General features: G+C 38.0%; 2 protein-coding genes across 2 annotated transcripts; both read right to left on the bottom strand.

Annotated features, from left to right (window-relative positions):
* Nucleotides 1-21,141: 21,141 nt before the first annotated feature.
* LOC133099956 (oocyte-secreted protein 2-like) lies at nucleotides 21,142-29,751 on the bottom strand. The gene is made up of 4 exons (XM_061203781.1): nucleotides 29,688-29,751; nucleotides 24,120-24,298; nucleotides 22,960-23,063; nucleotides 21,142-21,346 (listed from the first exon to the last, which is right to left on the bottom strand). Exons 1-4 carry the CDS (start codon nucleotides 29,749-29,751, stop codon nucleotides 21,142-21,144), a joined length of 552 nt encoding a protein of 183 aa, XP_061059764.1.
* Nucleotides 29,752-41,341: 11,590 nt separating this feature from the next.
* Nucleotides 41,342-43,456, bottom strand: LOC133099652 (neuroepithelial cell-transforming gene 1 protein-like). Its single transcript, XM_061203423.1, is given in 3 exon segments — nucleotides 41,342-43,131; nucleotides 43,252-43,310; nucleotides 43,313-43,456. Coding segments are annotated over 3 exon segments (1,722 nt in total). The 5' UTR covers nucleotides 43,434-43,456; the 3' UTR covers nucleotides 41,342-41,589.
* Between the last annotated feature and the right edge of the window lie 28,633 nt (nucleotides 43,457-72,089).

Genomic DNA, 72,089 nt, shown 5'->3' with positions numbered 1-72,089 from the left:
ACACATAATAGAGACTTACTAAGTGTTTAATGAGCACTAAAAATATAGACTATTTAGCTTTCAGCTGTGAAACTAATGGCGGGAGAGTGTCCCCTCAAAATAATTAGAATTAGTTAAATTTAAGAACACACAAATATCAAAAAGCCTTTTTCTAAGCTTCAGATTCATCAAATAGTCGTAGTAATCATCCCAGTAATCATATTCACAATCTATATGATTTTCTGACGATCTACCACCTGAATGCCGTAAGAAAAGAAAATTAATTTTCTTGCACATTAAATGACACTCAGGGTCTCGGCTGGATTCACCAACGTCAACTCTCTTACTGTTAATGGATGACTTATTTCTACTCTTATGACCATAGAAAAAGAAGAACTTCCACTTACCAGTGTTTTTATGGGGTTTTTTCCCAACTACGACAGATAAGATTCCTGAAACAATAAACTGCATGAAAATAGAAAGTGAAGCAGATAAAGGAATATTAAGTCTCAACCATCTTTTCTTGGCCTTTCCTTGGTTAGCAGATATCTAGCGGTACTTGTACAAAACTTCCTTTTCAAATTCACATTCTAGAACACAAAATTATACTTGATTTTGCTCATCATTTTATACAAATAAAATTTTAAATGAGTTTAAATTTTGAGTAAACGTATAAGATTTTCATTTTGTTTTGTTCCTGGCCTTTTACAGGTTTATACGGGTGTGCATACTTTATTATATAATAAATACACATATTCAATGTAATATAATTATCTTTATGCTTATGTTTATATTAAGTGTAAATAATATTTATTTACATACATATGCATATTTAATATCATTCTCATATTCTCACCCAAGCTCCAGATATGGGTTTGATTTATTGGACTAGGTGTTCTAAAAGACCTTTTATACATCTAAGTATCTCTATGGACATATCCACTAATTTTTTTTTGCAAGTTATTTAAAACTTTTTTTTTTAATTTTTAAATTTAATTTAATTAATTTTTTTATACAGCAGGTTCTTATTAGTCATCAATTTTATACACATCAGTGTATACATGTCAATCCCAATCACCCAATTCATCACACCACCACCACCACCCCCCCGCCACTTTCCCCCCTTGGTGTCCATACGTTCTCTACATCTGTGTCTCACTTTCTGCCCTGCAAACCGGTTCATCTGTACCATTTTTCTAGGTTCCACATATATGCATTAATATAGGACATTTGTTTTTCTCTTTCTGACTTACTTCACTCTGTATGACAGTCTCTAGATCCATCCACGGCTCTACAAAGGACCCAATTTCGTTCCTTTTTATGGCTGAGTAATATTCCATCGTATATATGTACCACATCTTCTTTATCCATTCATCTGTCGATGGGCATTTAGGTTGCTTCCATGACCTGGCTATTGTAAATAGTGCTGAAATGAACATTGGGGTGCATGTGTCTTTTTGAATTATGGTTTTCTCTGGGTATATGCCCAGTAGTGGGATTGCTGGATCAGATGGTAATTTTATTTTTAGTTTTTTAAGGAACCTCCATACTATTCTCCATAGTGGCTGTATCAATTTACATTCCCACCAACAGTGCAAGAGGGTTCCCTTTTCTCCACACCCTCTCCAGCATTTGTTGTTTGTAGATTTTCTGATGACGCCCATTCTAACTGCTGTGAGGTGGTACCTCATTGTAGTTTTGATTTGCATTTCTCTAATAATTAGTGATGTTGAGCAGCTTTTCATGTGCTTCTTGGCCATCTGTATGTCTTCTTTGGAGAAATGTCTATTTAGGTCTTCTGCCCATATTTGGATTGGGTTGTTTGTTTTTTTCATATTGAGCTGCATGAGCTGTTTATATATTTTGGAGATTAATCCTTTGTCCGTTGATTCGTTTGCAAATATTTTCTTCCATTCTGAGGGTTGTCTTTTCATCTTGTTTATGGTTTCCTTTGCTGTGCAAAAGCTTTGAAGTTTCATTAGGTCCCATTTGTTTATTTTTGTTTTTATTTCCATTACTCTAGGAGGTGGATCAAAAAAGATCTTGCTGTGATTTATGTCAAAGAGTGTTCTTCCTATGTTTTCCTCTAAGAGTTTTATAGTGTCTGGTCTTACATTTAGGTGTCTAATCCATTTTGAGTTTATTTTTGTGTATGGTGTTAGGGAGTGTTCTAATTTCATTCTTTTACATGTAGCTGTCCAGTTTTCCCAGCACCACTTATTGAAGAGACTGTCTTTTCTCCATTGTATATCCTTGCCTCCTTTGTCATAGATTAGTTGACCATAGGTGCATGGGTTTATCTCTGGGCTTTCTATCTTGTTCCATTGATCTATATTTCTGTTTCTATGCCAGTACCATATTGTCTTGATTACTGTAGCTTTGTAGTATAGTCTGAAGTCAGGGAGTCTGATTCCTCCAGCTCCGTTTTTTTCCCTCAAGACTGCTTTGGCTATTCGGGGTTTTTTGTGTCTCCATACCAATTTTAAGATATTTTGTTCTAGTTCCGTAAAAAATGCCATTGGTAATTTGATAGGGATGGCATTGAATCTGTAGATTGCTTTAGGTAGTATAGTCATGTTCACAATATTGATTCTTCCAATCCAAGAACATGGTATATCGCTCCATCTGTTGGCATCATCTCTAATTTCTTTCATCAGTGTCTTATAGTTTTCTGCATACAGGTCTTTTGTCTCCCTAGGTAGGTTTATTCCTAGGTATTTTATTCCTTTTGTTGCAATGGTCAATGGGAGTGTTTCCTTAATTTCTCTTTCAGATTTTTCATCATTAGTGTATAGGAATGTAAGAGATTTCTGTGCATTAATTTTGTATCCTGCAACTTTACCAAATTCATTGATTAGCTCTACTAGTTTTCTGGTGGCATCTTTAGGATTCTCTGTGTATAGTATCATGTCATCTGCAAACAGTGACGGTTTTACTTCTTCTTTTCTGATCTGTATTCCTTTTATTTCTTTTTCTTCTCTGATTGCCGTGGCTAGGACTTCCAAAACTATGTTGAATAATAGTGGTGAGAGTGGACATATAATTATATAATTGTTATATCTTCTTCTTGGATTGATCCCTTGATCATTATATAGTGTCCTTCCTTGTCTTTTGTAACATTCTTTATTTTAAAGTCTATTTTATCTGATAGGAGTATAGCTACTCCAGCTTTCTTTTGATTTCCATTTGCATGGAATATCTTTTTCCATCCCCTCACTTTCAGTCTGTATGTGTCCCTAGGTCTGAAGTGGGTCTCTTGTAGACAGCATATATATGGGTCTTGTTTCTGTATCCATTTAGCAAGCCTGTGTCTTTTGGTTGGAGCATTTAATCTATTGACATTTAAGGTAATTATCGATATGTATGTTCCTATGGCCATTTTCTTAATTGTTTTGGGTTTGTTTTTGTAGGTCCCTTTCTTCTCTTGTGTTTCCCACTTAGAGAAGTTCCTTTAGCATTTGTTGAAGAGCTGGTTTGGTGGTGCTGAATTCTCTTAGCTTTTGCTTGTCTGTAAAGCTTTTGATTTCTCCTTCGAATCTGAATGAGATCCTTGCTGGGTTAGAGTAATCTTGGTTGTAGGTTCTTCCCTTTCATCACTTTAAGTATATCATGCCACTCCCTTCTGGCTTGTAGAGTTTCTGCTGAGAAATCAGCTGTTAACCTTATGGGAGTTCCCTTGTATGTTATTTGTCATTTTTTCCTTGCTGCTTTCAATAATTTTTCTTTGTCTTTAATTTTTGCCAATTTGATTACTATGTGTCTTGGCGTGTTTCTCCTTGGGTTTATCCTGTATGGGACTCGCTGCGCTTTCTGGACTTGGGTGGCTATTTCCTTTCCCATGTTAAGGAAGTTTTCGACTATAATCTCTTCAAATATTTTCTCGGGTCCTTTCTCTCTCTCTTCTCCTTCTGGGACCCCTATAATGCGAATATAGTTGTGTTTTATGTTGTCCCAGAGATCTCTTAGGCTGTCTTCGTTTCTTTTCGTTCTTTTTTCTTTAGTCTGTTCCGCAGCAGTGGATTCCACCATTCTGTCTTCCAGGTCACTTATCCGTTCTTCTGCCTCAGTTATTCTGCTATTGATTCCTTCTAGTGTAGTTTTCATTTCAGTTATTGTATTGTTCATCTCTGTTTGTTTGTTCTTTAATTCTTCTAGGTCTTTGTTCAACATTTCTTGCATCTTCTCGATCTTTGCCTCCATTCGTTTTCCGAGGTCCTGGATCACCTTCACTATCATTATTCTGAATTCTTTTTCTAGAAGGGTGCCTATCTCCACTTCATTTAGTTGTTTTTCTGGGGTTTTATCTTGTTCCTTCATCTGGTACATAGCCCTCTGTCTTTTCATCTTGTCTATCTTTCTGTGAATGTGGTTTTTGTTCCACAGGCTGCAGGATTGTAGTTCTTCTTGCTTCTGCTGTCTGCCCTCTGGTGGATGCAGCTATCTAAGAGGTTTGTGCAATTTTCCTGATGGGAGGGACTGGTGGTGGGTAGAGTTGACTGTTGCTCTGGTGGGCAGAGCTCAGTAAAACTTTAATCCACTTGACTGCTCATGGGTGTGGCTGGGTTCCCTCCCTGTTGGTTGTTTGGCCTGAGGCAACCCAACACTGGAGCCTACCTGGGCTCTTTGGTGGGGCTAATGGCAGACTCTGGGAGGGCTCACACCAAGGAGTACTTCCCGGAACTTCTGCTGCCAGTGTCCTTGTCCCCACGATGAGCCACAGCCACCCCCTGCCTCTTCAGGAGGCCCTCCAGCACTAGCAGGTAGGTCTGGTTCAGTCTCCCCTGGGGTCACTGCTCCTTCCCCTGGGTCCCAATGCACACACTACTTTGTGTGTGCCCTCCAAGAGTGGAGTCTCTGTTTCCCCCAGTCCTGTCAAAGTCCTGCAGTCAAATCCCAGTAGCCTTCAAAGTCTGATTTTCTAGGAATTCCTCCTCCTGTTGCTGGACCCCCAGGTTGGGAAGCCTGACGTGGGGCTCAGAACCTTTACTCCAGTGGGTGGACTTCTGTGGTATAACTGTTCTCCAGTCTGTGAGTCACCCACCCAGCAGTTATGGGATTTGATTTTACTGTGATTGAGCCCCTCCTACCATCTCATTGTGGCTTGTCCTTTGTCTTTGGATGTGGGGTGTCTTTTTTGGTGAGTTCCAGTGTCCTCCTGTCGATGATTGTCCAGCAGCTAGTTGTGATTCTGGTGTTCTCGCAAGAGGGAGTGAGAGCACGTCCTTCTCCTCTGCCATCTTGGTTCAGTATCCATATCCACTAATTTTTAAATTATTATTTTGACCTGCTATTAGTTCCATGACTCTAATTTTGATAAATGGAATTCTCTACATGTTCATGGGTCTCTCAAAACTTCATTCTATTTTTTAATTCATAAGTCTCACAATCGTTTACCAAGCCACTCCTAAATTTGAGGGAAAAGTTGCCAAAATACATTTCTAGCAGTGGTATCTAAGAAATTATCTACGGTCAGTGAAATTTGAATACTCACACATATAGTGCTCCATATCTGATAGCCTGTATAAACGATCAAGAAAAATATGTAATTGGAAGGATGGGGCAAGTTTTGTAAGGAACCCATAAAAACACCCAGAGAGAATTATTGCTCCATTCAGGATCTGGATAGCCTGTAAGAAGCGAAAAAAGAGAAAGCATAAATGATCAGATACTAGTGTACATTGAGAAGAGACCATTTTATTTATTTATTTATTTTTCTTTTCCGTTATGGTTTTATTACAGGATATTGAATATAGTTCCCTGTGTTATACAGTGGGACCTTGTTGTTTATCCATTCTATATGTAATAGTTTGCATCTGCTAATCCCAAACTCCCAATCCAACCCTCCCCTCCCCCCCTCCCCCTTGGCAACCACAAATCTGTTCTCTCTGTCTGTGAGTCTGTTTCTCTTTCGTAGATAAGTTCATTTGTGTCATGTTTTAGATTCTACATATAAGCGATATCATATGGTATTTGGAGAAGAGATCATTTTAATTTTCCTCAGAAAGGAGATATCAGTGCGTGAAATGGTCAAAAAAATGAAGCCTAAATTAACTGGGCAAAAGCCTACTCTGGGAGGTTTCTGTTCCCTGCGATTCCCACCGATTCCAGTGGCAACATTTCATCCTCCCCTTTCCCCCCTACTTCTGCTCATTCTCACAAACTCCTTTCAGAAAGTGGCAGAAGAGTGAAGGAGATACGGCTGATAACGTAGACTGGGTGGAACTGTCTTCCCAGCATACTTTAGGGCCATAATATGATGAAGACCATTCTCCAGTGTTGATAGGATGTCTCCCACCATGAGATTGTGCCTCTGCATTTCTACTCCTCAGGTCTAAAATATGCCCCAGTCTTTTCTTAAAGGAACAACATTATTGATTCAGTGATGAGTAACTCAGAAATTCCCCCTTATGGGCATAAACAAGGTTTTCCACATGATATTTATTTTCTTCCATCTTAAGCCAATTTTTTAACTGAGGCTGACTTACCCCAAGGGCTTGTAGTTCCTCTTGGTAGTTTTATGATCAATTAATGGGCCAGTAGGCAGAATTATTCACCACCTCTGGTTCCACCTGGCTTCCTGGGACACCACCTGATGAGGCTGCCCCCAGCTCTGCACTATCAACTTCTTGGGAGGCCATGTGGGGTTGTTGATGGCTGTCATAGAAAAGAAATCCAAGATTTTGATGTTTTCCCTTTTACTACTAACTAATAATGTTTTTTGAGTGCAACAAAAGGGTTCCATTTTGTCTATACATCAAAATGACTCTCCACCAATGGGGCAGAGGTGCAGAGTTTTTACATTGTTTAATTCCATTTTATCTTGGAGTAGCAGACATCATCAGATCATTATAATAGGCCGGGGCATGGCGCTTAACTTTGGAACAGTAAAAAGCCATTCCTTTTTCATTTTTACATGCATGGATATATTATGTAGTCCGTGCCTGTCTTCAATCCTGGACATCCACATATATGGTTTCACTGAGCAGTGATCTCTTATGTGAGGAAGATAGCTTTAGTCACATTCTAGTAATAATAATAGGTATCATTTATTGAATACTCACTCACTGCTATGTGCCAAGCACTGTCTAGTTTCTGTGACTGTATTAACATATTTAATCCCTCCAACAACTTTATGTCACAATATTATTATTCCCATTTTAAAAATGAGAAAATTGAGGCATGGACAGCTTCAGCAACTTTCCCAAACTTATACAGCTCGTGAGTTCAGATTCTACTTGAGACATCTTTTTTAAGGTCCAACAGTTTTTAAGTCATTATATTATATAGTACTATATGGAAGATACCTTTCTGGATAGCAATACAGCACAATGGAAAAAGTTTAAGAACCATGGAGGAGCCAGTTGCAAATCCAAATCTGACCAGTTACTAGTTGTATGACCTAGTAGTGGGGATCTCAGTTTTCACATCTGTAAAATGGAAATAATTTTAATTTCATATTAACATTGCAAAGTCCAGGCTCAAAAATTATCCCTTGGGAAATAGGTATATATTTTAGATAGAATATCTAATATGCTAAAATGTATGTCATGTGGGGAGCATTGCTCTTTCATCATCAGAGAATTACTTGGTTCTATCTCCAGCTTCTTTCCTCACCACTCCCTAGCTCAAAGCTCAGTCCAGCCTTTTCTTTCTTTCAATCCTCCCAAACTCTCAAAAGTCTTAAACCTTCATCAGTACTATTCCCATCTCCCTGAAACACATTTCCCCTCAAGCTCCACCTGAATAATTTCTGCTCTTCTTCCAGCCTGAATCTCAGCCCACATGTCATACTTTGATAAAGGAAGACTTTTTTGGTCCTGGCCAAGCCTGGGTGAAGAACCCCTTTTAGATACTCTCAGAATTTTCCCTTGTCATACACTTATCAGTCTGAGCCTCAATTGACTGGATACTTAACTGTATCTCTCTGTCTTCTCAGCGTTGAAATACCAGTCTGTCATGTGGTGGGCACTCAGTTAGTACACGTCAAATAAATAAATAAACTTTTGGTCCAGACTGATGTAGTCACGTCTTATGGATGATAATACAAAATATGTTTGCAAGGATTGGAACCCCTTATACACAGAAACTCCAGAGCAGTTCTGGAGGGAGAAAATCTATTCTAAGCACTGTTTTTTTTTTAATTGAAGTATAGTTGATTTACAATGTTGTGTTAGTTTCATGTGAACAGCAAAGTGAGTCAGTTATATACACATATATAACTATTTTTTTCAGATTCTTTTCCCTTATAGGTTATTACAAAATATTCAGTAGAGTTCCCTGTACTATACAATAGGTCCTTGTTGGTTATCTATTTATTCTAACCACATTATATAGTCTGACTTTCTAAAATAACCATAAATATCAGGGAGAATTTTCAGCCTCCAGGTAAAATCAACTGTGTTCTGTAATTTGGTCAATTTAGCTTTCTTTTTTTTTTTTTTTTAAATGAGAGAAGTGTGGGTTTCCTAAGAACCCCTCAGCCAAGTTCACCCATCTAGCTTTTAGTGTGTTTCAGACATTGTTCTAAGTGTGTTACTCATGTTCACCAATTTACCTCTCACAATATCCATATGAAAGAGACTACTGTTATGATCCTTTCCATTTTACAGACAAGGAAGCTGAACATCAGAGGAGTTAAGTACCTTGCCCAAGGCCACACAGCCAGAAATTTGAGGAGCTGGGGATCAGAAACTGTAATCTGGCTCGAGTATCATTTCTGTCCCTCTGAGCTTGTGCAGAAATTCACTCACCAAATCCCACACCTCAAGTATATGAAGACCATCCCTCATTACTAGAGCTGGCGGCCAAATTTGGGTGCAGCCATTTGGATTTAATATATCTAAGGGGTGTGTGTCTGTGTGTATGTGTATCCATGCCCACATTCTCCAAAGCAATAACTACATAATTATGTCTAGCATTTTTTTACTATGGCATCAGAGTAACAATCAAATTCTAAGGGGAAGCCATCCTCATAGCTAAATGTTCCAAATCTCTAGTCAGCAACAAAACAAAAAAGTCTGCAGACATTCTCAGTGGCCCACTGGGTGACACCTTTGACAGACAATAAGGAAAGGGGGCTTTCTGTGGAGAGGGAATCTCTAGGATTTATCTTGGAGGCTTCAGGCATTGGCCAAATTCTTTCCTCTCAAACCCATTTCATTGCAAGCAGGAGCCACTCAGTAAGGATCACTTATGGTGTCTTTTCTGGAAGACAGCAGCCTCTTTTGGCTCAGGCTTGATGTATCTTTGCCTTAGAGGAGTCAGTGAAAATGTTTTCTTGGTGGCCTGCAGAGTATGCTAACCACATCTGGGTCTGCGGCCTCTCGATTTCACTGTGCTCTCCCAAAGGGTGAGTGTTGATTAGGAAACTGGTGTCAGGAGTAACTGTCTTCTGGCTTTGAGATGTTGCTTAATACATTGTTAGGACAAGAAATACAAGCAGAAATATGGGGAGATGGGTGGGAAAGGGTTGAGGAATGGAGGTAGTTATTTGCACGGTAAGAAGAGACAAAGTCGGATTATCAGAGTAGTGTCTGGAGGAGGGAGGGTGGTTACGTTCATTATCACATTCAATTCACACAGTCTTAGAAAGGCTAATTAATTCGCCAACAACATAAAGATGATGCAAATTGTAGTTTAAATGCATTTAATGATTACTATGTACCAGTCACCATTCTAAATGCTTCCCATGTATTCACTCCTTTCTTTCTCGTAATACCTAGCTCTTCTAGGTATAACCATTCACCCAATTTTATATAGAAAAGTATGGCGTAGAAATGTTAACCAGCTTTCCCAACATCACACGGTAACCAGTCAAGCTGTGTGCAAAACTCAGGTTCTGGGTCAGGTAAAGTCAGAGTCAGGCCTGTTCCCCCAGTGGGACTTTTATTACGCCTCCTTTCGCTTTCAGAAGTATCGCTGTTTAGAAGATAAATGGTACAGTCATCCTAAATAAATAAGGTCCCTAAATAGGTGATGGAAAAATCAGAGGAAAGAGGCAGGGAGTAAGGAAAGAGATAACAGGTGAAGATTCAAACCGCAATCCTTAGAGAGGTCCCAGGCAGGACCTGAGGGGGAGGCCTAGAACTGGGGCGCAGTCCCTGATCCGCATGTCAGGTTGGGAAAGTCTATGAGAAAAAGAAGAATGTTCACAGCAAACTGGGCGAAGTCCTAGTTCTAGAAACTGGAGCATAAGTGGGGACTTGGTCACAGGAAAGGGAAAGAGGGCCAGATGCCATAACCGAGAGACAGATTGGGAAGGGGGATTGTGAACTCTGGGGCACCGAATATAAAGTGAGCAGGGGCCCAGCAACCAGGAAAACATAACGTACAAGAGCTCTGTGAACAGGGCTGGCAACGGAGCCTGGAAGCAGGGGCTCTGAAGGAACTATCTGGGAGTGAAGGAAGGGACTGAATACAGAGAAGACCAAATGGAAATCATAAAGAAATAGCTAAAACGATGGCAGGAAAACTATGACCCTCCCTGCCTCATGTTAGCCAGAGCCATTACAAATAGAATATTGAAGAAGAAAGGAAGGGCAAAAAGTGCTGAAAGGGAAGGAAAGGAAGAAATATGAGGAAGTAAACCCCCCAAAAGCAGTTCCTTTCAACATACTTGTTCAAATTTAGAGCTGTAGAAAGAAAGAGCTTAGAAAGGAAGTTGCTTAAATAAGACTTCAGTTATCTCATTTGTAAATTTCAGGTCCTAGTACCCACCTCAGGGAACAGTATCAAGATTAAAGACAGAATGCACGTTGAGGTCTTAGCAACTAAGGTCTTCACGTGAACTCAAAATAAATAAATGAAAATGAGAAGCTTCTTCAATTCTTTAGAGAGAGAATGATTATGAGGAAGTGCTTCCAAAAGAAGATTCATAGGGATTTCTTCCACTTGTGTGCAATATCCCCCAATTACAAGAGGAAATGTTTTCAAGGAGGCGGGCTAGCTTTTGGCGCTGAAATATCATGATAAATAATCAAGTTCAAAATTCAAATTGCTGATTTCCAAAAGGAAAAAATAAATCTTTATGTGAGTGGAGTCAACGTTCTAGCTGTTCATTCACAAGGGACCCATCAGACTATTTGAAAACTGATGTATTTCTCAAGACTTACTTGTCTTAATCCAGTTACTAAATAGCAATGCTTGCATTGTTGGTTTTATCCCTATACCCACGCATGCTGATGTATACACATACTTACTAAAATTATGCTCTTCTGGAGGTAATACCTTTATATGTCTTAATAAGTATATAAACTCTAGTTGAGAAAAACCATCAGTTAACCATATAAAGTCTCTGACTTTGGAATATGTTAAATGTGTTTGATTCATTGCTTATTAGCTTATAACTTTGCAAGTTTTTCAGTCACTGCTTTGAAACCATGCCCTGCTAGAAATGACACTATTCAGTATAATTGTAAGACAATAAAAAGTTATGATAGATAAGGACTGTTGTAACTAGAGGCGGGAAACAGTGAGCCATCAAATAAAAAGAAACCAACGGTCAGAAATTAGCCTTGATTGTTTCCTGTTTTGACCTCATGTTGTTTTTGGATAAAGGGGAAAGTACACTTGGTAGAGGTATAGTCTTAGAATTTGAAGAAAGACATTGCATTTTTAGAGTGCCTCAGGAAACTAGGAGAATTTATCATGATATTTGTTAAAAGAAAGAGAAATAGCCTAGATAAGAAAATGTTAGTGCAGTGGTTCTCAACTTTCAACTGCCCAGTGAAATTTTCTGGGGAGTTTATAAGGCATTAAATCAGTATCACTGGAATAGACCATCCCACATGGACACTTTTTAAAATGGTCCCAAGGTTATTCTAATGTGAAGCCAGATTGGGGTACCACCGGGTAAATTTGAAAGATCATTAAAATCAGATGGTTAGAGGATGAGACAGGAAAGAAAAAATTAATTTCTCCAAAAAAGATTGTCCCTTCTACCAAGGTGGCTCACATACTTTATTTTGGGAAAAAAATGAATCTTAGCTTGGAGTTAAGTAGATTTCACTCATTGACAGCTATTTTTGTAGAACTTCATACTGATAAGTGTGTTCTCTGTGATGCAAAATGGACGTTAAGTGAAGAATTACAGTTTATTCTCTCTCTCTCTTATCTATTGCTTTTTGTCTGCATTCTCCTCCACATCAAAGGCAGCAATTATAATAAGCTTAATGCATATTATTTTATTTGTGTCCTTATGAAACGCATATTTCTGTTTTACATACATACGTACATTTTTTTTTTCTGGGTATATGCCCAGCAGTGGGATTGCTGGGTCATATGGTAGTTCTTTTCTTTTTTTAAACATCTTTATTGAAGTATAATTGCTCTACAATGGTGTGTTAGTTTCTGCTTTATAACAAAGTGAATCATACATTTTTAATGTACATAAATGCCACTGTGTTATAGATTTCATTTATCTCCTTTTTCTACTGACCTCTGCCATGAATCCCCAGTCATATTTATTCTACGTGTTTACTCTGCTGCCTTCAGCTGCTGCGTCATCCTCCTTAGTGCACATTGACCACTTTTCACCTGACCAGCAATCTAGAGATGAACACCTAAATGAATCCCAACTCTCACCACTGTAATGATTAAAAGATTCTTCTCATATCCATCTTCCCTAAACCTGTCTGAAATTTTTTTTGAGATATACAATTAAAACTGTGGTTGCTACACCATAGGATATGCACATAATTAATTTTGTTGATGACTGTTACATTGTATGCTCTAGAATGCCTGCACATACAATGTACAGTAAGTCCCCTACATAAGAATGAGTTCTGTTCCGAGAGCGCATTCGTAAGTCCAATTTGCTCGTTAAGTCCAACAAAGTTAGCCTAGGCACCCAACTAACACAATCAGCTATATAGTGTACTGTAATAGGTTTATAATACTTTTCACACAAATAATACATAAAAAACAAACACAAAAAATAGCGAAAACAGATGGAGGGCAAGCTGCAATTTCACTCACGCCTGACGTTGAGGGCACAGGTTCTGGTTCCTTGCTGGATTCAGTTCTATCTACCCTCTTGTAAAAACCATCCAGTGATGTCTGGGTAGTAGCTCTTTTTTTCTCGTCGTAGATGACACGGTAGCACTGGATTGCATTCTGAACCGCTGCTGCAGCCTTCGCGTACCATTCTATGTTCTGGTCCTGTGCCTCAAAAACTAACAGTGCCTCCTCAAATAAAGTCCCCTTGCCATTTCCTGCATCGTGAATCTCTTCCCTTGTTCAGTTATTTTTTCTTCCTCTTGTTTCTCCTCATCCTTTCTCTGGGCCTCCAATTCCATCAGGTCTTCATTTGTAAGCTCCTCGTGTTGCACAGCAAGTTCCATCGTTACTGCTTGGCACTTCTTAGCAGTACCAGCTACATCACCACTGCTTTTACACTTGCTTCTGGACATCCTGGGCTTGAAATAAAGATACTGTACTACTGTACTCTATACAGTATTGTACAGTAAAGTACACAAAAGCACAGCTACTTGTAGAGGATGCACGCATGTGACAATGTATGCCAGACATGTGAACTATCTCACGTGATTGAACATGCAAACCGCACATTTGCATCTTTGAAAGTTCGTAACTTGAGGGTTCGTATGTAGGGGACTTACTGTATGCAGTTTCCTTAGTCCTTTCCAACGGGGGAGAGACTAGAATTAAAACAGTTCCATATTTTAAAGGAACTTGAGTTCCTTTTCCTGCATATGCAAAACCATATAATGTGTGCTTCTACCACCTGTACAGTCCCAGGATCAACAAAGGAAATCTCCCAAGAGGGACTCAGTTGGTGTTCTCAGCCCACCATGGCATTAGACTTCCAGTTTGCAAGTAACCATAGATTCCTCAGGAAAAACAGCATTTAGTTTGCAGGGAGCCATAGGTGATACACTCTATAGCGATCCCACCCTGATCAGTCTGCCCCAATTTACGGACCAGGTGGACCTTCTGAGCATCTTCCAGTTGCTTCTTGGTAACTCATTCTCTGAGACTAAATGGGTCACTTTTTTTTGTCTCCTTCTCAGAGTCAGCCTGCAGATTTCCACTAGGGAGTTTTCTGAGCCCTTTGGTGGGCTATGCTCAAGATCCTACCTGGGTCTGTCCCTGGAGTGTGGTTGAGCCCCTCACATGGAAGTTGCCTAGGTGCCTCAGTCCAAATGTCCTTAGATCCTTGATGATTTTTCCCCTCCTCATTTTTCCATCTTCTTTCCATCTTTCCACAAAAATCCCTATTGGCCTCTCAATACATTTAAGAGCATATGCTTCATAGAACAATTCTAATTTTCTGATAGAACAATACCTCTCAGCCTAAAAGTCTAACTGATGTAATATTAAATGTATCTCCATGCAGTTAGATTCCTATGGGCTGTAGATCATTGTGCCTTGTAGCCAGGCTAGCATATTTTTTATGCCAGGTTCATAGAAATATAATTTACATGCAGTAGATTTTCTCCTTTTTCAAGTGTACAGTCCTGTGAGTTTTGACTAATGTATAAAGAAATGTAAACAGAACCATAATCAAGCTAAGAGCCACTACCAATTCTTGGAATGTTGATCTTTTCTTTTCTTTTTTTTTTTTTTTTTTTTGCTTTATAATTGAACTCTAACTCCATGATGTCACTAAAACTTACTTACTTCCGAAGAAAAAGAATTCCTACTCTCACCTGCCCCGCTCTCCACTTCTCAAGGAAAACAGAAATGTGTTTTCGAGAAGAAAATAAATCAGCATTTAAGCATATGACTTAATACTAACTCTTTGATGAGTTTTAATTATACCAAGACAGGCTTTGCCTCTAGCAAAACTGCAAACAGTGTTTTGATCACTTGTGTGATTATATTGGGTTTTGTAAGTGTTCTTGGTGTTTCTTCCTCAATCACTTATGTGTAATGAAACAGACAATGAACATATACACAAAAACTGATACTTCTATGGAGAGTCTGGCCAGGCTACCAGCTACAAACTTACAAACACAGAATATTTAACAACAGAGACATTCTTGCAATTTTATTCATTGTTTATTTCCAATAAGGACTGGAAATGATTTGTGACACCTTAACCAAAATAATTATGTTGAAGTTCTGAAATCTTTGCATATTTGATTTTTAACCCTACCAGCTCTCATCATTTATTGCCCAACTCACAGGAGCCAACAATACATTTTATACGAAGGTTTCATAAAGTATCTGTAGATTGAAATATTGAGCTCCTACTGCCTGGGAGGTTGTTAAGACTCATGGCTGACTTTACCTGAGTGAGAAATAAACTTTCGTCCTATTAAGCTACTGATATTTGAGGCAGTATTATTGTAGCAGAACCTAATCAACACTGTTTGATGCAGGTGAAGAAACAAGTTTATGCTGCTTTATACAACCGGCACAGTGAGACTCAAATCTGAGCTCATTTACTCCTAGATTCCAGCTGTTCCAACACAGTCAAGTTACCCTAAACTATTATTCAAGAACAGGCCAGGGACCATCATTTCCTCAACTTAAAAAAAAAAGCACATAAGTTTCCGGGAGCAAATAGGAAAAGAAAAAAGCAGTGTGTGGAAGGGAGAGGAACAAAGGGTGTACTCATATATTTTTGAATTAATTATAAAACTGAAGACTTAATTTAAATTCTTATATATTTTCCATATATTTGAATAAGAGAGTGAAAAACATTAAATTGAATTCAGTCAAAAAGTAGATCCCTTAGTCATATTCCACCCCTTGCTTTCATTTTCTCAAATGCTATTTAAGGTGGTCTTTGATTAATTATCTAGTTACCTTGACATCTCAGCTTATCATGGGCAATGTCCTAGCCTCAATCTTCTCAATTTTAGTAAAATTGTTATTATCCACACAATTGCCTGAGCCAGACACCAAGTTGTCATGCTTGATCGTGATTTATTTCTTACCCTACTTTAAATCCATTTGGAAATTCTTTCTTCCATCTCCAAAGCATATAGAAAATTGGTCTACATATTTTCTGTCTTCTCTACCACAAGCTCAGGCCATGATAACATCATCACTTGCCTTAATGTCGAATTAAATTCTTACAATGCCTCCTAATTACTGCTCTCATCCATGTTCATAGGGTAATGAGTGATTTTTAAATATAAATCAAATCATGTCACTCCCTGCTTACAACGCCTGCAATAGCTTCTCATTTCACTGAGATAAAAACTATATGTTCCTACTGGTGGCCTTAAGAGGTTCCCCGTAATGATGTAAGTTTTTGTGGACATGGACATTCTCGTTCTTCTTTTGGTAAATGACTGAGTAATAAATTCATTAAAAGATAATGCATAAAGCCCAGTCACAATTAATGGATACTTTCTTTTAGTTTTTGTGAAGGTAAAGTTAGAAGTTGTATAATTAAAAGTTAACAAAATTTAAGAGTAATTAATTTATATGTTTAACCACTGATGTGTTTTCCTCTTAAATATATAATATTCCCTGTTGTACTCTCTGAGGAAGAAAGGGAAACTAAACTGAACTCTGATTGAACCCCATGAAATTGACATTTTTATCCATCAAAATAAGCACTTCCAAATGTTTTAAAGTAATAAATACAAATAATACAGAGAAAAGAGAAATAGCTGAATTCATGATATTTAAGGAAGATGAGAGAGTTTGTGAAATGAACTCCTGGGACTGGAGTTGTTCTAGCTTCTATTATTAAATGTTCATATGAATTTAAGACAAACTGCTTCCTGTTTCTAAGCCTACCTGACATTGCCTATATAATGAAGTGGCAGGATGAGAGGGCTCAGGGCCACCCTGCACACTCTCCATATTTTAGCACAAGAATATTGAAGAAACTTGTTACCTCACGCCCAATAATTTCCTTTGCCTTGAGCAATCACTCATCCTACTCTATATCCTCCCAAATCTGTTGGCATAAAGTAATTTTAGTTCCAGATTCAGAAAAAAGCACTCTCTGTCCTTAGCTAAACTTCTTAAGTTTTATTGAGGGCTGTGGAACTGCTTTAATGGCAATTGTTTTCTAGAAACTAAAGTTCAGCAACTTAAACCGATGGAAGCAGTAGAGTGTAGTTGTTAATGGCAGACAGATCTGGATCCAGATCACCCAGTTTTGTCTTTTTTTCCAGCTTTTTTGGAGGTATAATTGACAAATACAAATTATATATATTTAAGGTGTACAATGTGATGTTTTGATATACATATCCATTGGGAAATGATTACCATTATCAAGCTAATATATCTATCATCTCACATAGTTAACATTTTGTGTGTGTATGTGTTGAGAATATATAAGATCTACTCTCTTAGCAAATTTCAAGTGTACATTATTATTTATTATAGTCACCATGCTGTACATTAGGTCTCCAGGCTTTACTTATAACTGAAAATCACACTTTGACCAACATCTCTCCATTTCTTCCACTCCCCCCCCCAACCCTGACCACCACCCTTCTACTCTGTTTCCATGAGTTCAACTATTTTAGAGTCCATATCTAAGTGAGATCATGCCGCACTTTTCTGACTCTGTCTGGCTTTTTTCACTTAGCATATTATGCTTCAGGTTCATCCATGTCATCACAAATGGCAGGATTTCCTTCTTTTTATGGCTGAATAATATTCCACTTTCTAAAGATGTAGATATATAGATATATCACATCTTTATCCATTCATCCACTGATGGAGTTAGGTTGTTTCCATATCTTGACTCTTGTGAATAATGCTGCAATAAACTTGGAAGTGCAGACATGTCTTTGATATCATGTTTTCATTTCCTTTGGATATATATCTGGAAGTGGGATTGTTGGCTCATATAGTAATTCTATTTTTAATTATTTGAGGAACATTCATACTGTTTTCCATAGTGGCTGAAGCAATTTACATTCCTTCCAATATTGTACTAGGGTTCCCTTTTCTCCACAGCCTACTCAACACTTGTCTTCTTGAGGATAGCCATTCTAACAGGTGTAAGGTGATATCTCATTATGATTTTGATTTGCATTTCCCTGATGATTAGTGATGTTGAACACCTTTTCATGAACCTGTTGGCCATTTGTATGTCTTCTTTTGAGAAAAGTCTGTTCAGATTCTTGGCCCATTTTTATATCTGGTTATTTGGGGTTTTTTGCCATTGAGTTGCAGGAGTTCCTTAGATCTTTTGGATGTTAATCCCTTATCAGATGTATGGTTTTTGCAAATACAGTCTCGCATTCTGTAGTTTGCCTTTTCATTTTGTTTCCTTTACTGTGCAGAAGATTTTTAGTTTGATATAGTCTCACTTGTTTACTTTTACTTTTGTTGCTTGTACATACAGTGCTATAAGCAAAAAATCATTGCCAAAACCAATGTCATGGAGCTTTCTGCCTGTTTTCTTCTAGAGTTTTAAAGTTTCAGGTCTTCTGTTTAAGTCTTTAATCCATTTGGAGTTGATTTTTGTATATAGTGTAAGGTAAGAATCCAATTTCTTTTTTTTTTTTTTTGTATGTGGGAATCCAGTTTTCCCAGCATCATTTACTGAAGAGACAATTCTTTCCCCATTGTATATTTTTGGCATCTTTATTGAATATTAGTTAAAGGTATATATGTGGGTTTATACCTGGACTCTCTATTCTGTTCCATTGTTCTATGTATCCATTTTTATTCTAGTACCATAATGTGTTGATTACTTTAGCTTTGTAATAAAATTTGAAATCAGGACGTGTAATGCCTCCAGCTTTGTTTTTCTTTCTCAAGATTAGCTGAGGCTCTGCAGTCTTTTGTTGTTCCATACAAATTTTGGATTTTTTTTAGGATTGTTTTTTCTTCTTTCTGTGAAAAATACCATTGGAATTTTGATAGGGATTGCATTGAATCTATAGATCACTTTAGGGGTAGGGACATTTTGACAATTCCAATACATGAACATGAGATATTGCTTCATTTATTTGTATCTTCTTCAATTTCTTTCAGCAATGTCCTATACTTTTCAGTATACAGATCTTTTCCCTCCTTGGTTAAATTTATTCCTAAGTATTTTATTTATTTTGCTGCTATTGTAAATGCAATTTTCTTAATTTCTTTTTCAGATAGTTCATTTTTAGTGTACAGAAACAACTAGTTTTTGTGTGTTGATTTTGTATTCTGCAACTCTACTGAATTTGTTTATTAGTTCTAACAGTTCTTTGATGGAATCTTTAGGGTTTTACGTATGTTACGTCATGTCATCTGCAAACAGAGACAATTTTACTTCTTCCTTTCTGATGGATGCCTTTTGTTTTTCTTGCCTAATTGCTCTGGCTAGGACTCTCAGTATTATATTGGATAGAAGTGGTTAGATCTGACAAAATTCAACTATCTTTCAAGCTAAAAACTCAACAATTAGGTATAGAAGGAATGCACCTTAACACAAGCGACAAGCCCACAGTGAACATCATACACAACGGTTGAAAAGCTGAAAGCTTTCTCTCTAAGATTAGGAACTGATCACCAATAGAGGCCAGTTGTGCAATGCAGGCAAATTAATCTATGTTTGTTTTCTTATCTGTGAAATTGGAATAGTAATACATAAGTCTTTGGGTTATTAGGATTAAATAAATTGTTGCAACATGCTTGCAACATTGCCTGACACACATTAAGCCTTACAAAACGATTACCTCTTAGTTGTATATACATATATACCAAAGATAGATACCCGTTATGACCATTTAAATTCATGTAGACAACTGTAAGCAGCATTTTATTGGCAATAAGATAGCAGCACTTTAAATTTTTAAAAAACTAAACAAAAACTACGTTGGCAAAATTTATTTCCAAAAGGATATAGCATCCAAAATGTACATTTGATAAGCAACTGACACACAGGGAACTTTACTCAATACTCTGTAATGACCTATATGGGAAAAGAATCTAGAAAAGAGTGGATATATGTATATGTATAACTGATTCACTTTGCTGTACAGCAGAAAGTAACAAAACATTGTAAATCAACTCTACTCCAATAAAAAGTAAATAAAAATTTAAAAATAAAAAATAAAAAAATTTAAAAGTTTTTATTGAATAACAGATGGCACACTTCAATTTTCATAATTGATATAAGAACTCTCCCCCAAATCAGGGTGCTCTTTGGTGTATTACATGGGTAGACTCCCTCTTTAGGGGAAGGAGGATAGCATAATAGCTGGTGATAAATGACCATCCAGTAAATTGCTCCAAAGTGGCAGGATGATTCCATGTCGACCTCTTCAGTCAATTATTTCAAGTGTGGAAGAATAATATCAGAGATAAAGGAAAACCTGACCTCTAATTCCAGTTAAGGAAGTGGTTACTTAGATTCTAGACTGTAAAACTAATTTCCTTCTTTAATAATCAAATATGAAGTATATTCAATTACTTTTAAGATTCAACTTTACTAATTAATTAGGAAAGCCCACACAAGTTAAACTATCTTCACATAAAAGGACTTTGGGGCTTCCCTGGTGGCGCAGTGGTTGAGGGTCTGCCTGCCAATGCGAGGGACACGGGTTCGAGCCCTGGTCTGGGAGGATCCCACGTGCCGCGGAGCAGCTGGGCCCGTGAGCCGCGATTACTGAGCCTGCGCGTCTGGAGCCTGTGCTCCGCAACAAGAGAGGTGGCGATAGTGGGAGGCCCCGCCCACCGCGATGAAGCGTGGCCACCACTTGCCGCAGCTGGAGAGGGCCCTCGCGCAGGAACGAAGACCCAACACAGCCTTATATAAATAAATAAATAAATTAAAAAAAAAAAATAATAATACCAAATAGGAAATTTTAGTTTACAACAGATAGCAGCTGTAAGTTGTTGTGTTTAAGATACAAACCAAAAAAACCAAAAACAAAACAAACAAACAAAAAAAAGGACTTTGGCTTCCCTGGGAGTTAGTATGTTAAATTTTAGTCTCTGGCACATTTTCATACCTATCTCTATTTTTTTATTCTTCAAAAAAATGTATTTAGAAAATATTTATTGGAGGTTTATATCAATTAAATCCTGTTGTCATTGAAGACCTATTTCTGAATCTACTCTACAGAACTAAAAATAAAATTTAATGGGTAATAGGATTATCTGATAGTCAACATTAAATTAATAAGACATATCCCTAATAAATAAAAGTATCTAAAAATTCACCTTCACTGAATCAGGACCTTCACTGAATTAGGGGTTTTAGGGATCGGATACCTAAGGAAAGGTTTATAGCAATTATTTTTGTATAAAACCATTGTTTTTCCAACAAAATTCATGAGCCCAATTTCCAAGTTTCAATTTCTCCTTAAGTATGGAGTCAGTTTGACTAGAATTTAATAATCCTAACTCTTCTGGTGTTGTCTCAAAATCAGTAATAAAGGGACTGGGATCCAATTTTATTTCATTGTCTGTAGAAACTGGTGTAAGCCACACTGATTTCCTAAAGAGAAGAGAAACAAAAAGCAGATAGGGTTGGCATACTTGGTACCAGGTCTTTCTGAATCTAAATTTGGGGCCAAGCTATTTTTTTTTTTTACCACTGTTTAACATCATGATCATTTTCATTATGGTTATTTAGGGGTACCTGCACCCTCTGGATAATAGATGATTTGTAATACTTGTCTTAGTAGAGTACCAAAGCACCCAGTAAAACAGACTTAGACAAATGCATCCTAAGAACAGTAAAAGTTGTCAAAAGCTTAATGTGACCCAGTATACTGGTGACAGAGGTGTGTGTGTGTGTGTACAGCAGTAAAGCTCATGCACCAAAAACCTAATCATATACCTTTGTTGGCCTAGTCTTCATTTTTAAGAAAGATAACTGCAAACAATATAATAATTTTATGATCAAAATAGAAATGCCTTAGTCATCACTATTAATCTAGTAGCCTATGGAGAAGCAATAGCCCAAGGGGATTAGGTTAGAACTTTTTACATTACTCTAAGCACTGGCCAATATATAGGAATGAAAGTGTATGTGTGAGTGAGTGAGTATGTGTGTGTATGTGTGTGTGTCTGTGTGTGTATCTCTGTATGTGTGTGTGAGTGTGTGAGTATGTGTGTGTGTGTGTGAACACAGAATCAACTGTTAATTTCTATTTAGGGGTCAGCTACTCCCCAGAGTATCACTGAATCTCTCAGCCTTGGTCTTTCCTTAAAATAAGTTAAAGGGAAGATCAAGAGTATTCAACAGTGTGGTTGTACTTAATGCCACTGAATTATTCCCTTAAAAATGGTAAATTTTATCTTATGTATATTTTACAACAATTAAAAATACCAATTGTCCCTCACCCCCCAAAAAGGGACTCTGATGATGTTAAAAGATATTGCACGTTTGCTCTGAGCTCAATTCTTTTTTCATGTGAGCTATTTCCATATATTAAACAAGGATAAAATTTTTCCTTGTGGTTTTCAGGTGGTTTCTAAGATTTTTCACTAAGATTTATAACACTCAGGGTAAATATTTCAGTGGCATGGTAAAAGTGTATCAGGATATACTATTCTACTTGGTCTCCAAGTTCATGTGGAGTCCTTTTGGGATTCAGCCTCTCGGTTCCACAGAACTGCAAACAAACTGCATTTAATGATAGGCTGATAAGCCTTTCCTTTCATGTATGTCCATGAGCTGGTATTAAAATGAAGAATTGGTTTTCTCTTAACTTTTTAGTCATTTACTCTCCTAACGTGGAATTGAACCATAAAATATATTAGAAAAAGAGTATTACGAAGGAGAAAACACTGAACGATAATATCATGTTTGATTCTTCCACTTACTAAGGTGACTGAGGATTTGCTTTAAAGTTCAGTTACTGTAAAATAACCTAGTTACACAAGATTGTATAATGTTTTTATTCTAAAATGAATATTTTAAAGTTTAAAATTAAAAATAAAAAAGTACTCAAAATATTTTTCGATGCTAATTTGGTGTTCATTTGGACTTATGCTTATGAGCAAGTCATGTTATAGTCTCTGAAATCTACACTTCTGCAGAAGCACATGGTAAGTAAAGGTGAAACTAACATATTCAAAAGGAGTAATGGCTATTGGACTCACCTAGGGGCAGAACATTCCAAAGGGATTTTCTGATGGTCACAATGTATATTCCTAGGGTTAAAGTACACCTCTGTTTGAAAAAGGAGAGTATCCTCCGAAACAACCTAGGAGAGCACAAAGGTTAAGTAGAAGATATTTCTAGTAACAAAGGGGGCCATGTACACATTTGAATAGGAAGTAGAAAACGTTCAAGGTCTCAGAAATGGCTACTGTCACTTTCAGGTACATACAAAGGTCTGACAACCCACTGGGACAGAAGAGGAGTATTATCTGTAAGAGTGAACTTAAAGTACCTGGAAAAAAATCTTAACAGTACATAGGGGCAAACTGAAACTGTTACTCAGAGCTATCTTTATCATGCATTAACAAAAGGTTTTCAGTAGTTCTTCTGAGAAAGATGATTTGGAGATCAAATAACAGAGTGGTTTAAAACATAAGCTTTGGAGGGGAATCCTCCTGTTTTGGCATCTAAACTAACACCAACTGGCTGTGCATCCCTGGGCAAATTATTAAAGCACCTTCTGAAGTTCTAGCTCCCTCATTTCTAAAATAAAGACAACATCTAATTCATAGGTGACAGTTTTAAATAGGCATTGACCCCAAATACTTTTATAGTATGAATATAAATTGTTTAAATTTGGGAATCTATGAAAAGATAACACCCCAAGATAACAACACAGTTTAAAGATTTGTGCCTGGCAAAATAACTGACAGAGACTTTATTCCAGTAAAAATCTAGTCCCCATAGAGACACACATCCTCAAAGAGCATGGATAAATTCAAATGATCTATTGTTGAATATGAAATACCTTCCCAGAATTGGTGACCTCTCACATTAGGAGCATTGAATGGAATTTAAAATTATCTCCTGAGCTTTAGTGAAATACAATAGAAGCCTAAAGACAACTTCAAATCAGTTCACTAACCAGTCTGGAAATCCGTGCTTTAAGTCTTATGCACAAAGAGGACTCAATATTCAGTGACCAAGTACAGAACTGTATTGTCGTCTATCCATAAATTACTCTAACTAGAAGCAAAATTTGTTCTTAAACAACAAAAAAAACCAGGACAATAATTTTAGCACCAGGCATAAAATTGTGAAAAAATATCTAGGTTTGTTTTTTGGTTTTGTTTTTTTAACAGATAATCATTATTCTTACCTTTGTCCTGATCCCACAGTCATGCACAGGGTATATAAAATCATAGGCATATGTTTGTATCCGAGTCACAGGGCAACCCGATCCCAGATATAATTCATCCGCAAATATATACAAATTGCTGCTGTACGCACATGGGCTTACAGAGACCATCAGCCAGTCCATAGAACAACTTATTTTCACTGCAGAAAGAATCATATGAGAAAATGTCAGATGTGTATTTATCTTAAGGGGGAGCTCAAAGAACATCAAGCTACGCCCTTTGTGATAAATAAAAGATGTTCCTTTCTCTGGCAAAGGTTGTCACAGCTTAAAGAACAGCATATAGAGGGTTTTCATATTACCACTACTTTCCAAAATAGCTGCATAATTATAGCCTCAAATAAGTAAATTTCAGTTATTTCACAGGGAAAAAATTCAATACACAAGAACATCATTATCTTTCAGCCCCCTGCCTCCTCTTAAAGAAATTAGATTCCAAAGAGGATGATATAGTTAGGACTACACATAAGGGACAGAAGTAAACTGCAGTACGTTAGAAGAGGAGTGATGTATTCTCTGTAATACTTTTCAAAGAGGGAAAAGGAGGAAGGTTGGTATGGTAGAATCCATATCTAGAGCAACCAGACCAGAAATAATCATAGCCACAAGAGGAAATAGTCTGAAGAGAGAAAATCTACTGTCTGGGTTGGAAGTTTTATGAAAATTTTAATGTAAAACCCATTTTATCCTCTACATTGAGATCTTCAGTAAGTCATAATAATCACTATTTCTAATTGAGTCATTTTCCCTTTGGAAATGAAGTAAAAGTGTACTGGATTCTGACTTAGTGTGCTAGACAATCATTAACCAGAGGTTCTCAGGGGAAGATCAGAGTTAAATTTCATAGGTCCTTCTATTGTTCAGAAGGAAAGTAAAGATTTATTAGCTTTAGTATTTAAAGATGCATGATAAGTAGTCGGGGTTGGGGGGGGGTGGAACCTAATAAACTAGATGGTAAAACTTCCAAATTGGAGAAGAACAAAATAGAATGAAGGACAAAAATAAGCAAATTTCAAACAACATGGAGGCAAAAAAGGAAAAGGTAAAAAGACAAAACAACAAAAAACAAACCAAAAAAGACAAAAGCAGTAAGATGGTTGCAATAAATTACAAAGTATAGGACTTCCTTGATGGCACAGTGGTTAAGAATCCGCCTGCCAATGCAGGGGACACAGGTTCGAGCCCTGGTCCAGGAGGATCCCACATGCCGCGGAGCAACTAAGCCCGTGCGCCACAACTACTGAGCCTGTGCTCTAGAGCCCGCGAGCCACAACAACTGAAGCCCGCGTGCCTAGAGCCCGTGCTCCGCGACAAGAGAAGCCACAGCAATGAGAAGCCCGTGCACCGCAACGAAAAGTAGCCCCCGCTCGCTGCAGCTAGAGAGGGCCTGCGCACAGCAATGAAGACCCAACGCAGCCAAAAATAAATAAAATTTAAATGAATAAATTACAAGTATACTAGCAATAATAATGTAAATGAACAAATGTTCAAATGTAAGTGAAACATATTGTTTAAAAAAAATGAATGAACAAAATACTCCAGGCCAAATCACCAACAGAAGAATGATGAAATTATAATGCGTTTATATAATCAAATTCCATACAACATGGAAAATAAATTATAGTTATACCTATAAACATATAAATCTAAAAACAATTGTGAGAAAGAAGCAAGTCACAATGCACACCTTATATATCTATTGACACAAATGAGAAATAAACACTTTTAAAAAGCTTTTTTTCCAAGCAAACAGACTATTCTTAGATATCCAGTATATATCCTATATTTATTAAGGTATTAGAATCATAACCCAAAACATGACTCTTGACCTTATCTGATACAGCCTCCTCGTGTTTTACAAAAGCTAGAGTAACAGGGTTTAAATCTTATCTTCTTATTTTGACATTAATATAAGCAACTGTAATACAACCTATCATCAAAGCTAGAATAAATACTTTGAACATGGATTTTATTTCTTAATTTTCTTTATATTCCCAGTGAAACAGAACACAGATACATATATATATTTGAATCACAGCCCTTGCCAATAGTAGTACCTGCACGCAGGACTTCTAGATGAACAGAAATTGCAGAATTTCTACTTTAAGAAAGGAAGGGCAGGAGAGTGAAAGCCTGACTGGTAAGCCCACCTTTAGGAAGACAGAGTTCTTGCTGCTGGCCGGACGGGGTTTGAATTCCGCAGACACACCTTTATTAGCTTAACAGAAACTGGTAGACTACAATACAATATATTCATGAGTCAGTGAAGGCCACCAAAAGCGAAGATTTACAGTCAGCTTGAATATAAGTTCTGCCAATTAGACTGATTGTACTTGGAGCCTCAGACCAAGATGTAAACTGGGCTGAAATGGTTAAGTTCACTCCAGGGGGCAATTCTACCGGGTAACTGGAACTTAAGCTACAATGGGTTGGGGTGACGTTTAAGACAAATTTCCTAGACTCTCATTGGTCTCCTTAGTTACCACATATGTTCTGAATACAGCCACAACCAAAGCATTTGCACATCAATTTTCTTTGGAACCTAACAAAACCCAGAATGTAAACAAAGGTAGTATCCTCTTGTTCCACAAATAAGTAATTCAGTCACTGCCAAAGTCTGATCAATGCCTCCAGTCCCCCACCAGCATGTCTTTAAAGGCAGAAGAAAAAAATGAAACAGCAAAGCAGCAATAGGAGTTTGACTCAGGTATGATGATAACTAGCTATTATCTCCTACAGAAAGAATATAAGGTGATGAGTAAATTGGTAAGGGGTTCCAAGTCTAAAGCCTTACTTAACAGCTGCATTTAGAGGATATCTGGTGAATGAGTATGTGGTCAGAAAAATTATTAGGAGGCAAGATTTTCTTCCTAATGCAATTTAGATAACTTGTCACTGATGCCAATCTTGATAATACATTATGTGCCAAACATTATAATTGGAGTTTATATATCATCTAAAAATTAATTATTGGTACATGTGCTGTAAGACACAAATCATAATCGTAATTGACCTCAACCGTATACTCTTCACAGATTTACTTAGTAAACTCTTCCTCTATGGTAACTATAGAAATGCTAAGAATCAGATAATTTTTCCACAGCAAGAACTCATTAAATTCTTTCCCTGTAGATGAATCTTAGTTTAGGAATTGACAACAGGTGGTCATTGGAAGAAATAAACAAGTGTCTTTAAAAATGACCATCTGATATATGTAGCTGAAAAAAACAAAGACACGAATATGAAAAGCTACATGCACCTCAATGTTCACGGTAGCATTGTTTACAATTGCCAAGATATGGAAGCAACCTAAGCATCCAGCAGCAGATGAATGGTTATAGAAGATGCGGTATATATATATATATATATACAATAGAACACCACTCAGCCAGAAAAAAGAATGAAATCTTGCCATTTGCGGCAACATGGATGGACTTGGAGGGCACTATGCTAAGTGAGATAAGTCAGACAGAGAAAGACAAATACTGTATGATGTCACTTATGTGGAAGCTAAAAAATACAATGAACTAGTGAGTATAACAAAAAAGAAACAGACCCACAGATATAGAGAACAAGTTAGTGGTTACTAGTGGGGAGGGGGGCATATAGGGGTGAGCAAGTGGAAGGTACAAACTATTGGGTGTAAGATAGGCTACAAGGATGTATTGTACAATATGGGGAATATAGCCAACATTTTGTAATAACTATAAATGGAGTGTAACATTTTAAAATTATAAAAAAATAAAACTTTTAAAAAATGACCATCTGCCATCAATATTTTAGTATCTCATACTTCTCACAGATAAGCCTAACATGACTCTAAGTAAGCTAGTCATGTGTCAGGGGGGCTAATTGTCATTTACTATCTTCTTTTCTATGTGACAGTGCTCATTTACATATCCATTGCAAAGTAATAAAATAAGATCACACAACGAAAATAGCTAGTCATTCAAATCTTGACGAGGAAAGTTCCCAAACCAGTCATAGAGACCAAGTAGGCCTTGGAGGACATCCAGGATTCTCTTAAACACTATGGAAAATCTGAATCTTCCCAGCATGAAGAAATATTTCTACGATTAATGAGCGAGATACCTCCAGCACCATTTGAGCCTGGAAGTTCTTGGTTTTTAAGGATAAATCAAGAAAGTAAGAAAATATAGGGAGATGTTTAAGAAAAAAGTAGGCTTTGGAGAAGGCAGGTATTCTACATCAGTGATTGTAACCTCCAAATCACCTCTCTCCACGTGTTCGAAATATTGTTCTAACATCAGCTAGATAAGATTACCAGGGAAATCCTTCCTAAATGAAAAAAGGTTCCAACAATTGGATTTAGATTCAAAAGGGTAAGTGGATATGGACATACAGGAAGTCCATGCTTCTGGCTTCACTACTTTTTTTTCATACTAGTTTTAGGGTCAAGTTTCAGTTTGACATTCTGAGCTTGTGTCTCAAGTAGCTGAGAAATTGTTTGAGAAAAAGCCTGAGTAACATGCATAGCTGTGCATACACTAACTGAAGTAGAATCTTCCTTGCACCCAAGCATCATGTACCATAGCCAGGCCTGAACACCCTACTCACCCCTCCCAGATAACTGGAATTCTTCTCCGACTCACAGGTCACTGCCCTTTCTCCACATGTATGGAACTAAATGATTGAAATTACTGATATGCCAATAATTAACTGCCACAGGGTGAGCTGCAGTAACCTAGGCATTCTGAAAGATTCATCTTAGGTAAAATGGAAAGATCAGAAACTAAATGTGGTCCTTGTTCAGAAAGGGCTTATAGGCCAAATGGGTAAGAAATTCACATATCATTTCCCCAAAAAAGACCCCACTTCAAGCAGAAGGAAACAGGAACATCCAAGTGACTTTTAAAAAAAACTTAGAGAACACAAAAAGTAATATTGAAATGCTGCCTTAGAGTAGTTGAAATTTAGTCTGGCCTTGAAGCTGGGAAGCATCTGGATAACACAAAAATATGGAGAATACTCCAGGTATAATAGAAAAGATATTTGAATCAATTTACAGACAGACCAGACACTGATTTAGCTTTATCCTATTGGCTTTGCAGAACTGCTGATGAATTTAACACGAGTGAAGGTCAGATAGAATTTTAAAAAGAACAAAAGAGCAGTATCACCATCAAGGGGAAATACGAAGGGTCTGGAAGCAGGAAGGTCAGTAAAGATACAATCAAATATCTTACAATACCACCAAGTACTGGTAATTGGCAGTGAGTTCAAAAGGGCAGCCTAAAACATACAGCCGAGGACTGTTTCTGAAGAATCTCTGCAAATGAGGATTCAGATAGAAGATCATAACATAGAAGAAAGAAACATCTCAGACATTTAGGCAGAAAGTTAAAATGTGTCCTCAATATAAAGACTCAAGTCCAGTTGGCCTGAAAGTATTTCTCTTCTAGCGAATGGTAAGATCAGATCTCTATAGGGAGTAGAGCGCCTGCTTGGAAAGACGGAAAGCAGTCATTCTGAGTAACCCTCCAAGGAAGCATTCTCTAATTCATTTACCGTTGATGTTCTCAGCGCAAGGCCAAATCAAGGCAGCAAGGAGAATCAAGATTTCTAAAGCCATTGAGACCTCCATGTGAGCAGACCCCCAGCACAGGACTTCTTGGGAAATAGGAAGTGGTAACAGCTTAAGTGATTTTATATGGCATCCCATGCTCAGCTGCCTTCATTTTGCTACTTAGTTAGATCACCCATGGGGTGTTTTCCACAGTGTCAACCAACTAAAAGCTGAGACTCTCTTGATTACCCAAACCCTGATGCTCAAAGGGGCCCATCAGGTGAAAAGTGCTAATTGATAACTGTGTGTGCCTGAGGCCTGTTAAAATCATCTGAGAAGCTGGCAAGGCACACACTTCCAAAAAAAGCTAAAGCATAGAAAACTGTTTTCACTAGGTAATTTTCAGGTGTCATCTAATATGCTGAATAACCTAAATCATACATATTTGAAATCAAAAGACTATTATTTCTTAATTTCTATGGGTTTGGCTGTGGAAGAATCAGCAGCAGAGATGATAAAGTGACTTTCATCCCTGAGACAGAGACCTAAAGAAAAACCGTCTTTCTTGACCTCAAGAAAATCCACAAATTCATCTCTGTTAATTCTTCCATAAATTGTTCTAGTTGCTCTAGTCGGGTTAAGCCTTAAAATTATTTGCTTATAACACAAGATATACACACACACAATATCATAAGGGTAAATATATATATATATATATATATTTGTCCTCATGTTTTATATACATATGTATATATAATTTTATATATAATAAACATAAATTCATTTTAATAGTTGGAATAAAAGTTCCAGCTAAAGGTTTTTCTTGTCTTTTCTAAAATGTCAATCGTGACATTTTTAGTTTTAAAGTGAACTTGGAAATCAAGGCTCACAGTAAATAAACTTCAAAGAATCTGAGTTGAAGGCCTATCATTGTTTTTAGTGACATCTGAATTATATTTTCAATGTTACAATCTGCTTTCAAATAAGCACGTGCACAGGGCTTCCCTACATGTCACAAAAAGGACTTTCGTTTCCAACATCACGTCCTCTAATGGTGAGTGAAACCCCAGAGCCGGGACTCACACAGTTCCTGCATCTGGAAGGCCTGGAGAACCCAGTCAACAACTACAAAGACAAAAGAGAGCTGAAGAAAGACAAAGATAAGTCCACATTATTATTTTGTCTTTCATTTTCTTTTTTTTAAAAACTTTCTCCTGATGCTATTAACATTTCTTTCATCTAAAATTCATAAACTTTACATTTATCTTTCAAATCATTCCAATATAGGCATCTAATATTTTTTTCTAAAGGCACCTGTGTCTACTAGTTAAGAGCTTAATTAGAATCATAGACTAATTTCTCCACTCTCAGTTTATGTAAATTTGGGAAAGTTAAACAAGTTAAGGCTCACGTTCATACTCTGTAAAAAGGAGATAATGATACTACCTACCTTATAAGTTTGTTTTGAATATTAAAAGAGATAAAGGTAAACAGTCTAGCCAAAATTAATAGTGTACCAAAAAAACATATAACACATGACTATTTTCCTCAAACTTGAGCACAGTTAATTCCAGGGTTTTATGCAATGTTCCTGGGACTACTCAAAGCCACAGAATGAACAAAGTCCATTTTTCTGAAATTCCAATTTTAATTCCAAATTTTGTTGTGAAAGGATAATGGAATTTCAATATAACTTTAATGTAAAATGGATAGAGATAAGGCAGAGATAATATATAAATCTTATTTTTAAGCAATTTCTAACTTAGAGAAATGTTGCAAATATACATAACTTATTTTTTCCTGAACATTTTGGGAATAATTTGCTAATATGATACTCCCTCATTCCTAAATATTTTAGAGTATATTTCCTGCAAATAAGGACATTCTCCCACTGCAATGATTCTCAGTATGTTGTCCTTGGATGCTGTGGGCCCACAGGATCAAAACTATTTTCATAATAATGCTAAGACGTAATATGCCCTTTTCACCATGTTGACCTTTGCACAGGTGTATAAAAACAATGGGGGTCAACACCGCTGCCTAAGCAAGAAAGGCAGTGCCACCAAGCTGTTAGTCATCATTGTATCCTTCACCACCACACACTCACAGTAGAAGCCAGTTTCACTTAAGAATCAAAGCAGTAAAAATTATTCATTTTATTAAATGTTGATTGACTCTTGAGTACATGTCTTTTTAATATTCTGCATGATAAAATGGAAAGTATGAATGAAGCACTTCTGCTGTGTATCAAAGCATGGAGATTATGCAATTTATTGTTTGATTTGTGAGCTGAACACAACCTTTTTGCATAGAACATCATATTTACCTGCAAGAACGACTGTCAGACAAACATTGACTATTTGCACTTGGGTTTTTGACAGATATTTTTAGAAACGGAATGAAATATTGGCTGGCACTTCAAAGAAAACAACTGACAGTTTTTGTATCCAGTAATAAAATTCAAGTTTACAAGCAAAATTTAGAATTTTAGAAAACTTGCATTCCCCACATTCAGAGTGCAACTGTGATTTTTTTTTTTTTTTTTTGTATTGCATAATGAAACATGTTAACATTTGGAAGTTCTGCATAACTGAGTGAACCAATATTTTCCAAATAACCAATGCATACTGTGATACAAGCATGCATGTGTAAACGTTTCATTCAAAATACAAGAGAGATCAATGGATTTTAATATAACTGAGTATGAAATGTTCATTGATATATTTTCTGTTTCCACACTGCAACTAACCTTGAAGAACTACCTTTTGTAGAGAATTAGTGGTATCAAACAATAGCCACAATTATCTGAAGAGTATTAAAATACTCCTCCCTTTTCCAAATACATATTTGTGTGAGGCAAAGTTTTTTTCACATACTTTAACCAAAGTAACATATCACAAAGGCTTAATGTAGAAGGACCTATGAGAATCTAGCGGTCTTCTATTAAACTGGACTGGAGACTTGCAAACATGTAAAACAATGTTACTCTTCCATTTTTTGGGAAAATAATTATTTTTTATAAAATGCTTATTACTTATGTTAACACATGACAGGTTTATTGCAGCTATTTAAATTATTTAATAAAGATTTTTAAATTTTACTTTAATTTTTAATATGGTAATTTGCATAGAGTAAACCCACATAAACAAATTTCTTTGGAATTCTCAATATCTTTTTTTTTAAATGAATTTATTTATTTTTAAATTTTTTTTTGGCTGTGTTGGGTCTTTGTTGCTGTGTGCGGGCTTTTCTCTAGTTGCGGCGAGCAGGGGCTACTCTTCATTGCGGTGCATGGGATTCTCATTGGGTGGCTTCTCTTGTTGCAGAGCACGGGCTCTAGGCGCGCGGGCTTCAGTAGTTGTGGCTCGCGGGCTCTAGAGCGCAGGCTCAGCAGTTGTGACGCATGGGCTTAGTTGCTCCGCGGCACGTAGGATCTTCCCGGACCAGGGCTCGAACCCGTGTTCCCTGCATTAGCAGGCGGATTCTTAACCACTGCGCCACCAGGGAAGCCCTGGAATTCTCAATATCTTAAAGACTATTTGGTGTCAGAGGTCCTGACACCAAAAGTTTGAGTATCATCAAAATCAAAAACTTAATATTAACGTATTACTGGCCCTAATCCTCACACCTCTTTCAAATTTCCCCAATTGTCTCATTAATGGCCTTTATAGCAAAAAATAATAATAAAATAAAATCCAGTTCGGACTCACATGTTGTGGTGCATGTAGCTGTCATATCTCTTTATTCTCCAGCATTTCTTCAATCTTTCCTTGACTTTTCATGACCTCGACATTTGTATGTTGGACATTGCACTCAATTTGTGTTTGATATTTCTTCATCATTAGGTTTGCAGGATTATCACAGCAGTGGTGTCCGGTTCTTATTGCATCCTATCAAGTGGTGCTCAGCTTCAATTTTTCCCATCACTGATGATGCAAATTTGGTCACTTGATTAAGGTACTGTCTTCCAGGCTTCTTCACTGTAAAGTGCCTCTTTCTCACTTTGTAATTGATTTATATTTTATGGGGAGATACTCTGAAACTGTAAATATCCTGTTCCTCATTAATCTTTCAACTTACTTGCTTATATTAGTATACACTGGTGATTTCCTATTTTATTATGTAGATTATAACTCATTACTATCATTATTTATATTTATGCTCAAATTATTTCAGATTTGACCAGGAGGAGCCCCTTGAAATAGTGCCTATATAATTTTGACATTTCTGCAGCATTCTTTGAGCACTTTCCCAATTTTTGGCACCAAAAGTTGTTCCCGGTTTAACTTGTACTTCTCCTGCCCCAGCCCTGGTGTTGGCTGTTACTCCATGGAGCCCTGGTTTAAGTAGAACATGGTATTTAGGAACTGAGCTGTGGGTGCTAGATGTGATCATTGTTATGGAGGGTCACTACTCCCATGGCCTGTCTGTGGATAAAACTACAAAAACAGACGTATGTTTATCTGCATGCTTAGGGAGACACCTGCTCAGGTGGGGATGATTGGCGTCTCTGGCGTTTGAAGCCGATGCGCACAACACTCGAGCTCCACGCAGTAGCAACAGGAGGTGGCTCTGAAGTTATCACAGGACTAGGGGAAATCATCTTTGGGGATCTTATAAAGAACTTCTTATGCCGTGTGGCTGACAGGGTCTTGGTGGTCTGGCCGGGTGTCAGGCCTGAGCCTCTGGTGCGAGTTCAGGACATTGGACCACCAGAGACCTCCCGGCTCCACGTAATATCAATCGGCGAGAGTTCTCCCAGAGATCTCCATCTCAACGCTAAGACCCAGCTCCACCCAACGGCCAGCAGACTCCAGCGCTGGTTGCCCCATGCCAAACAACTAGCAAGATAGGAACACAGCCCCACTCATTAGCAGAGAGGCTGCCTAAAATCATACTAAATTCACAGACACCCCAAAACACGCCACCGGACGCGGTCCTGCCCACCAGAAAGACAAGATCCAGCCCCACGCACCAGAACACAGGCACGAGTCCCCTCCACCAGGAAGCCTACACAACCCACTGAACCAACCTCACCCACTGGGGGCAGACACCAAAAACAACAGGAACTACGAACCTGCAGCCTGTGAAAAGGAGACCCCAAACACAGTAAGTTAAACAAAATAAGAAGACTGAGAAATACACAGCAGATGAAGGAGCAAGGTATGTGCATGCTTGGATTTACATCATTTCTATATCTGTTTCTATAACTTGAAAACCGTGAGTTCAAATTCAAATCTCCAATTTGAATTCAAACCTATATGGTTCATTTCAGGTTTTTTTCTACATTTTTAATTCTCTTCTCTAATAGTGAGAAGTCTGGCTTCCATTATCTTTAATAAATGAGCTTTTCAGAATGTTTGAATGTGTGTAGATAGATAGATAGATAGATAGATAGATAGATAGATAGATAGATAGATAGATAGATGCATTTGTAGAAGTCACACCAAACTGTTGAGAGAATTTTATCTAGGGGAGAAAAAAAGAGGGATTTGAAGGTAAAGAGTAATTTTTTACCATATGTTATCACTTACATGTGGAACCTAAAACATGACACAAATGAACTCCTTTACGAAACAGAAACGGACTCGCAGACACAGAAAACAAAGTCACGTAGCAAGTGGGCTGGGAATACTAACAAGCTTGGCACATCAATTCTTGGCAAAATCATGTAATTCCAAAGCTCACCTTGAAGTTTGCATTGCATTTTGTCATTCCTTTTATTTTTTTTTAATTAAAAACTTTTTAAAGTTGAAGTATAGTTGATTTTCAATGTTGTGTTAGCTTATTCCCAGCCCAGTTGCTATATAAACAATGTTACCTCCTGTCTTGTGATTCTGGTATTATTAATTGAAAATGTGTGGGCTGTCTTGAATGGATTATAATAAAGGAAAAAATGACCTATAAAAAAAAAAGAAAACAAATTTATGGGTACCAAAGGGGAAAGGGGGTTTGGGGGAGGGATAAATTAGGAGTTTGGGATTAGCAGATACAAACTACTATATATTATATAGATAAACAACAAGGTCCTACTGTAGAGTATAGGAAACTAGATTCAATGTCTTATAATAATTCATAAGGGGAGAGAATATGAAAAAGAATATGTACATACATGTATAACTGAACCACTTTGCTGTACACCAGAAACTAACACAACACTGTAAATCAACTATACTTCCATAAAAAAAAAGTGATTTTTATATTTTGTTCTGTATATTTCTTCATTGTTTGCATGTTTTACAATAAGGATGTGGTCATGTAATATTTGTGAAAAGATATTTTTATTTCAAAAAAAGACAAAAACATTTTAGGCAATAAAGATAGTTTTAACAAACCCCCCGCCAAAAAAAAATAAATGAAATTTTCAGATCAAAATCTCTGTATGAAACAATCTACTCTCACCCCCCATCCCCACCATGTATAAACCATACTCCCCTCACTCGGGCCCCAACGCTGCCCCCATGCTGTGACCATCCCTCCCCACGTGGATAACCTCTTCACACCCCACCAGTGCTCTGAAACCCAAGGTTATGTTGCTCCTCCAAGCAAATGTCCTTCTCACTCAACTAGGAAGTGGCTTGAGTTTTAAAACCCTGAACCAAGCCCCTTCACCTATACCCTTGTGTGAACACTATCCTAATACCAGTGGAGCTTCAACCCCCAATGTGGGGTCACAAAAGTTACTTCAAACCCCTGGCACAGAGGCCTACCTTGCTCAAACCTATCTACTGGCATTTGGACTAATTGTGAGGAAGGAAAGAGAAGAGAAAGGAATCACCTAGGACTTGGTGTTAGGTCTCATAGAGTAATAGTAAAGAAGCTGGTCTATGTATTAGGGGCCAGGGGGAGGAGGCATATAATAGAGCAGTTAAAACCTGAATAGGAGAAAAATATCAAATAAACACAAATATGACAGATAAGGTTGGGAGCATATTATTGATATATTGACTCACCCTCTGGAGCAGCTAAATTTGCTTATGGAAAATGAGCACACATGATTTAAGATTTGTTCAAGTGTATCCACAGTTATGCAGCTCTGAGGATTATCAGAAGGAGGAAGTCCTTAGCTTTCAGTTGTAATCAGTCAAGATGATGTGAAAGCCTGGGGAATGATGCTATAGCACTGGTTTTAGCGATGTCAAAGGTGCAATCTCTCTATAGATTCCTAGGGGGGAAAAAAGGCATCTTGAACACATTCACTGATGTTCTTCTTTGCAGAATTAAAACATTCTATCGAGTTGGCCAAAAAGTTCGTTAGGCTTACGGAAAAACCCAAACAAACTTTTTGGCCAACCCAGGTGGAGAAAATGCACCAATGGTGATATTAATCAATATTAACTCCAATAGTAGAAGGTTGGCATACTGGAGCAAACTAAGGTTCCTTCTTAAATCGATAAAAATAATTGTGAAAACAACTTACTTTGGAGGGTGTTCAGTAGACTGGCACTGTTCAAATGCTTTAAATGAATTATCTTATTCCAGCCTCACTGTATCCCTGTGAGAGAGGGATGTTAGCAGTTGGTTCAGCTTAGGCACAGAAACCTCAAGTGTCTCACTCGAAGAAATTCGGCAAATAAATGGCAGAGAAATCGCAATCTGTACAGAGCCTGAGTGTGCATGGAGGCAAAGTCATCAGAATCCAATCAAACGCAGCTGTTCATTCCCTTTACTATTTGTTCCAACCTTCAATCACCATAACCAGAGTTAAGAAAGCCAATGTCTTCTCAGTCCTGAAGCCCAGAAATCTCTCCCACCTAAGCAACTAATTCCTAGTTTGGTTAAATTCAGTAACATACATCGTATGACAAGCATGGGACTAAGTATTAGGAGAAAGATGATGACAAAAGAGAATCTACCAAAATTTAAGATGCCTCTGACTTGTTCATAAAATATGAAAATAATATATTGGGATCAGCATGTTAGGTGGTCAGAAGGGAAGGTCAAGATGGCATCCACACAATGATAAAACCATCAATCTGATTGGAAACACGTAGAACTAGCTACCAGTTTACAATCAGGGTAAAGCCCATTTCGGAAAGCCATAAAGGGAACTACTTACACGATTTTTTAAAAGGCCATCATACCACTTAAATCACAACTGCTCTTCTGTATTCTCTCTTATTCATACCTGGTAATAGACCCCATGCAGACCAAATCAAAGAAATAAGGAGGAACGTTTGCTAACAGCACAGAGGGCCTCATCTCCTCTGATGCAGAGTAAGGTCCATTAAGTAAACAGGAAAATGCAATAGACTTGCCACACGCAGCTGACACATCACTTAGTGCAGTTTGAATGGTTCTTTCCTGGAGAGTGCTGTATTTTCTCCTAATCATTCTATTACTGGAGATCGCAGGTTCTGATTAAATGAAAAGTGCAGGTAAACAATGTCCAAAGAACCAAGTCTTCTCTGCATCTATGGAGGCATCTGTGGGCATATTCAATAACACAGGTGTCTGTATATCCACTTTTATTTATATTAAACAATTTATAGAATAATTACTTTCCCATTTGTTTCAAAGCATCAGTTGTATGTACCCATTTTCCTAAACTTTTGTGATGTCATTCACTGCTACCAATCACTCTCATGTCTGCACATGTGCCAAGTTTGTTTGATTTGTTCCAAATGAGATTGTTTTCTAAGAAGCCTATCTTGGTTTTGTTATGTAAATGAAGACCGACAAATGTGACTATGCCTAGTAACCTTTCTGGTAACTCCTTGAATGAACTCACAGCCTGCTTATTTGGCAGTGAATTCAGATTTTATTTGGTAGGGTGGTGATTAACCTGCTTTTTTGAGGAGATGAGGGCCTCTGTGCTGTTAACACTTCCCCCACCATTTTTTTTCAAGTTTCAAACCTGCAGAAAAGTTGAAAGCATTTACAATGAATACCAATATACCATTTACTTAGATTCACCAATTGTTAATATTTTGCTGTATTTGTTCTCTTATATCCTGTGTGTATGATTTTGTATATTCACATATATAATTCTTCTGAACATTTGCAAGTATGGTGCAGATACCATGACATTCATTCTTAAATACTTGAGCCTGAATCTCCCAAGAACAAGGATACTCAGCTACATAACACAACATAATTATTACAGTCAAGAAATTAAATATTGATACTACTGTCTAATATGCATTCCATACTCACATTTCCCCAACTTTCCACTGTCCTTTATAGTTTTTTTCTAGCCAAGATCCAATCAAGCATCAAACAGTGCAGTTAGTTGCCATTTCTCTTTAGTCTCCTTTAATCTGTTTCCCTAAGGGCTATTTTGCAGAATGTATTCAGTTTGGATCTGGCTGATTGTTTCCTTATGATTACATACAGGTTAAACACTTTTTTGCAAGAAAACTATATTGGTTCTCCTTCTTAACGCAGCTTATGTAACAGAAGGTCCATGATGTAAGTTTGTCCCATTATACTAATGGATGTTAAGTTTGAGCCTTTGTTTAAGGTACCAATTTCTACCCAATTTCTGCATTGTAAAAATATGTTTTACCTTTTGTAATTAATAAATAATTAGGAGGTGACTCTCTGAAGTTGTGTGTATAACTGTTTCCCCCAAACTTGCACCCAATATTTTTAGAATCCATTGATGATCTTTCCCAGAATCAATTATCACAATGGTGGCTGGAAAACTGATTTTTCACATGTAAATGAAAATCATCAACATGTATCAATGTTCCTCTGTAAGGAAGAGTTTTCCCTTAGCTATAGCCATCATATCATTTTGTTTTGCATGTACCATTATGGACTTACAGAGTTTTTTTTAATTCAATGCATTATAATCCTTTATCATTATTATTCTTTATCCCAAATTTGGCAGAGACATTTCTTCATAATCAGACATTTCTCCAATAAACTTTGGCTAAAAGTGAAATAATATTTAGAAAACAAAAGCTGGGCACTAGATGCATCACTGCTAATGAGGTGGTATCATTGTTTCTAGGAAATTTCCTGTGGAAATATGCCACATCTTCTTTATCCATTCATCTATTGATGGACACTTAGGTTGCTTCCATATCTTGGCTATTGTAAATAATACTGCTAAGAACACTGTGGCACATATATCTTTTTGAGTTAGTGTTTTCATTTTCTTTGGAAATACACCCAGGAGTGGAATTGCTGTATCTCAGGGAAAATGCAAATCAAAACTACAATGAGATATCACCTCACACTGACCAGAATGGCTATCATCAAAAAGAGCACAAATAACAAATGTAAGCAAGGATGTGGAGAAAAGGAAACCCTCGTAGACTGTTGGTGGGAATGTAAATTGGTGCGGCCACTGTGGAAAACAATATGGAGGTTCCTCAAAAAACTAAAAATAGAACTACCATATGATACTACATTTTAAAATAATTCCACTGCTCTGATTTCTAATAAGTAAGTTTTTTGTTTTTTTTTTTAAGGGTGTTTATTATGTGTGTGACTTTTTTTTTTTAATTGTATAATTCATTTATACAGAGAAATCATTTGGATTTAACTATTTACAGTCTTTTTCAATTTTCATTTCCACTGGCCAAATATAGTTCACATAATAGTCAACATTTACTTGAGCTGATCACCATTACAAATCTGCCATGACACAGGGCTTTTAGCCCCCCCCTCGCCTTAAAGACTACGATCTCATTTGAACAGAAACATTTCATAGTAAAAGATTCACCAGTCTCTTATGAATACATCTGCCAAAACTGATCTCATACGGTCAAATTTTCAACACATTTTCTTTTCAAACCCATTATTTGCAAGTACTGTAAACCAAGGCAAATACAGTTCACTTCCCTCAAGCCTTCTACAACTTACTACACACTCTCAAGTTTAGCTTTTACTATCTTTCATAAATGTCTGACACAACCAGACATTTTTTACTTTAAGACAAAACTACACTCTTTTTCCCTCTTTTTTTTTTTTTTTAATACTTATTACCAGCCAACTGCCTTCCCTCTTGCTTTTCAGACAATATTAACTTTCCATGAAATCCTTAAGGTGGTTTTCTTTCAGTAGTCCAGAATATACTGAGTCATTTCATGTATGTTCTAACCCTGAAATACTACACTTTAAAAATTGCAATTTTCTTAACTGGCTCAAAAACAGTATGGCTTGATTTCACTTGGTAAAGTTAATATGATTTAAAAATACACACACACACACACACACACACACACACACACATTTTTAATCAAGGAAGAAAAACACTTTAAAGACATGCCAATTTGAAAAGGCATCAAAGTAAAAAAATAAAAGCAAATACTAAAAACTACTTTACAATGAAAAAATTAAATAATTGGCAGGTTAAATCAATGAAAAATGAGGACTGTGCAGTGAAAAACAAACTAATAAAAAGCATTCCAGTTGGTAAAATGGAAAACCTATTAAGTTTTGTTTTTCCAAGAAACTTATGTTTCAACATAAATTCTGAAATATTACAAACATATATTCCAAGTAGATCTTAGATGCTGATGTTAAAATTTCAAATTCTGCATGCAAAGTTTATCAAATAAACACTGGTAAAATCCTGGTATTTGCAAAATTTTAAGCTTTGGCCAATATTATAAATATCACAATTGGTATTAAAAAGTCATGATGAATGCAGAATGAAGAGAAAACCCATTTCATAAGTATTTCATTTGATTAAAATACCAGACTTACATGTTCTAGATGATCTGAGGAAAAAAAAAAGACTGCAGTTTAACAGTAATCTGTATATATATCTTTAGCTGCCATTAAAAAAAATAAAAAAATAAAAAACAACCACCAAAACCCAACCAAAAACAGAAAATGTGAAGACTGGTATTAAGTAACCCTGCAACGCTCCCATACTCACATTACAAGAAAGAACAACTGTACACAGTTATAAATAAAGTCTCTCCCCTGGTTACCACAGAGCTTCCTTTACACCAGTGTCTCTTTCCGCTTGCCACCGACCTGGGCTTTGTCCCTGGCTTTTCGGAGGCCAGCCTGGGCTCGGGGCGCTTTCATGCCCTTAGCATCGTCTGCTGTGTGCACTGGGGTGCCACTTTCGGAAGCGTCTCCATCAACTTCCACCTGAGTCACGCTGGATGCCGTGGACGCCCATCTCTGGGCCCTGGCATTGCTGGCAGGGGGGCAGTTCTCTCCGTACTCCTCGTGGGGCTCCGGCAAGCCCTGCAGCTCGGAGGGGCCGGTGGCCTGCCGGGAAGGGGCCATGGCAGCTCGGATACAATTGAACCACTGCTGCTTGGGGAACACATCATTGGCTTGTAGAGTGTGGGACTGGCCTGGAGCGGGGTCTTGGAAGCGAACTCGAAAGATATTTTTAGCTTTATCTGAATTGCTGAAAGCCCCTCGAAAGGACCCTCCCATCCTCACGTCTCCATCCTGCAGGTCTTCCAAGACCAGCTCCTGGATTGGGATTGGCTGCCGGTAAACCTGGTAGGAGTGACGCTCGTTTCGTGTAACAGGCCGAGTCAAAACCAAGATGTCTTGAAACAGGAAAATGTAGAGTTTATGTCCATTTTTATTTTTCAGTTCCCCATGGCAAAGCAATACTTTGCTTGCTTCAATTCTAGGGTCCTTCTGCTTTTCATCCACATACTCCAGCTTGTCAATGTAATACTGGCATTCCGATTCACCTTTCTTCAAGTTGATATCAGAGAGAACTCCTTGTATTATCAATATAGCTTCCTCCAGAAGCTGAACATCAGAGTGGTCTTTTGGAGTGTGTCTAAGAATTTCTTTCAACAGTAAAGGGTATTTAACGAGGCGGCTTCGAGGAATATCTAGGAAGCTCCAAAGATCTAGTTTTCGACTGAAGGGAGACTCAAGACATCGCTGGAGAAAGTCTTGGACTCTTGGATCCTGTTTCTTTTGATCAAGAAGAGCTTTGGCTGCCAGCTGGTTACTGCAGTAGTCTTTGTAGGCATTCAAGCCTGGCAACCAGTTCACAAGAATGTGACCAATCTGCTCTACTGTTCCACCAGGCTTGGTTGCTTCTCCTATTCTTGCCAACAAATCTTCATGCAGGGGTATATAAGCGTCCAAATCACCAAATATCTGTGTGAGTTCCTCTTCTGACATAATAGACAACTTTAACCTGGGGTCATGGTAGGCCTTTCTTGCAAGCTTGAGATCCTCAATTAAATCCTGTTCACCTCGGGACATTTCATATATTGCCTCCTGACGTTTGATCTCTCTGGAGGTTAAAGACTGCTTCATGCTGACGTCTAACATCTCTGACCACAGGGCACTGCTTCTCCTTTTGGCGGGCGCCGGGACTGTCGATCTGCTGGATAACTTCTGGGCAGAAGCGGGGGATCTGTTGTCACCACGAAGGGTAAATGACTGTATGGTTTGGCCAAATCGTCTGACGGCTCCATTTCTTACAGGAGAGATTAAATTTGCCAAGGATGTGACCCGAGCTAGAGGTCGAACTCTTTTATTGCTTGGCTCCTTCAAGTATAAAGGCTGCAAACAAACTGATATGAACATTCAATAACTCAGGGAATACTGCTCCCATGAACACTTCCTCTGAATTTACTCAACTCTAGAGCAGGGGTCAGCAAACTTTTTCTTCAGATCAAGGCTGCTAAGGCTTATGACATCATCATCTTTTGCTCTTCGTTTTCTTTTCTGCCGTCTGGCCCCGGCCCGGGGGTATCGGCCGAAGGCTCTGCGGCGCCGCCCGCGCTGAGTCCCGAGGCCCGGCGGCTTCGCCTCCGCGGCCGGCTCTGCTCCCGGGCCGCCAGCTCGGGCTCCATGGCGTGGAGGGGGCGGCGCGGTGGCCGGGTGCCCGGGAGGCCCGCTGGGAGCCGTACGGCGCCCGGCCGCTTCGGCCCGGAGAAGGGTTCCTGTCAGGAGGGCGCCGCCACCGCCGCCACAGCCATCGCCATCTTCCGGGGTTTGAAAAATCCTAATAAGTAAGTTTTTAAAATGGGTATCACTCATCTATGTGAACTGTCTATATACATAATTTTCCAATATTTCTATTTAATGTTTATCTTTTCTTTTTTATAGGTATAATTTTTATAATTTGGATTTTAAACTTTTAAAATTATATTTTGTAATGGTTTTCTATCAATCTGTCATTTATCTTCAAAATTTGAGTCATAAAATGCAAAGATTTATATTTTTCTTAATTACTGGATATCAACTCTTAGAAAATACTGCCTATACCAAATTAGAGAAAACATAATTTACTTTATAATTATTCAGATTTTTAAAAATATATTAACCTCTAAGTCATTTATAATTATTTTTGTTCACAGTATAGAGATTACCTAAAAGTGTAGTACACATGCCTTATATAATAATCCACACTTTCCCCCTTTCATCATAAACTAATCATGAATATATAGATAGGTCAATTTCTAGAAACTCTGTTTCAGCATCACCATTCAAATTCTGAAAAATATACAAAAACGTTCATTAATATAGCTTTAGTCTCCATTTTTGCAATTTTTCTTTTACTACTAAGATTTGTCTAATACACATCTTCTTCCTCAACTTACAGCGGGGTTACATTCTGATAAACCCACTGTCAGTTGGGAATATCGTAAGTCAAAAATGCATTTAATACACCTAATCTACCAAATATCATAGCTTAGCCCAGCCTACCTCAAATGGGTTCAGAACACTTACATTACCCTATGGTTGGGCAAAATCATCTAACACAAAGCCTATTTATAATAAAGTGTTGAATATCTCATGTAATGTATTGAATACTGTACTGAAAGTGAAAACTAGAATGGTTGTAAGTGTATCATTTGTTTACCCTCGTGATCACATGGCTGATTGGGAGCGTCACCAAAAGGCATCATACCATATATCACTAGCCCGAGAAAAGGTCAAAATTCAAAACTGGAAATACCGTTTCTACCGGATGTGACATGTATCGCTTTGGAACCATTGTAAAGTTAAAAAATTTTAAGTCAGGGACCATCTGTTCAAGAGAAGCAGTAAAGTATTGATATAATTTTTAAGAGCGAAAGTTCCAGACCTGTGTTTTGTAGTGGTATGATCTTGAACATGTTACTTACCCTCTATTTGCCCTCAGTTATTTGCTCTGAAAATTAGGGAAGAAAAATAGTAAATGCATTTTAGATGGTTGCTGTGCTGTGACATTAAAATGTTAATGCAAGTGATTAAAAGTGTTAAAGCATGTGTTTAGCGGGTTGATCGTTTACAGCAAGTCCTTCCAATGAACAAATCTTTTCCCTCACTTTAATCTATTAATATAATGAAATACATTAATAGAATACCTGTTAACATTACTTCTTTTGGATTCTTATCCTGAACTATTATTTTTAAAGATGCTAGATTTAGTTTTCCAATGCTATTTATTTCTGGATCTGTTTCCCATAATTGTTTCTATATATGTATATTCATACATGGGACAAGAGCTTGGAAATCTGTGTTATTTTAGCCAATTACCATAAACTGGAAATATACCCCCCTTTTTAAGACTTTAAGGTTGCTTATGAAATGTGGGAATTTTCATTTATTTACATTTTGTAAAACTTACTTGTAATATATGTTATCCCAATATCATTTTATTTGTAAATATATGATGACTTCTAAACTGGTCTCTGATTAGTTGTCTCTTCAGACTTTATGTGTCTTGAATCTATCTGCTAACATTTTACTAAGGAATTATTTATTTAATCTTCATTTTCAAGTACACTGGCCTAAAATCAAATAGTACTTATTTACAAATGATGTACTTGTAAAACTTTGAATAGGGAGTAATAATTTCAGGAGCATTCCCATCAACTTAACTTATATGAGTGTCTCACTGCACCTAAACTATTGATGTAAAATGTTTTAGGATTAATGATAATTTTATATATTCCTGCTGTATTCTTTTATATGTTCTTATTTATCACGGTTTTTCTTTTTAAACCTGAGTTTTATTTGTTTCCTTGTTTCTATGTAGTTAATTCTGTAGCAATTTGGAAGTTCCTATATATGTAATTCTTTGGGAGTTTTAGGTTTTATTTTTTTTTTAAAGGTTACCTCTGTGTCAGGATTTCCAAGACCATCCCCAGTTTTGATGATTTGCTAGGATGACTCAGCATATAGTCATATAACACTAAGATTTATTACAGCAAAAGGACTCAGAACAAAGGGGAAAAGTGCAAGAGCAAAATTCAAAGGAAACCAAGTGTGAGCTTCCAAGAGTCCTCTCCCAAAGGGGGTACACAGGATGCGTTAATTCCTCCTGCAATGAGTGTGACAACGTGTGAGATGTTATCTACCAAGGAAGGTCATCACAGATTCAGTGTTCAGGGTTTATCTTAGGGGCTGACCACATAAGCATCCTCTGCTCAGCACATACCAAAATTCCAGATCCCCAGAGGGAAAACAAGTATTCAGCATAAACGATATTGCTTGCACAAATAGTTTAGGCAGTGAGCCACTTTACCAGTTAGGGTGGTGGGAACTCTCCTGAAATCCAAGTTCTCAAGTGCTAGGTAACAGCCAACCTTGCAAGCAGGCCTTTCTTAGTATAGCAGTCTTAGTATAGCTATCTTTAAGTCTATTCTGTACATCTCTGAATTTTCAAAATGGAGAATCCTCTATTTTTCTATCATCTGGAGTTAATTAGCATCTGTTGTAGGCAGAATTCTAAAGATGTTTCCTGCAACTTATTCAGTCAAACATTAGTCTGGATACTGCTGTGAAAGAGTTTTACAGTTATAATTAAGATTAAGGGCTTTAAAATAGGGAGATCATCCTGTATTATCTGAGTGACCCAATCTAATTACCTAAATGCCTAAAAACAGAGACCTTTCTCTGGCCAGAAGCAAAACAGAGAGTGCCTCAGAAGCGGATGTCAGTAAGATCTGAAAACTGCAAGGGACTGGACCATTGCTGTCTTTGAAAGGGTCCATGTGGAGAGGAATGTGGGTGACCTCTGAAGGATGAGAATTACCTTCAGCTGACAGTCAGCAAAGGAAACAAGAGATTCAGTCCTACAATCGCATGAAATTAAATTCTGCCAACAACATGTATTAGCCTGCAAACGTAGCCTCCCCAAGAGCCTCCAGAAGAAGCACAGCCAACTTGATTTCAGCTTTGTGAGACTCCAAGCAGAGAACCCAGATGAGCATGTGGTGCTGGACTCCAGCCACAGAAACTATGATAAACAAGTGTTATTTTAAGGTGCTAAGCTTGTGGTAATTTGTTACAATAGCAACAGAAAACGAATACACAATCTGTATTCTCCTACAGGGAATATACCATGTTTTTCCAACACTTTATTATCATTTGGGATTTCATTTCCAGGTTTTATATTCCAAAATGAAATTTAGGCCAAAGGATAAACTTTGCTGGTAGATTGGCCCTCTAACATTTATTTGCATTTACATTTGTTTGTTTGGGGGGGCACATACTCTAATAATTTTTTTAGAGAGGATCCATATATGTTATATATTGGAATCCTTTTTTTGGTTTTGCTGTTGGTTATCCTCACACATTTAGAGGTGTCTACCATTAATAATGCTTAATGATTCTAATTTTTTAAATCTCCTTTTCCCCTTCACAAATGAATTCTAGTTAGCTTGAATACAGAGGGAAAAGATTAAAATAATTTTTGTTAGAATTTTAATACTATTCTTCCATATACCTCTAATATCCAAATGTGCAGATAATTCTGATATAATTTAATAACCTTTTGTAATGTGTGTTTACTGTATGATTTGAGAATATTCACTTTGGCTATAAATGCAAGAAAATAAGAAAGTGGTCAAAACTCCTAAGACATGAGGCAGCAAGAAGTTTGTGAAACAGAGTCAGAATTAATAAAATGTGTGAAATATAAGTGAGTGACTAACCAGAGGCATGCCAAGAATAGATGGAATAAACAGAAAATATGATGGAACAAACAAGGGTGTTACGTAGGAAAAAAGACGGAAAGAAAAACTTTTTTCATCATGCCACCAATGAACCAACAACTCTATAACCCCAAATTGTTCACCCATTAGTAATATCTAATATGGTCCCATTCTGGCCCCGTGTGTGCTCTACTCTACCCCCCTCAAACACATAAACACACACCATGGAGTTAGATCATAGCTGTGACCAGTAATACCACTGCATCTCTCCGATGGAGCAAACATGAGTCACTGACCCTGAGCACCTTCCATTTGTGACCCTCTTCTCAATCCTCAAGTCTGGTCCTTGAAACCTCATAATCATGATCAGTGGAGAAAGCTGATACAGCAGAGAGAGATACAAGATAAATGAACAGAGCATACCCCAAGATTCTGCTTGCTTCTATCCTACTTGCCCCTATCCTAAATGTGTTATTCTCCCTTGTTTCTTTTTCCTTGCTTCCTATTGTAAGCTTTAAATTGATCTTATACACTGTGTGGCTTCAGCATCCTTCTTTGGTCAATGAACTATTCCATTCTGTGTCCACCAGAAGAGCTGACCGAATGAGCCTCAAGACAATTTCCAACAACACACTTTTCTTTTTTAATTTTATTAAACATTTAATAAATTTTCTCCATCCTTGGTTTTCTGGAATGTCAGCAAACTGGGTCTAACTCAGAAATACCTGGGTTGAGGGACTTGAGAAGTAGAGAATACTTTTTAAAAAAAAAACATAGGACGTTCATTATGGAAGGAATTACAGCAATTCTAACAGCTAAAACAAATTGTATTCAAATTGAGTAGAAATGGATGACTCATGATGTTCTAATTGTTTACTCCCCAAAGACGAAAAATGAAAAATAATTTCTTATGAATTGAAATAAAAATTATGTTCTTTATTCCTGTAGTTTTGTAGTATAGTCTGAAGTCAGGGAGCCTGATTCCTCCAGCTCCATTTTTCGTTCTCAAGATTGCTTTGGCTATTTGGGGTCTTTTGTGTTTCCATACAAATTGTGAAATTTTTTGTTCTAGTTCTGTGAAAAATGCCAGTGGTAGTTTGATAGGGATTGCATTGAATCTGTAGATTGCTTTGGGTAATAGAGTCATTTTCACAATGTTGATTCTTCCAATCCAAGAACATGGTATATCTCTCCATCTATTTGTATCATCTTTAATTTCTTTCATCAGTGTCTTATAATCTTCTGCATACAGGTCTTTTGTCTCCTTAGGTAGGTTTATTCCTAGATATTTTATTATTTTTGTTGCAATGGTAAATGGGAGTGTTTTCTTAATTTCACTTTCAGATTTTTCATCATTAGTGTATAGGAATGCAAGAGATTTCTGTGCATTAATTTTGTATCCTGCTACTTTACCAGATTCATTGATTAGCTCCAGTAGTTTTCTGGTAGCATCTTTAGGATTCTCTATGTATAGTATCATGTCATCTGCAAACAGTGACAGCTTTACTTCTTCTTTTCCGATTTGGATTCCTTTTATTTCTTTTTCTTCTCTGATTGCTGTGGCTAACACTTCCAAAACTATGTTGAATAATAGTGGTGAGAGTGGGCAACCTTGTCTTGTTCCTGATCTTAGTGGAAATGGTTTCAGTTTTTCACCATTGAGGACGATGTTGGCTGTGGGTCTGTCATATATAGCCTTTATTATGTTGAGGAAAGTTCCCTCTATGCCTACTTTCTGCAGGGCTTTTATCATAAATGGGTGTTGAATTTTGTCGAAAGCTTTCTCTGCATCGATTGAGATGATCATATGGTTTTTCTCCTTCAATTTGTTAATATGATGTATCACGTTGACTGATTTGCGTATATTGAAGAATCCTTGCATTCCTGGAATAAACCCCACTTGATCATGGTGTATGATCCTTTTAATGTGCTGTTGGATTCTGTTTGGTAGTATTTTGTTGAGGATTTTTGCATCTATGTTCATCAGTGATATTGGCCTGTAGTTTTCTTTCTTTGTGACATCTTTGTCTGGTTTTGGTATCAGGGTGATGGTGGCCTTGTAGAATGAGTTGGGGAGTGTTCCTCCCTCTGCAATATTTTGGAAGAGTTTGAGAAGGATAGGTGTTAGCTCTTCTCTAAATGTTTGATAGAATTCACCTGTGAAGCCATCTGGTCCTGGGCTTTTGTTTGTTGGAAGATTTTTAATCACAGTTTCAATTTCAGTGCTTGTGATTGGTCTGTTCATATTTTCTATTTCTTCCTGGTTCAGTCTCGGCAGGTTGTGCATTTCTAAGAATTTGTCCATTTCTTCTAGGTTGTCCATTTTATTGGCATAGAGTTGCTTGTAGTAATCTCTCATGGTCGTTTGTATTTCTGCAGTGTCAGTTGTTACTTCTCCTTTTTCATTTCTAATTCTATTGATTTGAGTCTTCTCCCTTTTTTTCTTGATGAATCTGGCTAATGGTTTATCAATTTTGTTTATCTTCTCAAAGAACCAGCTTTTAGTTTTATTGATCTTTGCTATTGTTTCCTTCATTTCTTTTTCATTTATTTCTGATCTGATATTTATGATTTCTTTCCTTCTGCTAACCTTGGGGTTTTTTTGTTCTTCTTTCTCTAATTGCTTTAGGTGCAAGGTTAGGTTGTTTATTCAAGATGTTTCCTGTTTCTTGAGGTAAGCTTGTATTGCTATAAACTTCCCTCTTAGAACTGCTTTTGCTGCATCCCATAGGTTTTGGGTCGTCGTGTCTCCATTGTCATTTGTTTCTAGGTATTTTTTGATTTCCCCTTTGATTTCTTCAGTGATCACTTCGTTATTAAGTAGTGTATTGTGTAGCCTCCATGTGTTTGTATTTTTTACAGACCTTTTCCTGTAATTGATATCTAGTCTCATAGCGTTGTGGTAGGAAAAGATACTTGATACGATTTCAATTTTCTTAAATTTACCAAGGCTTGATTTGTGACCCAAGATATGATCTATCCTGGAGAATGTTCCATGAGCACTTGAGAAAAATGTGTATTCTGTTGTTTTGGGGTGGAATGTCCTATAAATATCAATTAAGTCCATCTTGTTTAATGTATCATTTAAAGCTTGTGTTTCCTTATTTATTTTCATTTTGGATGATCTGTCCATTGGTGAAAGTGGGGTGTTAAAGTCCCCTACTATGATTGTGTTGCTGTCGATTTCCCCTTTTATGGCTGTTAGTATTTGCCTTATGTATTGAGGTGCTCCTATGTTGGGTGCATAAATATTTACAATTGTTATACCTTCCTCTTGGATCAATCCCTTGATCATTATATAGTGTCCTTCTTTGTCTCTTGTAATAGTCTTTATTTTAAAGTCTATTTTGTCTGATATGAGAATTGCTACTTCAGCTTTCTTTTGATTTCCATTTGCATGGAATATCTTTTTCCATCCCCTCACTTTCAGTCTGTATGTGTCTCTAGGTCTGAAATGGGTCTCTTGTAGACAGCATATATACGGGTCTTGTTTTTGTATCCATTCAGCCAGTCTGTGTCTTTTGGTGGGAGCATTTAATCCATTTACATTTAAGGTAATTATCGATATGTATGTTCCTATTCCCATTTTCTTAAATGTTTTGGGTTTGTTATTGTAGGTGTTTTCCTTCTCTTGTGTTTCTTGCCTAGAGAAGTTCCTTTAGCATTTGTTGTAAAGCTGGTTTGGTGGTGCTGAACTCTCTCAGCTTTTGCTTGTCTGTAAAGGTTTTAATTTCTCCATCAAATCTGAATGAGATCCTTGCTGGGTAGAGTAATCTTGGTTGTAGGTTTTTCTCCTTCATCACTTTAAATATGTTCTGCCACTCCCTTCTGGCTTCCAGAGTTTCTGCTGAAAGATCAGCTGTTAACCTTATGGGGATTCCCTTGTGTGTTGTTTTTCCCTTGCTGCTTTTAATATGTTTTCTTTATATTTAATTTTTGATAGTTTGATTAATATGTGTCTTGGCGTGTTTCTCCTTGGATTTATCCTGTATGGGACTCTCTGTGCTTCCTGGACTTGATTAACTATTTCCTTTCCCATATTAGGGAAGTTTTCAACTATAATCTCTTCAAATATTTTCTCAGTCCCTTTCTTTTTCTCTTCTTCTTCTGGGACCCCTATAATTCGAATGTTGGTGCGTTTAATGTTGTCCCAGAGGTCTCTGAGACTGTCCTCAGTTCTTTTCATTCTTTTTTCTTTATTCTGCTCTGCAGTAGTTATTTCCACCATTTTATCTTCCAGGTCACTTATCCGTTCTTCTGCCTCAGTTATTCTGCTATTGATCCCTTCTAGAGTATTTTTAATTTCATTTTTTGCATTGTTCATCGTTGCTTGGTTCCTCTTTAGTTCTTCTACGTCCTTGTTAAATGTTTCTTGCATTTTGTCTATTCTATTTCCAAGATTTTGGATCATCTTTACTATCATTATTCTGAATTCTTTTTCAGGTAGACTGCCTATTTCCTCTTCATTTGTTAGGTCTGGTGTGTTTTTACCTTGCTCCTTCATCTGCTGTGTGTTTTTCTGTCTTCTCATTTTGCTTATCTTACTGTGTTTGGGGTCTCCATTTTGCAGGCTGCAGGTTCGTAGTTCCTGTTGTTTTTGGTATCTGTCCCCAGTGGCTAAGGTTGGTTCAGTGGGTTGTGTAGGCTTCCTGGTGGAGGGGACTAGTGCCTGTGTTCTGGTGGATGAGGCTGGATCTTGTCTTTCTGGTGGGCAGGTCCATGTCTGGTGGTGTGTTTTGAGGTGTCTGTGGCCTTACTATGAATTTAGGCAGCCTCTCTGCTAATGGATGGGGCTGTGTTCCTGTCTTGCTAGTTGTTTGGCATAGGGTGTCCAGCACTATAGCATGCTGGTAGTTGAGTGAAGCTGGGTCTTGGTGTTGAGATGGAGATCTCTGGGAGATTTTCATCGTTTGGTATTACGTGGAGCTGGGAGGTCTCTTGTGGACCAGTGTCCTGAAGTTGGCTCTCCCACCTCAGAGGCACAGCCCTGATGCCTGGCTGGAGCACCAAGAGCCTTTCATCCACACAGTCGTCTCTGCACTGCTCCCCCACCGGGAGCGTCACAGTGTGGGGACCGACTCGGTCTCCAACTTCCCTTTCCTCAGGACGCGGGTCTGCAGGAGCCCCTTCTTCTACCCTTGAGCCTCTATCTTCAGGCTTTCGTGACCATTTCTCTATTTTTTTTTTTTTTTTTGTTTGCAATAAACCCCTAAGTGCTTTCTATATGCTGGGGAAAAAAATCTCCTTTTTCTATTTTAAGTATTTAAAAAAATTTAAACCACATTTTAAGTACTTAAAAAAATTAAGTACATTAATATATATGTCTTAGTGAATGAGAATATATTTCAATTTTGGGAGTGGAATGGTTAAACAAGAGGCAACATAGGAAATAGCAGTAAGGTGAAACAAGACCTTCTCCTCCTTACCTACTGCATTTGAGGTTTTAGAAACCTCCAGACTTATTAGGGTGATCATGTAATATACAGGCCAAATGTAAGGTTTTTCCAATTGTCCTCAGTGTGGCTTTTTATAGCTATTTATTACTACTTATTATATTCTGAATACGATAAAGATTGATGCATTGTTTTTGGTTGTTATATCCCTTTAATCTTCTATAATGTACTAAAGTCTGGCCCTCAGCTTTCTTTTTCAGTTTAAATACTTATTACTTTTTTTTAAATGAAGCAAAATTTACAAACAATGAAATTCACTCTTTAAAAAGTGTATAGTTCCATGAGTCTTGACAAATGTATGCAGTCATGTCAACACCACAACAATCAAGATACAGAACGTTTCCATCACCCAAAATGTTCCCATATACCTCTCTTTGCAGTCAGCTGATCTCCCATCCCTAGCCCCAGCCAACCACATATCTGTTTTTTGTCCCTATAATTTTGTCCTCTCCAAAATGTCATTTAAATCATACAGTTCATACTCTTTTGAGTCTTGTTTCTTTCACTTAGCATAATGCTTTTGAGATTTATTCATTTTGAATTGTTAGGGGTAACAGTAGTTTCTCATTGTAGTTGAGTAGTATTTCATTGTGTGGCTCTACCAGTAGTTTAATCATTTATGAGTTGGTAGACATTTAAGCTGTTTCCAGTTTGAGGTTATTATGAATAAAGCTATAAACATTTGTGCATCGATCCTTGCATAGACATACATTTTCATTTCTCTTGGGTAGGATTACTGGGTTGTATGACAAGTGTATGCTTAATTTTTTAAGAAATTACTAGTCTGTTTTCCAAAATGATTGTGTCTCACCAGAAATTTAGGAGATTTCTACTTGTTCCATATCCTCACCAGCACTTGGTGGTATGGGCCATTCTAATTTTTGCCACTCTAGTAGGTATGTAGTGGTCTCCCATTGTGGTTTAAATTTGCATTTTCCTAATAATTAATGATGTTGCACAACTTTTCATGTGCTTCTTTGCCATCTGTATATCTCTTTTGAAAAACTGTTCAAACATTTTGCTCATTTTTATTGCTGTTTTTCATCTTATTAGTTGTGCCTCCTGAATTATTTTGTTTTTTATAAAGATGTCTTTTTAGAAGAGTTATGCCTAGTTAACTTAAGACCCACATTCAGAATCTGTCTGGTTATTTCCTCATAATTAGAATCAAGTTAAACCTTTTTGGCAAGAAAAAATCATAGGTGATGTTGTATCCTTGTAGTAAAGTTAAAGATCTCATAAATTTAAGAACATTTATGTATCTTTTTCATTGCCCATTTTTCTGATTATTTTTTCTTTTTTATTATGTTATAGAGCTCTTTATATATTAGGGAGATTATGCTTTTATCTTTGACGTAAGATGCAAATATTTTCCTCCCAGGCAGTCAGTTGTCTTTTGACGTTACTTGTGATATTTTTGCCCTCGAAGTTTGTTTAACTTTTTTTCAAATTGTATTTGGTCACATTTTACTTATTGCTTCTGGACTATGAGCCATGATGAGAACAGATTCACCCACATCCAGTTAATAAAATAATACAAGCAGGCTAAGTATACATTGGGCTTTTTACATGGACCAGAGTGTAGCCAGTACAGGACTAGTAAACCACTATCCTTTGTCATTTGTAATTCACTGTCATTTGTTTTTATCCAGTGTGATCCCCAGATGCCTGATTCACTTTAACTCTCAGTTAAGTGGCTAATAACACTAAAATACTTCAGCTATGTCTCATTAACACTTACATGCATGCAGGAAAAAAAGAAAAGAAAGAGAAAAAATCTCTCACTAGGCTGAAGTGTCCAGTGGTCCCACCTACAGTCCGGTCTCCCCAGGTAAGGAAAACAGAACACCTTTGTCTCATTCTCAATAAACTCTGGATCAGGATCAGCCAACATTCCCTTTAAGACAGTCTAGGTACTGAGCCTCTGAAAGGGATACTCCTATGTACATCTACATCCTCTCCTGCTTGCCTTGGGTTTAGAGTTCCCATTGCTATTTTGCAAGATTGCCTTTTTTATATAAAAATAATTATTTTCCTTGGAAAATTTACAAGTTAATTACAGCAGAGAGTCCCAAACATTCACATAGTTCTATTAATGGCTCAGTAATTTTCTTACAACATCTCTAGGTCAAAAGAAATACCTAACGGCTATTCTAAGTACATCTTAGAATAGATCCTCCAGGAAATTTTGCCATATCCATCCTTTCTTTTTGACTATATTGCACCACATGATAGCATAGTCTTATGCTTGTATAAATCCCAGTGCGGAAAGAGCAACACTACTGGAGAAATTAATCAATATTTTCATAGGAACCAACTTGAAGAAAACCTAAGCTTTTCATAGATCATAGGCATTTTGAAAACCTTCCCATTAAACAGACTCTCCAGGAGATGTGCATTGCTCACCTAGGAGCATCCATCAGTGCTAATACACCACTGTGTCTCTCTGGGAATATGTAAAGCCTGGTTAGAAAATAAAAAGAGAACAAAGGGTTAGACAATCTGACCTCTGAGGAGGACATTAAGAAATCGCTGAAGAGAATGGTCCATCCACATCTCTACAAATGACCCAATTTCATTCCTTTTTATGGCTGAGTAATATTCCATTGTATATATGTACCACATCTTCTTTGTCCATTCCTCTGTTGATGGACATTTAGGTTGCTTCCATGTCCTGGCTATTGTAAATAGTGCTGCTATGAGCACTGGGGTGCATATATCTTTTTGTTTTTTGTTTTTGTTTTTGTTTTTTAACATCTTTATTGGAGTATAATTGCTTTACAATGTTGTGTTGGTTTCTGCTGTATAACAAGGTGAATCAGCTATACGTATACATATATCCCCATATCTCCTCCCTCTTGCATCTCCCTCCCACCCTCCCTATCCCACCCCTCTAGGTGGTCACAAAGCACTGAGCTGACCTCCCTGTGCTATGCAGCTGCTTCCCACTAGCCATCTATTTTACATTTGGTAGTGTATATATGTCAATGTTACTCTCTCACTTCGTCCCAGCTTACCCTTCCCCCTCCCCTTGTCCTCAAGTCCATTCTCTAGGTCTGAGTCTTTATTCCTGTCCTCCCCTAGGTTCATCAGAACCATTTTTTTTTTTTAGATTACATATATATATGTATACAGTATTTGTTTTTCTCTTTTAGATTACATATATATATATATATATATATACAGTATTTGTTTTTCTCTTTCTGACTTACTTCACTCTGTATGACAGACTCTAGGTCCATCCCACCTCACTACAAATAGTTCAGTTTCATTTCTTTTTATGGCTGAGTAATATTTCATTGTATATATGTGCCACATCTTCTTTATGCATTCATCTGTCGATGGACACTTAGGTTGATTCCATGTCCTGGCTATTGTAAATAGTGCTGCAATGAACATTGTGGTACATGTCTCTTTTTGAATTATGGTATATCAGGGTATATGCCCAGTAGTGGGATTGCTGGGTCATATAGTAGTTCTATTTTTAATTTTTAAAGGAACCTCCCCATACTGTTTTCCATAGTGGCTGTATCAATTTACACTCCCACCAACAGTGCATGAGGGTTCCCTTTTCTCCACATCCTCTCCAGCATTTATTGTTTGTAGAGTTTTTGATGATGGCCATTCTGACTGGTGTGAGGTAATACCTCACTGTAGTTTTGATTTTCATTTCTCTAATAACTAGTGCTGTTGAACATCTTTTAATGTGTTTGTTGGCCACCTGTATGTCTTCTTTGGAGAAATGTCTATTTAGGTCTTCCCGCCATTTTTTGATTGGGTTGTTTGATTTTTTGATGTTGAGCTGCATAAGCTGCTTGTATATTTTGGAGATTAATCTTTTGTCAGTTGCTTTGTTTGCAAATATTTTCTCCCATTCTGAGCGTTGTCTTTCGTCTTGCTTATGGTTTCCTTTGCTGTGCAGAGACCATCATACAGAGTGAAGTAAGTCAGAAAGAGAAAACCAAATATCATATATTAACGCATATATGTGGAATATAGAAAAATGGTATAGATGATCCTATTTGCAAAGCAGAAATAGAGGTGCAGACATAGAGAACAAATGTATGGATACCAAGGGGGAAGGGAGGGGTGGGAGGAATTGGGAGATTGGGATTGATACATATACACTACTGATACCATGTATAAAATAGATAACTAATAAGAACATACTGTATAGCCCAGGGAATTCTACTGAATGCACTGTGGTGACCTGAATGAGAAGGAAGTCCGAAAGGGAGGGGATATATGTATATGTATGGCTGATTCATTTTTCTGTACAGTAGAAACTAACACAACATCGTAAGTACTCCAACATATAATTAATTTTTTAAAAATCACTGAAGAGAATGAGACTCTGTCTAGTTGACTTTTTACAAAATGTTGGAGCAGTCAAGGTTGGACCTTCTGACCCTGTTGCCTTCTCTTTCCCATGGTGATAGTATTGGGCAAGTTCTGTGGCTACTGATGCAGACCCTATAGCACCCCAAGGAAATTAGTAAAAATAAATAAATAAACAAACTGGGGGAAAATGGCTCCAAATGTGAGTGATGAAATACATCATCAGGTCAGAGCCTTGTGACAACCCTAAATCACCCCATATAGTATCAAAAATTGGCTTGTGAGTGCCATCTCTTTGAGCACTTCAAAGGTCTTAGAAAAGACAGTACTATAGGCACCCCATATACTGTGTTCACTTTATATGACACCATGGTTTTCAATACCTAAGTGATCAAGGAAGGCTCAGACTTCAGGAGCTGGAGCTGACAGTATGTTTAAAGGCTTTCTCTCTCTTCTCTGAACTGGGTTAATCGAATATGTCTGAGTGCAGCATCGGGTATAAAAACACTTTGGATTTCCCAGCTGTTCTCAACTTCCTGTTGCCTGAGGAGCTCAGAGCCCAGGATCCAGCATCATGAAATCCTCTGTGGGGTTAGGAGGACCGCTGCTTATGCTTGTTTCCTTGATTTGGACATGTTCTGGGCAAGAGCCAGGTATGAGTGAACCCCAGCTGATGGTGCTTTGAGTTATGAGCTTCTGGTTGCTTGGAATCGATTGCCCCCTCCTAAAAGTGAAGAACTCCTCAACTCTCATAGCCCCATGCATTATCCTCCCCTTGGGTCCAGTGGATACTGCTGAATGAATGAAGGGGTGTTGCATGCAAGTTGTTATTCTCTGAAGCTGCTTGGAATTAGTCTCTCCTCTTCTCTTCCCACTTCTTTCTGCTTGTCACTACGGAACTTTCCACCAAGTCATCCTTGGACCAAATGCTCTTGCACATGACTTTCTCTTCCCATTGCTGGCACCTCTGTTCTTTCACCACTACACACCTGAATTACTTAATCACACATCCTTAACTGGCCTCCCTTATCTAATTGCCTCTCTTCCTCTCCAGAACATCACTGCATAAATTTTCTTAAGATACAGCTCTGACTAAATCCCTTCTTAAAAACTCCACTGCTTCCCTGCAGCCACCAGGGGGAAGCAGAAACTAGTCTTCAACCTCCGTAAAGACTGACCTCAATCGACCCTCAGATCCCATGTGTCTGATTGCTCCCCAAAGAGGAACTTTCAGACGGCTTGTTTCCCCACTGGCATTGCCCAGTCTCACTCCGGCACCTGGAGAGAGTCTGATGAAGAACCCTTCCCCACATATTCAGGTCATGTAGACCACAGAGACTAGGTTGTCTCAAAGAAGGCAAATGTTAATTTAGAAATCTTGCAGGTATATAAACCATTCTAAATGCTCAGAAGGAAAAGTAAGATGGATTATGAATGCATGTAACAGGTAGAATTAATGTAGTCTAGGAGGACATATTTGAGGTAGGATGACATTGTCTTTAGGGGAAGATTTGGGCTCTGGAGAGCAGAAAACACTCTGCTTTTTGCCTTAAGTTTAAAAAAAAGTTGTGCAAAGTGCCTTTATTTCAGAGGTGGTGATCTGTGTCCAGGCTGCTGAAATATGACCATTGCGAATGGAATACAGAAGGTTGAAAAACAAGTAGAGGAGACTAAAAGGGAAGGAAGGGCAGTGGAGGATTTTGAGATGGTGGGGGAATGGGGGTAAGCAGGATGACTGTGCCCTCTGCACAGGGCATTCTCCAAAAGCAAGCCTTTCTGATACTTAGAGTAATAGGCTCTCACAGTGGTTATTAGAGGGCTGATTTTTAAAAATATAGTTGTGTGAAAGCTAGGAATGGAATATGTGGTTTGTGATGGAAACATCAGGACTCAGAGGTGAGGCAGGTAGAAAAGGAAATCAAAGGGACACCCCCTTTGTGCTGGCACCTCACAATGAGGAGCACAGATTCTGCCCACCATCCCATCTGGCCCTGCCTTCAGGCTCCATATCCCAAGCACCAAGGCCTGGCTTGCTTCAAGGTAGGCGCCACATTGGGCAGGGCCTTGCAGCTCATGGTAAGGACTTTGGTCTTTTTCCTACTCACACCAGAAACTCTAATCAGGAGACCAGGGTAGGGGTAATGGACGTGAGAATAGTATGCTGAGGGTCTGTTGCATTCGGGTGGACTTAAGGTCTCAACCACCTTGTATTGTCCTTTACTAAGTCTTCCCTGATGCCCTCCCCCAAATTGCCATCATTATTCACAAAACTACTTCAGATGGATGAAGGATTATGGAAGGTAGAATCAATCCTAAACAAGTAATCCCTGGTAAACAAGTTGTCTGACACAGTGGCCTGACAGTACTAGACTGCCAAGGTGATCCCCAACCGGATTATAAAATTGGCCACCTGAAGCCCTTGAGTCCCTGTTTTCCTTGTCTGTCAAATACAGGGAATGCATATGCAATTTCCCAGGAATATTAAAGAAGTTCAAGCTTAAAATAATAATAGAAATGTGACAGATCAAAGAATGAATGAACATGCAGGTGCTTTGTAAATATAAATCACTCTGAAAGTTTTAAACAATGGAAATTGAAAAAGTGAGTTTTTTCCCCAAAGTATTAGGGTATACCTAATAGGCAAAGAGGCCTATGAGGCTGTTAGGGCTTATTGTCAAGTGGCCCTGAAGTTTTAGAGCCAACAAGGAGTAACTTTGGTCTAATTCCGTATCCTATCTTCACCCTCAATACTGAATCGTGCCCTACTGAACTCAGGCTCAGGCAGCTTTATTTGGGCTACTTCTGCTACTATAGTAATGCTGCGATACTTCAGTTCCCTCACAAGGGTCTAGAATCTGAGCAAGATCTTTCCTCCTTTTCCAAAAACAAGGTCCATATTATACTTCTGTTTTTGTCCTCCTGACATTCAGAACAGGTGGTATCAGAATGTTCAATGCTAATTTCCATTTAAAATTTTCTTTTCTATTTACCTACCATATGCCTGACTATTGCTGGCAGTAAAAACATACAGTAAACAGCTTCTATCTTCATGGATCCTGCAGTGTAGCTGGGGAGAAAGACACTATAAATAAGTAGATAACTGATTCAAATTCCAGATTATGATAAGAATGGTAATAGAAATAAATAGGATGATGTGAGATAGGAATAACTATGGAAAAGAAAGTAAAGCCACTTGAATAGGATACTCAATGTAAGGTCTTCTGAGAAGCTCACATTGAACTAAAATACGAAAAAAGAGTCATCAAGGCAAAACTCCAGAGGAAAAGCAGTCCTTGTATAAGGAATTGGAAAGAAAGCGGCAACCTCAGTGAACCACAGAGATATTGATGTGGCTATTAAAACAAAAAGGTTTTGCTCCCTGGAGAGTTTTGGAAATGTATGCAGCTTTGTTCTGAACAAGATTGAAGGGAAAGGAAATACGCTATACAGCCTGCAAGTCAAGGAACAATCCTATACAGCAAAGAACTGTCCCATGTCCCATATGAATTTCAAATATTTCCCCATTCTTTCATGTAGGTGCAAACCTGTTTATAATTACCTGAACCTAGAACTTACCCTTCATTTACATATAAATAGAATCTTTTATAAGGTTATACATATAAACCAAGGGAAAATTGCACATCGTTTTGCTTAGAACTTTGCTGAGTCGTTCATCATTCTGGAAGAATCTCACTCCTGAATTTTGTGGTACTTGAAATCTCTGTGTCTGTCTGTATTAGCAGCAGTCTCACACATGATGACTCTTGATATAAATGTCAGAGTGCTTCTGTAGGTCTTCCTGAGTATCTACATATTGATATACATACTACTTTATTATCCATTGCTTTCCTTTTATTTCTTTTATATTACAATTAGTGGATTATTATGGCTTTTAAAGAAATATGTGTAGATAGGTTATCTATGAATTTTATTTAGGGATAATAAAGGAGTCATTAAAGTTGATTATTGTAGATTTAGAGCATTTGGGTCTGATAGGTTGAGACCCACTAGGCTGGAGCTTAGTGAATCAATGAAGGTTAGTTGGAGAGAGATTCAGGGACCAGGGCAGTGAGTGTGGTATACAGGCCATTAGGATTTCAGATTTATACTGATTGCAGTGGGAAGCAATTAGAGAGCTGTATGCAAGCTGGTGAAGTAATTTTTATGTGATTTCATGTTTGCAGCTGCTCTAGAAGGAGAAAAAAACTGGCAACAGGGTGTTCCTTTACAAGGCTACAGAGGTGGTCCAGGAGAGATACAGTGGTAGTTTGGGCCAGGGCATTGCTCATGGAGAAGGGAATAGATGCGAGGTCAGTTTTGAAGGTACAAGTGAGAGGATTCCGTGGTAGACTGGATGCAGGTATAAAGGAAAAGAAGGAATTGGCAATAAATCCTAGGGTCTCTTGGCTTGGCAGCTGGATGTGCTGTGGTGCTATTGACTGAGATGGAGAGAAAACAAATAGGGAGTGGGGTAAAAATCTGGATTTCTGTGGGAATTCCCTGGTGGTCCAGTGGTTAGGACTCTGCACTTTCACTGCCGAGGGCCTGAGTTCGATCCCTGGTCGGGGAATTAAGATCCCACAAGCTGCATGGCATGGCCAAAAAAAGGACCTCCCAAAAATCTGGATTTCTGTGTTGGACATGTACCCTTTGAGAGGAATATTTCAAATATCCACTGGGTATCTAGTAGCTAATTGGAAAGATGGCTGTAAAACTCAGGAGAGAAGTCTAGACCAGGTGTAGCAATCAGATCTCCCAAGGTAATAGAATGGAGTCCAAAAAGCAATGAACCAAGCATGGTTTTCAGTCCCAGCTCTTTATTAGTTCTGTGACCCTGAAAGAGTCACACATTCTCTCCATATGCATTGTACATCTGTTCCTGTGTGGCACAGAGCCATGGGCAAAAGGTTAAAACATGGAGTCTATTTTCAAAGAGTTCAAGTTTTCCAAGGACACCAGGTATTGGGGAACTTAGTACCTGACATGAGAACCCTAATAAGGACGAGGACCTCCGCTCCTCCACGAAATGAGGAGGCTTAAGGAGCTGCCACTGCCATTCTTTCTCAGGTAACAATTCTGAGTGCTGTGCAGTTTGACTCTGGCCATTTTGGCAGTGCCAGGGAGGAAGGGTAACTTTGAGAGAGGTAGAAAAAGGCTGGTCATACAGTGAAGAGAATCATTTTTTATACAAATCTCTAAGTTTGATTTCTTTTATTTCTTTTTTATTTTTTTTTTACTTTTCAGCAATAGTGGCAAACATTTATTCTTTTATAATTCTCACATTGTTTCTCTTCCAGATTTTACATGTAGTAAATGAAAAAGTAAGCCCACTGGATAGCCTATGTCTTTTGCTGGCATTTAGGATAAAGAGAAATCCAATAAATCACGCATCGAGCAGTTCAACCGATACCGGATTATGAGATCAATGTGTAACTTTTACAGATAAATCACCAAGCAAACGTCACATGGTCCATCTTGTTTAGAAAGTAGGAAAGCACTTCTTCATTTTAAGATTCCACATTATTTTTAACCCCATATAACATTATACCAATGTTTTTTCAAATTGATCATACTTTCCACTTCAAGGTCAAAATAAACTTTACATTAATAAAAGCCATATGACTTATCTTTGAGTTCCAAGAAAATTTAATTTAAAAGTAATACTTTGCATTTATATAACATCTTTCCTAATGTGTAGTCTCAAAACACTTCAGAAAAAAAAAAAACACTAATAGTTTAGCTTGGATTTACAGGCAATTAAGCTTGATTTCTTTTAGCTGAAGATGGTTTCCCTTCAAGTTACCTAATCCTGCTCAAACCTCTTTGAGCTGTTCATTGAAACAGAATTGCTGACTGATTTTTTTTTTTTTTTTTTTTGCTTCTGTTAACAGTGTTGGTGGAATGTACTCGTTTTAATTTTCGTGCTATAGCTAAAAGAGCACTATTTTATAGAGATGAATCAGTGGGCCCTGATGAATTATTTCTGGGAACTGGCTGTCAGGCAATTCACGTGCAATCAGATGAACTCGAATTTGATTATCCTGTTAGTTGGTGTGGAATTGAAATACAGGTAAGAGAAAAAAACCGTTTTACCAGGACCATCTGTAAAACCTTTGGAAATGTTGCTTTCTGTTTATTCTTTTTTTTTTAATTTTTATTTATTTATTTATTTATTTATGGCTGTGTTGGGTCTTCGTTTCTGTGCGAGGGCTTTCTCTAGTTGCGGCGAGCGGGGGCCACTCTTCATCGCGGTGCGCGGGCCTCTCACTATCGCGGCCTCTCTTGTTGCGGAGCACAGGCTCCAGACACGCAGGCTCAGTAACTGTGGCTCACGGGCCTAGTTGCTCCGCGGCATGTGGGATCTTCCCCGACCAGGGCTCGAACCCGCGTCCCCTGCATTGGCAGGCAGATTCTCAACCGCTGCGCCACCAGGGAAGCCCCTGTTTATTCTTACTATAATAGGCCGCTGGTATTGCTCATTGTTATGATAGCCTGAGCAGCAGCCCAGAAAGAACATGAAAAACCTTTTCTCTGTTTTCATTCACCTACTATGTGTGGGACATGGAGAGTGAATAGGACACCCAAAGACCTTTCTCTTCTGAAGCTTACAGTCTATTAGGGTAGAACACCCACAATGTGTATAGCATATTATCCAGCATTTTCACACGTTTTCTAATCCTCATCATCCTATGAAGTAATGTCATCCCCATATATGTAGATTAAGGAATTGAGACACAAATGCCAGCGATGTAACCAAACTCAAAAGGTTAATACATAGCAGAGCTAGGTTTGCTTGTGCCTACTCTAATGAGCCCTTTGTCTTGTTTTGCTTTCCACTATGATTCTGGGATTAGCAACTCTAATTATAGAATATATAACAATGTTTTTTTTTTTTTTTAATTATCAGAGGAGTTTGGAGGAAAGATCTGAGAGGGTCTTGAACTAGAAATAGACTTTACTTGGTCTTTATCTCACAAAAGATTATTGAAAATGTACCCATGTTGTATCAACATCAGCGTAAGGAAAGTTCTAGGAAGATTTTGATATAGGAGGTTTCTATCACACCAAATGTAAGTATAATAGCATATCCAGTTTATTTCAGTTTGCACTACTTTAACCATAAGGCTAAATATTTTCTGCCAGGAACCTGGCCTGCAGGTCAATGGAAGGGATCATTTGGACAGGTTGGTGTGAAGTTCTTTCAATGTAGTCTCTTCACGGCCCATAAGTATCGTGGTCTAAGAGCTCCGTTCATGCTTATTCGGCAGACACCATCGCAGCAGCCCTTAATCCCTACTGTGAGATCTCGTAACTCAGATATGCTCCACCACACCTGCCATGGAGAGAGCCAAAGGCAGTTGAGCTGCTTTTAGTGGTTAAAAGCAGCTGTCACTCCTAGAGTCCTTGGCAACAGCCTAAACCAGCAGTTATCAAGCCAGGATGACTTTGCCTCCCGGTGGCCATTTGGCAATGTATGGAGACAATTTTAGTTGTCAAATTAGGCAGGATATAGAAATTGCTGCTGACATCTAGTGAGTAGGGGCCAGAGATGCCACTAAACACCTTAAGGTGCCTCCACAACGAGGATTACTCAGCCTAAAATGCCAGTAGGGTCAAGGTTGAGAAAATCGCCACACTAGACAAAATCATCACACTTCTCTCCCACCTTGGTGTTCTAAGCAGCCTTTCGCTGAGGCACTTAGGAACATGACAGCTGAAACAACCTAAGCTCTGGCTTCATTGCTCTACAATCCAAATGAGGGCTTTTCATATTTTTTAAATTGCCTTTTTTCCATCTTACCCATTGATTTGAATCACCGAACCAGATAAATCATTTAGACCCCAGGAAACATATGATTCATTCATGTTATAGGATACTATGCAGCTAATAAATTTATACAATAATTTAAGGACTTGAGAACCTCATGTGGGAGGGAAGAAGTGGGGGAAAAAAGTGGTAAAAAAGAAGATAGACATAAAATATATAGTATAATCTCAATAGTATAAACAATGGAGGGCTAATAAAGTTGGGTGGAAATACAAATAGTTATAGAATTAAACTCAGGATGATATGATTATGGGTATTATACCTCATTTACTGATCACCAAACATATTTCACATGTTCCATGTGAGGAGTACCCATTTTATGTTCAGAAAACTCAGTTGGGTAGCACACATGCAGAATTTCTAACTCGCTGTCTTCCTTTTGGGCTAATGTTTTCAAGGATTTGTTGAGCAGATCAAAGAGAAAATATCATATTTTAATTTAGAGATTATATAAATTATTTCAAAACCCCATGATAATTGTCTTTTTTAAAATCCTTTCCTTGTGGAACACTTTTTCTCCGAAGAGGCTGTGAAATATTTTTCTTTCCTTCAAATTTTGATTTGAGGAGTCGAATGTAAGACTTTCAGTCATGCCCCTCAATTGCCAATTCTATTCAAAATCTTATACAATGTGTTTTTGTTCTGTTTTCTCCTGAGGTTAAATGCCACTGCTTTGCCAAAGATCACTTTAATTATCTTAATTGAGGTAAATATCATGATCTCTAGAGGCATTGGAACAGCCAGTTTTAAATTTGAATATAATAAAATATGTTGTGACCAATGAACACAAATTTCAAAGGTCTTTTTTTCCCACCAGGTTTTCTATGATGGAGCTGTCATTCATTCCTGGCTTACCTATAAACCAAAGAATCAATTAATTTCTGCTGAACTTCATTTGGAGTGTATGGTTCCCAGGTTAGTCCAAAACATCGTTTGGCTCCGTCTTTAAATACTAATAGCTTTTTGCTGAAATGTATCACCATTTATTCAGAGACTTTGACAATCATGATTGTTTTTATATAAGTTCTTAGCTCAACAGTGTGTCTACCAATGTTATTTAATCTCTGCAGCAGCTCACTGTTCAGAGGTCAAGACTCGGGACAAGTGAGTTACACATATTACAACGCTAGAAATGAATCTCGCTTCTTAATTCTAGATCTTTGATTCTTTCTGCCTTCTCTCCTGTAGATGATGAGGACATGCTGCTCAACCTAATTCAGAGCACCAGCACTTGACACACAAAAGAAAAAGGAAGGTTTCTTAGGCATACAGATCGACAGGCTTTGACTCTTCTGTAATTCAAGAGGCTCTGTGCTGCGCAGAGGAGTTGGAATTTGGGAAGTCAAATAAATAATAATCTATTTCCCCTCTGAATTTGAAATCAATTAAGTAATAAGTCATAGGATATAGAAGATGTAGATCAGAATGTAGTTTTATTTCTAATAAAGCCAGTTGCCAAATGAAGCTTTAGATCTGCAACGAGAAAACCTCCTACAAGTCCTACCCTGAAATGTTTGCTGACCCAGGGGAAAAAAGAACTGGAAAATTGTAGGTCTCCCCCTTGCCTGCAAAGATTCTTTCCGGTAAGCTGGCCTCCAGGCTGCAGAGCAGACCAGAATGTGACCCTCTAAAGACAGTCTAGCTCCACGAAGAAAACTATAATGGGCCTGAACTAAGCATGATCAGTTCTTTCTCCCAAATTTACCCTCAGATGCCTTTCTTCTCTGGAAACTTAAAAAATTGAAAGAAAAATAGCACCCAACAGCCCATTTTTAAAAAGAAAAAGAAAATTCTATAGTTTGAGCAGTAAGTATATAATTTCTTATAAGCCAATTGGAATTACACAGAAGTAAAAGTTTGCTAAGCACAGATTCTTTCAGGCAACGGCTTTTGAGCAAAAAATGCTGCTTGGCCCTTGCTAATGACAATAATCTCATTTACTGAACATTTACTATGTGCCAACCACAAGTTTACAAGAAGTTCAGGCATTTTAATCGTCATTATCAACCCTAGGCATGAGTCACTAATATCGCCCCTATTTAATCTTTGAGAAAATTGGTCACTGGCACGTTAAATGAGTTGCTAATGTCACACAGCTGGAAAGCCCTAGATTTAATTGTAGGTAGAATGACTCGAAAACCACTGTTTTACATCACTATCCTCTGCCATTCTTTGTTTGTTAGTAAGCTCTTGTCTCTCAGCTTCCCACCTGACTGATGTAGTCTTTTGAGTAAAAGGAATAGGACTTTATTAGCTCTTTGGAAACCTATTAATAAACTTTGAGAGATGCTAGGAAAATCTTGCCTTAGACCTATTACTGTTTTCAAGAAAAAATTCCTGTTCATATCTTCTTGAAATGGTTTTTCTTAATTTAACAGAGAACAGTCTCTGGGTCCATAATTTATTAGCCCACAGCGAGGATTTGGTGAGGGGCGGAGGGTGTTGAACAGAACAGGATAATGTGTTATTCTTTTTTTAATTTATTTTTTATTTTTTTATTTTATTTTATTTTTTAATTTTTGGCTGCCTTGGGTCTTCATTGCTGTGCGCGGGCTTTCTCTAGTTGCGGTGAGTGTTGCGGTGTGCAGGCTTCTCTCTTTGCAGAGCACAGGCTCCAGGAGCGTGGACTTCAGTAGTTGCAGCACACGGGCTCAGTAGTTGTGGCTCGCGGGCTCCAGAGCGCAGGCTCAGTTGTTGTGGCGCATGGGCTTAGTTGCTCCGTGGCATGTGGGATCTTCCCAGACCAGGGCTCGAACCCGTGTCCCCTGCATTGGCAGGCGGATTTTTTAACCACTGCGCCATGAGGGAAGCCCTAATGTGTTATTATTAAAACAAAAAGTTATAGCTGTGAAAGCAAGGCCCATTTACACCTGGGCCCAAAGTTCAATCTCAGGAATGATATCTTAAGCCTCTGTATTACTTTTTAATTGTCTCCGTTTTTCCTTTCAAAGCTCCTGTGTCTCATGTGATGGGCCCTCTAGCAAGACTGAAAGGATTAGCAGCTTAACCACATCCCCACCTGCTCAACAGTGGTTCTTGATACAGTACAGATACTGCGTGAGGTGTGGCCATGCCCACTCGAGAGAACACTGGGTAAGGCTGCCTACAAAGGCCAACATTTAATGTGCCCAGTCAGGGATTTTATGATCAAAAAAAGTATTCGGGGCAAGTAAGAACAGGTAAGGTCAAATCCCCACTGGGGTCTGAATGGCATACAATTCAGTGGTAGAGTTATATAAAAGAAGGGTTATATTGAATTCTCTCTCTTGTGCTTGTCTCACACCTTACTTGGTATTCATATGAGGAAGACCCTATACTTGCCAGTCTTATAAATCTCTACTTACCCTGTGGTTTTTTTTCCTTGACAGTAAAGATTTCACTTTACTATGTCCAGAACTGAATATTGGAGTCCGAAACCACTGACTGCAATAGAAGGGGAGAGTTGATAAGTTCAGAGGTTGCCAGTTTTGAACATTTTTCTTATCTTTCATGAAGAGACTGACTGACTTAAGGTTGAAGGAAAACATATGAAACTGTCTTTGAAGGAAACATATGAGCTGAGTCATTTGGGTTTTCCCACTGGGTCCAGTTCAAACAAAATTTCAAACATGTACAAGACTCCCTTGAATTTTGTTTTCCTTTTTTCTGTAATCTTTAAGAGACAGGATCTGTGTTGCTCCTGTTCTTAAAATCTGAACTATCCCAGACCATCTGGGATACAGTTCATATCTGGGAGTCATAAGAAAGTCATACCCTGAAGCTTACCTTATGTAGTCTTACTGGTTCCATTCCCATTGGTATGAGCTCAGAGAACCCTCCTGCTCATTTGAAGTATTTTTGAAACTTAAGTCTCATAATAAGTAGCTGATGTTTGGTATTCAACTTTGTCTTTCTACAGTCAACACCTTTTTATGGCCCACACAATGACTCCCTTCCGAGGAACGTGACCCCTCCGTTCCTCTATGAACTGTAGAAGCTGTGCTCTTGGACATCCAGCAGCACCACAGAAGTAACCCAGTTTAACAATGTCATGTGGCATTTTATTTTTATATATTTACATATTTTTAATTGGTTTTAATCGATTATAACCGTGATGCCTTTGAGAAAGGCCATTTGTGTTTTTAACTTTCAAAGTGGCCACAAGTCCATGAATAAAACTTGACATACTTTACGGTATATCTGTATTTATTGGATTTCTCATGTAGCATTCTAAGCTGCTGGGCTGAGTTACCAGAAAGGTGGGAGCTGGGGGAAAGGTTATTACCAACATTGTTCTCAATAGCTATTTAGCACCCAGGTGTTGAAAACTGGTGCTAGTTGCATGCGGGAATATGGCCAGTAAGTTTGCTTGGAAGAGAGTGAATAGAAGTTGAAATCCACTAGAAGCAGAGAGAGCTCAGAAGCATGAGTGAACCGGATGTCTACTTAGATCCCCCCCGTCAAATTATTCTATAATACAAGCTCAGAGGGTTGGATTTTGTCTTTGTCCATGTGTTCCTCCAACAGTCACTTGGTCATCCTATGACACATCCCCCAATACAAGCAATATTAACAACCCTCCCATTCTTGGTCCCAAAGATTCTGTGTCAAGTGGCTACTTGCACAGAAAATTCTGAAAATTATGATCATGTCTACTGATACCTTTTCAAAGTTTACTTTTGTCAAGATGTATCACCTTTTAAAATTTCAAAGCCATGTTACCATCAGAGGAATCTCAATCGTATGCTCTGTGGTAATGATTCAAACACAGTCACTTTCTTTGGCATAACGTGGTGGAGAAGGGAAAGTATCCCCAGATACAGGACAGAGTTTTTCCAAAGTCCAAACTGCCCATTGAGCTTCTGGTCACGGACCTGGATGAGTTCTTAACTGCTTAGTCGACCCTGCCCTTGTAAGCCCCACATATTTTCTGTGCAGACATTACTAATAATAGATATTTTCAATTTGCATGTCTAATTGGCCTGATTTCAAGCCAAGAAAACCCACTCTCTGAAGCTATAGTGGTCCAAGCCCAGGTCCTTTCCACTGTCATTTCTACAAGAAGCAGCTTAGTTTCTCGGTGAGGGTACAGGGCACCTTGATCTCAGTCTGCCTAGGGCAAGACCAAGACTCTGAAAACTTCCCTACATAAGGCTCAGGTATTAAGAAACTGGCCGGCTGAGCCTGCATGCCCTTATTACTTCTTGTGACCATCTTTTTGCCCTGTAAGGAAAGCTGCTTCCAATTCAAAAGTTTTGCCTTGCTTTGTTTGCTTTACTTCCTCTGACCCATCAGTCTGATTGCCTCGCTCAGGCTGTGCATTTATAGGAATGGGACCCACAGTCTCAGGCTCACATGCTTTCCTGAACTCTGTAACATTGGCAACACACCTAAAGAGACCCCCACCTAACCCTGCCTGTGTTCCCAGTGCCAGAGTTCCTGATACTTGACCAGCTAACTGTGCAACTCCCCTTTCCATTATAATTTTCCCACTCATAGAATTAACCTACCATCTCCTCCCCCTTACCACCTTACCACCTTTTCTTCTAATGATCTTTTATTTTTACTGCTCTTACCAATGTTTTAGTAAACAAAGCCATTCAGGGAGCAATCCAAACCCCCCGAAAGCTGCAGAAATCATGCATACAAGCCAAGATTCCAAAATAAACCTCCTCCCACCAAAAAATGTGTAGGGATGAATGAATAGACAGATAGATACAAAAATACATATTTTCTAGAACATGCACATTTGAAGAGGCCCACTGCAAGAGGTGCACTGCAAGACTATCCCACACTGTCAATTGACTTCAGCCTAGAAGTCAATTCTATACAAAATTATACTTGAAATAGAATCATCAGTGATTTGGTACTTTAGTTACACTGCCACAATACCATTCATTCAGTTAACCAGTATATACTGAGAGGTTACTATGAGCAAAATATTGTTTCATGCCTAAAGAATACATGAACTTTAAAAACAAAAATCTCTTCCCTTTTTGACCTTATACCCTAATAAGAAAAAACAAACAAAATAGAGAGGTAAAATATAGCGTATGTGTTTAGTGCTAAGAAGGAAAAATAAAAAAGGAAGAGGGATATGAAATATTAATGTATGTGAAATTTTAGATGGGGTGGGGAGAAAAGCACACATTTCACATTGGACTCAAAAGGTAGTCATTGAATACATTAGAAGAGTCGCCTGTGGTGGAGGAGGGATTGATGGATTAAATCAGTTAAATCAAGAGAGGTCTTGCCTTGGCCAATGATAACAATGTGTGCTTAACTTGACCCTTGAAATCTCTTTTGGAAGTGTAACTCTACCTAGTTTGATTTTGTCTAAAATGGGAAGTAGATGAAGCTACTCCTCTCGTCTTTCCCAGATGGATAGCAGACTTCAAACCTGAAAAATTAACTCTAACAGCGAATAATTAGTATCTCAGCATTTCGACCAGAAGGCTTGGCATTCCTGAAATCATCCCACATGGGTAGCACCCTACAAAGTAAAGTGGCTCTTGAACTTTACCATGCGTCAGGATCACCTGAGGAGCCTGTTAAAAACACGGATTATTGGGCTTCCACTCCCAGGGTGGGACTAAGAATTTGCATTTCTAACAAGTCCCAGGTGGTGCTGATGCTGCTACCCTGGGGACCCCACTTTGGGAACCACCCTATAATAGTACTGAAGGTTAGCCTGTGGACAACACCCTCCCTGGCACTTCAAAAGTCCTAAAGATGACTCACAAAATGCTTCCATTTGATTTGACACAATAACATCCTGCACTTCATATCTCAGGAGGGTGGAGTTATAAGTGTGTCAAGGGCTTTCTCTTTGTTCTCCAGAGTAATGGGTCATCATATGCATCTAAGTGTGTTATTAGGTATAAACCCACTTCAGGCTTCCCAGCTCCTCTCAACTTCTGATCACCCAAGATGTTCTTAACCTGTGACCTAGCATAATGCAGGCCCTTGTGGAGTTACCTTCTA

The sequence above is a fragment of the Eubalaena glacialis genome, chromosome 10 (genome assembly GCF_028564815.1).
Source record: "Eubalaena glacialis isolate mEubGla1 chromosome 10, mEubGla1.1.hap2.+ XY, whole genome shotgun sequence".
NCBI classification, from domain to species: Eukaryota; Metazoa; Chordata; class Mammalia; order Artiodactyla; family Balaenidae; genus Eubalaena; species Eubalaena glacialis.
This window is presented reverse-complemented; position numbering and strand designations above follow the sequence as displayed.

Excerpts from the sequence above, each read along its gene's own strand:
- LOC133099956 (XM_061203781.1), bottom strand. The coding sequence starts at position 29,751 with ATGGCTTTAGAAATCTTGATTCTCCTTGCTGCCTTGATTTGGCCTTGC. Across the intron at positions 23,064-24,119 it reads ACTGTGGGATCAGGACAAAG|GTTGTTTCGGAGGATACTCT; the intron begins GTAAGAATAATG and ends GTGCTCTCCTAG. Across the intron at positions 21,347-22,959 it reads TTGGAATGTTCTGCCCCTAG|GAAATCAGTGTGGCTTACAC; the intron begins GTGAGTCCAATA and ends TCTTCTCTTTAG.